At 34.4% G+C, this 72089-nt stretch overlaps 2 protein-coding genes, 1 non-coding gene and 1 pseudogene across 3 annotated transcripts; 1 reads left to right on the top strand and 3 right to left on the bottom strand.

The window, feature by feature from the left end:
* The first annotated feature begins 8174 nt into the window (after positions 1-8174).
* Trnat-ugu lies at positions 8175-8248 on the top strand. Its single transcript has one exon. It is a non-coding gene; the product is annotated as a tRNA-Thr (tRNA).
* A 3814-nt stretch (positions 8249-12062) lies between these two features.
* Positions 12063-27222, bottom strand: LOC121391856 (microtubule-associated serine/threonine-protein kinase 3-like). Its single transcript, XM_041523336.1, is given in 19 exon segments — positions 12063-12297; positions 12404-12542; positions 14041-14147; positions 15528-15660; positions 15789-15834; positions 15836-15901; positions 15903-16036; positions 16128-16238; positions 16285-16398; positions 16448-16518; positions 16597-16669; positions 16672-16764; positions 16815-16905; positions 17365-17452; positions 17508-17566; positions 18074-18356; positions 21816-21904; positions 22262-22495; positions 27148-27222. Coding segments are annotated over 19 exon segments (2241 nt in total).
* A 4363-nt stretch (positions 27223-31585) lies between these two features.
* LOC121391857 (prolyl 3-hydroxylase OGFOD1-like) lies at positions 31586-33566 on the bottom strand. The gene is given in 9 exon segments (XM_041523337.1): positions 31586-31726; positions 31858-31893; positions 31895-31917; positions 32603-32732; positions 32934-33025; positions 33069-33094; positions 33127-33188; positions 33190-33239; positions 33472-33566. Coding segments are annotated over 9 exon segments (651 nt in total). The 5' UTR covers positions 33563-33566.
* Positions 33567-42566: 9000 nt separating this feature from the next.
* Positions 42567-45318, bottom strand: LOC121391858 (annotated as a pseudogene).
* Positions 45319-72089: the final 26771 nt, after the last annotated feature.

The raw sequence follows: 72089 nt of genomic DNA on the forward strand, positions 1-72089 counted from the left end.
GCCTTTTGATCATAAATTGTTTATAACACATGAAAATATGGTTGTATAGTACCCCATTACTAGAATGAAACAACTTCTCTACTGTTTTGGACAACCATACAACAATAGTAAAGGTAAGTACCTTTATTTATAATCCTTTAGACAATATGTCTACTATTCAGGAAATAATTAATAGATATTTCTCCCATTGTTGTGTTTATTGTGGCAGTTGAACTGACAAAACTACTTTGTACTTATGCCTATAATAAGAGAGATAATGTGACAATCACATGTACAACTAAAGAGTTAAATATAAGTTATCCACGCCCATCCCAAGTTGAATCATAATACAAGTACCTTCCTTATCTACTAACCTGTGGGCTGCCATCATTTCTTCTTTTGAAGGAATTTCTCATAAATACATCCCGTTCTCCTTCATTCCTAAAAAGTGGGAGGAGCCTATATTAAAAATGTATCAATCACTACTTTACCCTTTTTGTATCGTCAGGGTCCCTACGAGTAAACAGGTAAACCGGTTTTTCTTGTAAGCTGTACATATCATAGTTGGATCAGACAAATCTCGTTGAAGAGCTGGATTATCAGATATCTCAGTTTCCTATGACAACCATTGACCTTTAAACTCTCTTATTACAAGTACTTACAATTACTTAGAGTCTGTTTTTCCAACTTTACCTTGATAGAGGCCAGCTGTAAATATCTGACCTTCTCTTCCTATGGTGAGATAACATGATAAAATTATGGACAATTTTAATATTATAGATTATCACTATAGCAACAATTGTTTACCAACTTTAATATTAGTAGAGATATCGCTATAGCAACAATTGTTTTCATTACTTTGCCTAGTATGCGGACACATTTGTTAGTGATAAGGTTAATACTGTAGGAGATAATACTAATTTACTGTTATATTGTTTATTTGTTACCTTTAATTCCCTCTTGTAGAATAAATAACAAAATTACCACTCTCATCAAATACTAAATAAAAGGATAAATGACAATAACAAACATGATCTTATAAACACATACAAGCATTGATGAGGAAGTAGCGCAATAATACGTTCCAGTTTCTCTCCATACTAAACGTCGTCCAAATTCCATATTCGAGAGTTGGGGTGTGGCCTACAATAAAGACAATAATAATGAATATATAATGAGCTATATTATACCTGTTGTAACTGAGTAACGATATTGAGTGACTTCATCAAAAACTCTATATAACTTACCAGTTAACGAAATGGTATACTCTAACCTTGTATTAGAGAGAGAGAAAGATAGTCACTATGACATGTTTATTTTATACCTTTCTATCATGAACTGTTGTTACGAAGAGTTTTACCATTTGGAGAGAATGCTAGTGATATGGTGTGGTCTTATGCTGCGCAAAAGGAGATTGAAATCTATTTTATAATGTATCTGTTAATTAGTACCTTAACAAAATCATATAAATCAGTATCAAGTTTGAATCAAATTTGACGGATTTAGGAAAACTATAAGAACCTGAAGATCCTGTCCAGTACTCTAACATACCAGAGTGATCCATGATATTATGACATCATAAGAGGATTATACTATGAGGAGAAGAGGCAGCAAGGGAGAGAGAGAATATAGAAAGAAATTATTTCTCTTACTTTCATAAAATAAGTGGTTAGTATGTATTTTAATCTAATACAGCAATCTCTTCATTAGGACCTCGGGCCATCAAATACAATGAATTACAGGGCCTCCTTCTCAGCACTATAGATTATTAAAGATACCAGTCATCTGTTCATGCATCCTTACCAAGCAGAGCTGGGTGTAGCACTCCTCCAGAATAAATCCATTCACAACAACCTGGTAAGTAGTTTAAGTCAAAAAAGGAAAGGAATATTAATCATATCTAAAAAAAATATTAAATTATATTGATATGTGTGGGCGTGTGAGAGAAGAACATACCAAATTTAAAACATCAAATCTTTTAATGCTTTATCTTCACCAGCTGTACTCATTAAAAAACCATCTACACTGGTTGCTAGGGACTCAATGTTACCTATAGAGGTCAGACATTGTGATATCCATCTCTAACCATTCCATACCTAAATTAGCTCTAAAGTGCTTGAACAAACTCCACCCCTTCTGTTGTTTCTTCCATTTAACATGTCCTCACAGCTAGCAGTCACAATGAACTCAGTTCTATAAAATATGGGCGTGTCGTTACCATTAAATGACACACCCACTTACTTAGTGCATCTCACATGTGTAGACACCGTCACGATGCATATAACTTTTCTCGTACATTGAAGCCGCGGGGAGAGTTCTCCAAATAGAATCCACTCATAAGGCAAATCTCAATTAGTAATGAATGACACACAAAATGAGCTACCTAAATCACGTGTTGTCCATGTGACTACAATAAATGTTTTTATTTACTTTTAATTTTCTTTGTGTCTGGTGTGCATTTTCACTGTCGTCAAACACATCAGTTGGTAAAGGAACCAACTACTTCTTCCTCATTTTGTCCATTCCTCTTCTTCATTTCTCTACTGAAGTACTCTTCCTCTTACGATTCATCCACCTCCTCTCTTTCATACCGCATAGTTTGAATAAAATTCTAATTAAGATTGACGCACAACCCATTAATTATTTTGCACTTGAGCCACACACCCAAGTTGAAAAACAAAATGGCTTTATCTTCAGAAGAAGTTGCTGCCTTCGAGTTCCTACTAAAAGTAAGTAATATACAATATCTATTAGAACGCACGATGAATTAACAACTCTGATAAATTTGGATTAGATCATTTCACTACTACGAAATGACTTGTGTGTTGTGTCTATTACAATATATATATTACTGACAATATTATCATGATGAAATAATTACAAATCTTATCTTAGGCGCAATCAAAGACTACAGTAATTGGTATTTGTAAGGAGGGGTTTACTCATAGGACTGGGAAAGGTACATGCCCCACACCCCTCTTATTAATTACGACGTCTATGTTTTTAGTTCCAGATGAAGTCCTAGCATCATAGCTAAAAATTTAGGTATCCAACCATTGGAAGCAGTCAAGGTCTCATACCCAATCCATTCCATTCCTGCTCCTGTTATGTAGCTATTGCAATATTCTATGTTACATCCTTAGTCTCATTCCTATTCCTCATGTTCATCCTCAGTCTCATACTACCAACTCATTCTCATTCCATTTTATATAGCTATTTCAGTCAGTGACATTATTACTTAGAACAGTGTTATATGAAGGATTAACTGAACCTTCACAGATAGCAAAATTATTCCCAAGTAAAATTGATGCCATTATCAGTCAAAATTTTGATTTGTATATTCTTTTTTAAGAGCATTTTCATAATGATTTAAAGAAGTTATTGTCAGACAAATAACTAAAATATGTGAGTAATTTATAAAGTTGCCTATAACCAGTACCAGCTGGTATTTTAATATACAATAATGTATCTTCTATAATTCTATAGATCTGAATGGAAGTCTCAAGTATTAAAACAACAAGGTATATATCCATTATTTTTATATGATGTGCTGACCCTTTCCTTCTTCTCTCTCTCTCTTGTAGTATCTTTACCACGTCTTGTTGACTTTGATTTGAGAGTGGACATTAAGTCTGCCTCAGATAATGTAGCACGTATGGCAGCACCGACCTGTCTTGTACAAATGAAAGTAGTAAAAGCTATCATTGTCTATAAAGATAGAAAATAGCTGATTTTTATAAATGGAATATTTTGTGTAAAATGATGGTCTAAAAAAAATAATAAAAGTTAAGTCTCTTATATATAATAATAGAAAGTGAAAGAACTTGACTAGATCAAGTTTTTCATACTTTGTCCTTTCTAAATACACAAGTTACAATTTTTTCAGGTGCAGTCTTCTCCTGATACTGTCTCTGATATGCCAGTGATACGTACAGTTAATGTTGAGTTTAGTAAGGAGACATTAGACACAATGTTGGATGGATTGGGTAAAATACGTGATCAGTTTTATCATCAGGCAAAGTCAGCAACATAGCAGCTGTAATTAATAGCCATTATTGCCATTAATAAATGTTAATAATTATATATTAATTAATTGTGAGTCACTTTCTATCATTTAAAATTTTATAGTGAAGATAATAATTATGATTTATTTTGTATGACCTGTTTCCATAATACATGCAGGTACTTTCAACCATTTCTTTATGTACATTATAGTATTAATAGTTATTAAATTAAATATATAATCTTAATATTATAGTTGTATTGGAGTTACTCAAAGTAACATGCATATACTTGTCCCAATTGCAAATAATGATCCTGTTAGAGTAGCTAGCAGATGCATATGTATCTTGTTCATGGTTCCAAAGACATCGACTTCCAACAGACAGTCCTTGTTCATTTTTCTGTCCGATATGAAACTAGAGAGACCAGTTTGTAACGAGGAACATTTAATTCTTTCATTTGATTTTTAATCTTTTCACTTAGAGATAGTGCGAGTTGAGCACATTCTGTAGAATCATATTTAACATCTACCAAAGTACTTCTAATAATTAGTGATAATAGAATGTGCTTTTAGCATATGGGAACGTCTTATGAGGTTCTAATGATACGTGTTCTCAAATCGGATGTTTTGACTAGGACGGGTGAGCTGGTCAATGCTACTGTGTCTTCTTTGATGAAATCTAGAAGAGGGTCTTTTTCTCCACTGCAAAAATCTGCAAAATCTTTTTCAGCTTGAGTGATTGGAACTACTTCCATCTGTTTTTGTCTATGTAACGTGTTCTTGCTGGTGTGAAAGTTGACCCTGATGCACGTGCTAACGATATTCATGAGTTATTAATTAATTAATCTTAATTATTATCAGATTATGGAGGAGACTGATGAGACAAAAGCTCAAGAATATTTGGAAAATTAGGGGCAGTTTTTCATTATGACTGTGTACCATGACAAAAAGCCAGAAGGTATATGAACTAAAAATAAAGTTCCTTTTATCTCCTTATAAATATATCATAGCTGCCATCAAATCTGCTGAATATTTAACAATGGTCAAGAAAGAGTCTGTTAAAGCATTACAACTTTTTCAAACTTGCTGTGATGAGATGAAATTCCCCGAGAGCTGTCTGGCTCTCGGAAACATGTATCTAACAGGCAAGGGTCAGTTGGCATATTAGAAGATGATACTTATTTAAGTCTTTCTTTAAACAGTGTGTTGAGAAAGATTTGTCAACAGCATTAGAGCAGTTTACTAAAGCATGTGATATGGGGTCAATGGGTGGTGTAACAATGCCGGATTAGTGTATCAAAATGGATATAATAATATGTCACCAGATCATGTAAAAGCTCTCAAGTTTTTTCAACGTTCTTGCAAAGGAGATTTTAAAAATGGATGTTTTATATGAGCATGTTTATCTTCAAGGTAGAGATGATATACCAAAAGATATGAAGAAGGCTTTACTATATTCCCTTAAAGGTTGTGATCTTGGTCACTCTTGGGGTTGTGCCAATGCTAGTAGGATATTAAGACTTGGAGATGGAATTGATAAGAGATCAAAAAAGTCTGAAGAATTGTTACGCAAAGCAAAAAACTTGCTCAACAAACTAAACATATTCTGATGATTTAAAGACAAATAAAAACATCAAACAATGTTGAAAGGACTGCACAAGATAAAATGCAATCCTGATGTTAATTATTAACCCTTAAAAGGACCCCCCCCCCCCCCCCCCCCCCCCCCCCCCCCCCCCCCACCCTTAGTTAAGGTGTTCTAATAAAAGGTGTACCAATGGGTCATTTTAAAAAAGCTGGTTCTGTCTTCTTTCTATAAGTGGGTGTGTTTTAATCTGCTAATCATCCTCTTCTTCAATATCTTCCGGTCTTTTCCAAACTCGGACAGGTCCTTGTGATCCAACAGTTAACAAACATGATGTTGAGGATGATATGAGAGACTATAAACTATAACAGAAGTTCCAGCTGTTGACTGATTTAATGTCAATACTACAGTACCCTGTACACAATCAAACTCCAATTTAAATTATGTTATAATTAGGGGTATACCTCAACTAAATCCCAGAAATAAATTTTGATCTTCAGACCCGCTAAAAATGTGGGCGTCGTCTTGTGTTAAGCAGCTGTCAATTTTGTAGTCTGTGTTATGATGACCTTTGAACCTAGATATAATAATGTAAAGGATAATTATATAGGTTTAATAAATGGACAGATTTACGTGTTAAGTAATTCTCATTATCTTTATCTAATAATCTTATCTGACTATCTAACGAAGACACTAGACACAAAGACCATCTTGTGAAAATCCGACACTCGTACTGGTTCTAGTAACCACAAGTTATTAAACTTACATTAATAATAATAGTTAATTACTTACGTCCAATTGTATCAATGCATATATTTTACAAAACGTATGTCATAACGTCGAACTTACCATCAACTGATCTGAGGGACAATAACCAAAATAATTAATAGGTCTTACGTCATGATTTCAATTGTAGCAATTAAGAACCAATTAAATGGACGGACTCTGTAACTTCGTATTTTTTGCAATTAAGTACTAATGAACAGGGGCTTACCCAGTAAGTATTTCATGATTTGATAAAAATATTGATGTTTTATACTATCTTTAGCATCTTCCATAACTTGTACAGGATCATATGTACGAGCTTTACAGTCCATACCCGTACTGTTGAATCATAGGACCTGTCTGAATAGTATGAAATTCTTAGATCAATTGGAGAGGCATTATACCTGATAATATCAAAGTGGATTCTTCATTAAACTTGATGCAATTAACGTCCTATTTAGTGGGGAGTGAATCCATGTAATACATCATGCATCCATTAAATATAACAGTTATACCATTCAATATTCCATGTATCCATTAAAGTTGCTATACAACTTACTCCATAGTGCCTCGTGTATTTCCTGATGGTTGCCAGTACTCACATCCAACAAATATACTATCTTATCCCTCCCACCACCCACCAATCGGCCATTATCATGTGCACTAAATAGAACTTGACATGTACAATTGGTTACCATAGTAACATACGCTGCTGCCATCTAAGACTTCCTGTCCTGGACCTTTATATGTCTTGAATACTCAGCACGATGAGGGTTCCATAAATGTACAGTTTATCACTACCACCAGGTCATACAATATTGTCCATTTCCTAGAGAAAGAAGATAATTGTTTATTCGTGTTTTAATAAGTAACTTAACGGTTAAATCGCACTGCTCTCTAATGGCGCCTTGATGACCACTAAGTTCATGAACTAACTTATTAGGGTAGTCCAGTAGGTGTCATTGCTTTAGCCATTTGCTTATAATTTCCGGGCAATAGTTTTGCGCATGCGCAGACGTGATTTTGTTATCTCATCCTGAATCATCTTGATCATCCTTCTAGACAAACCCATCCCCATCTGTCAGACTGCTGCAAGAAGACGAGTAATTGGACTCTCTTGTGAGATATTTTAGTGGTTATCGTAGGCAAGACTTTCAAAGATATCCAAAATGTTTATCACAATCAAGACTTTACAACAGAAAACTTTTAACAAAAAAAATTGAGATAGATGAATCAGAGACTGTGAGTAGTACATGTATGTAGACTTGTAATCACATGTATTGATATACCATTGATTATTGGTGTAACCTTACAATAGAATAGAAGTTTTTCTTGGGGAGGGTTTAAACAAAATGTGATTTGATGTGTTAATAGTCCTTCTTAGAGCTTATTATCTGATAATTATCAAACTAATTTACACAAGAGGAGATGTAATGACAAATTAAATACTAAACTTTGAAATGTGTTAAATACTTTTCTGAAAGCTATTATCACTTTGTTCTAATTAAAATATTATAAGAATGACTTTTGGTCATAGGAGTCTACCTGACTAATTTATCCAAATAAAATTTACTTCAAGACGGTATGGTGCACTATGATTAAAATCATAACTATGAGATGTAATTATGACAACTATTAGCATTTAATTGTTGGTGACCATACCTTGATACACAATATTAAATTGAATGCATTTTTATCCTTTTAAGGTAACAGCTTAAAACAGAAGATAGAGGAGACGCAGGGATCTGCTTTTCCTGCAGCGGACTAAAACTTATTTATGCAGGTAAGGAGATGACCCCACTCTTAGAATGTAATCCACTCATTTAAAGTTCAGTTGAATGTGCCTCCATAGCTCAGCGGTTAGAGCACTGGTCTTGTAAACCAGGGGGTCGAGAGTTCGAATCTCTCTGGGGGCTTATTTTTCCTTTTTTATTTCAACATTTTTTTATTATAGGAAAGATATTAAATGACCCTCAGCCATTAAGTGATTATAAAATACAAGAGTCTAATTTTGTAGTAGTTATGGTAAGTAAAAGTAAAGGCACTGCTCAACCATCAGCACCTACAAAACCCACCAAGGTCAGTAGATTCGTATGATATTAAAGTAATAGAACGGCCTCTAGTCTATAACAAGTACACCTCAAGACAAACTCCCCCTGCCTACCAACCAGAAGATACAGCTCTATGTGACCCCTAGCAGTGTACCAATGGAAACACAGAGGTTTGTCATTAAGAAAGAAGTCACTATGATTTGGCATTCTCCTTTAGTACAACTTCAGCTGCTACAGCAACTACAGACTCGTCAGAACAACAACCATCTGGTGCTTCAGAAGTCACGCCTACACCAATGAGTGAGTGGGAACGAGCTTCATCAATTCTTGGCAAGTTTAATAATCACATGAAAATCTTGTGATAGTCATGTGATCTCATTTCAGTTACTGGTACAGATATGAACGAGCTGTTGAAAATTTAATGAGCATGGGGTTTGAGAGAGAGAAGGTTGTACGTTGCTTTACAAGCTAGTTTTAACAATCCAGATAGGGCTGTTGAATAACCTTATGGGCGTAAGTGTACTCCCTCTCTCCCCCCTATTAGATATAAAGAATTTATTGTTTTGTTGATATTAGGATTTGCCATGCCTCCCATGTATGAGGACACACCTGCAGAAGGGGGTGGAGCTGGTGCCCCTCCACCCACTGCTGGTCAATCCCAATCACCTAGCAGACAACCTGGTGGGGAGCAGCAACCCTCAGCAGGACAACAGGAGGTAGTGTGGTACTAGTTGATATGCTTAGTTTGAAATACTTACTGTATACAGTTGATCTCTTAGTGCACTGAATTCATTGCCACAGTTTCAACAATTAAGACGTGAAATTCAACGTAATCCAGCTTTGTTACAACCATTGTTACAGGAAATAGGACAATCTAATCCAGACCTTTTTACGAGTAAGTACAATACTACTAGATTTATAAGCTACTTGTTGATAAGTGGGACTGTAGTCTAATAAAGGCTACTTTATTCTAGAGAGTAGTACATTGATCCATTTTAATCTCCTCTGATAGCTTAATCATTTCATCAGATGGTAGACAGTTGACTATCATACTTATATTTTACTTCCCACTTTGATAATCAAAGAGCAGTCATTAAAACAGGTGTTTTTTTAAGAGCTACCATTTTGAGGACATCTATAAATGATGTATTAATTTAGTCGAATATTTTTATTAATACAGGTTATTACTCAAAACCAACAAAGGTTTATTGATTTGCTCAATGCTCCTGATGCCAGTGGAGGAGGAGTGGAAGTAGTGCAGGAGAAGGTGAGGGTGGGATCTTATCAGGACAGCCTGGTATGCCACCTGGTACTGTGGCTATCCAAGTTACTCCTCAAGAAAGGAAGCTATAGAAAGGGTATGTTTATCTTGTGTAAGCCTAGTTGGCATATTAACACTTTGGGCTAGGGATCATTAGTAAAATGTGCTTGTATTCCCCTTTAGTTGAAAGCCATGGGATTTTTCAGAACGTATGGTAATTCAGGCGTATTTTTGCATGTGACAAAAATGAAGAGCTGGCTGCCAACTTTCTCTTACAACAAGATTTTCGAGATGATGATTGATATAGGAGTTTATTAATTAAAACTGGAAATATTTACTTACATGTGGTATCTTCCTGTTAGTGTCTATCTCTCTCTTTTGTTGTACTTACACAATCAACCTATTCTTTGTGTAGAACTTACATTGTTTACAAAAATCTTAAGTTGTATTGTTTTTTGTTTTTTACAATAGTATATGTTAGTATTGCTGATGATCTCTGAGTATTGGTTTAGACCATAAAACAGATTCTAGAGTGTGTGTGTGAAAGAGAGAGAGAGACTCACCAATTCATTCCTAATATAACCTTACCTGGAGGTATACGAAAGAAGTCATTAGCAGAAACAACCAACTCATGGTCATTAATACTCACCAGTACTTTTCCTTTAATAACATTAAATATCTGATAATAGAATGAGAGAGAGAGCAACAGATACTTTAAATTTTTTACCATGTGACTCTGTGCACTTCTAGAACGAGGCTTTTCAGCATATCGTTTCAATTCCAAATGACCAATTTGAAATTCCTCTGCTGACATAACTCTATTAATAATGACATCATCATCAGGTTGAATGTCAGACCCTTAGTATTAGTGGGTTGTGGTCTCCGATAAGGGATAAACTGGATAAGATTAATAATTTGATAATAGCTTTAACATAACTTACCAATACGAAAATCAATTATTCCATCACCTTCAGGATCTTGTACAGAAATAAATTCCTTTGATAAAAATGAGTAAGAATATCATTACTATACCAATTAAATATGTCGGGTCCTTCTTGGTGTAACTTCTATGATGATGTAACTTGTACTATGATGATGACATCACTATGTGTCATAACGTTTGGTTTAGGGTGTAGGTGATGGATTTAGATGATGTCATCATATATGATGACATCACTACCTGTCATTTAATGATGATGTCATCAGAGTGAAGTTACACCAAGAACCACCCAATATGTCACCCTCTTTTATAGACTATTCTATCAGGTAACTTGATATATTCATTGACAGAGACCCAGACCAGCTGAACTTTATCCAGCCTACTCACAGACATTGTATCTACATATTACTTTATTACTTTAACCAGACTAGCTAATAAGAGTTCAAATCACTGGATTAGTTTAATTAATATCTGTCACTTACTTAACTTTAATATAACATAACTTATCTAAGTCATCTTTTTTCAACTGCTTTTTAGTTTTAGATACTGTATGTCTTCTATGTGGTGTGGTAGGATCTAGTGGCTTTAAGACGTACTTAGCTTCAGCACCTAACAACATCAAAGATTAAATTATTGCTAAATATTTTCTCATTACCAATAGTTTTGCTTGGAGTGATACCCCAGTGATGGTCGTATTCCAAGTATTCACCAGGTTCTAATGTTGGACACGAGTCCTCTTACTACGCCTTACACCTGGTGTGATATCAGAACGAGGTTTTAGGCTTATCCTCTTAAAATATTTCCCACCCACACTCATAATTGTATTATCATCAAGATCTACAAATAAAGCAATTAAAAACATTTTTAATGAAAGGAACTTACCCTCTTCTCTTATCTTCTTTTTTTGTATTCAGTGAATTTTTTTGACCTTGTACTTACTGAAAGTCGAGGAGGTGGCCTTTTCCGTCTCTCTCTTACCAGTACTGATGAGTCATTCAGTTCCATGGAAGATAACTTGTTTGAAATTGCAGGTCGTGTGTGGGGGACATGTCAAACGCTTCCTTCTCTTTCCTTTCTTCCTCAGAGATGTTTTGGGCTCATATGTTAGTTCTTCATTTCCTTCTTCAGTGTCCACTGGTTTATGATTAAATTGTTCAACAGTATCTGAATGTAACACGACTTCATCATTAACAGTAGTTGTATCATTGCTAAAAGACAATCTATAAATCAAAAAATAACATGTTGATACTACATTTATGGACATACCTCAATGGTAAGGGTCTCAGTGATAATCAGGAGTTGTTATAATTTGAGGAGTACTCGTTTGAGACTGAGTCCTGTGACTGGGTTGAGATTGGTAGTCCCACTGTCAACATTAACAGACTGAGTCTCAAAGGAAATTGGGGATTCAGTATTGGACTGAGACTGTTGCAATGTGCTGATTCTCAACCTGTGAACGAGTACGAACACTTGGAGATTTAGTTTTGATTGAGACCTTGTTGCAATGTGCTGATTCTCAACCTGTGAACGAGAGTACAAACACTTGGAGATTTAGTTTTTGATTGAGACCTCATTGCAACAGACTGATTTTCAACCTGTAAATGAGCATGAGCACTTGGAGATTCAGTTTTTGATTGAGACCTTGTTGCAACAGACTGATTCTCAACCTGTGGATGAGCATGAACACTTGGAGATTTGGCATTTGACCTAGATCTTGAAGCAACAGGCTGAGTTTTCATTTAGATTGTCTTGTGAACAATTCTGAGTCTTTGGTGTTTCATTACATGAAGCATTAAACTGAGATCTTGTTACAACAGACCTAGTTTCAATAGGTGAACGAGGATGAGTCTTTGGAGAGGATTTGGCATCAAAATCAATCTTACGCTTCTTTGCCATAGTCTGCGCTTTTAGCTTTGCCAACTCAGCTTGCAAGATCTCTCCGTGGGACTCAGTACTCACTATAATATTAAACATAGTCACTTTACAGTTAGATACGGCTATATGGCTCTTTTTTGAGAACATAAAATTTTGGTTAGAAAAAAAGTTATATTTTAAAGGCCTATATTACCCTAAATTTAATGTATAATTTTGTATTGAAATAAAATAATGATGGCATTTTTACCTGAGACTCTAAGTACATGAGTTATCAATAGTTTTATACGATAGTATTACACTGTACTACCAAACACTTTATATTAACACACACAAAGCAAACATTGGTTACTTACAATCACTTTCATTATCTGACATGGCTTGTTCGAAAAATTCCCTAATAGGTTCAAAAAACCCATCAGAATTACGTCAAGAGATTTTCTTGAAGTATAATCCACACTGTAATATAATTATAAATACATTGTTGATAATATTGGTTGTAGACTTACCCCATTAAAAGAGCATACTCTCCGACATGTTTTCTTCGTTGTTTTCGCTCCATTAAATTACAAGACAAGGTCACTGTGAAGTATTCTTCTCTATAACATACACACAAACTTGAATTCACTGAATGGAAAAAGATAAACCCCGCCTAATTTGTTTAAAACATTTGCGCATGCGCAATACATCAGACCAACTTTAATAATATATTTTCAATTAATTTTTAGTGAGGTACAGTAATTATAATTTTAATATTATAGTTATAAATACAATTAGCACAACTTATATTAAAAAAAAAACATCAAAATGCACAAGGTAATGTATTCTCAAATGCAGATCAAGATTTTCTTTACAAGGTAGTATGCTCCTGCAATTTATCATAGTCTATAACAATTAATTGCCACATTGTTTTGGTAAAGAAACATGTATTGATGAATTAATAATAAACAATAATGAGGTAATATTTTTCAAATAATAGAAATATCACATAATTGTACAGAAAAAAAGACTATTCATACCAGTGTAGACAAATGAGATAGATGATGACAATGTATACAATAACAACACAATAACAACAACAACAACACAATAACAACAATAACAACAACACAATAACAACAATAACAACAACAACAACAGATGATTTTTACAGGCAACAACAAAATATTCAACTATTAAACATAATTATTATTTACATGATGAAACTGACACTGGTGTCTGTGTTTTTAACGCGTGGCATTGTGCTTCGTTCTAAAGTACTTGATCTGCGATGCTTTGAGAGTTTTAACTGCTGTTCTGGAGATGGAGAGACAGCTCTTTTTAATAATGGAGATGTTTGGGGTGAAGTCCTTTTACCAGCTGTCAAAAATAATTCGCTTGTACTCATGGATTTTTCTGAGTCAACAATGATGATTCTACAAACATGCTGTGACGATCTTTAGGATTGGTGGGTGGAGAATTAGGAGGTGTGGTCGAAGAAAGATTTTGGGTGGAGCCAGGAGGACTGCTATTTGGTGTAATGACACTTGAAAGAGCTACAGGAGAGGTAGAACGAGCAAGAGGAGAAACTGGAGTTTGTTTTACGTTTGGGTGTGGCATTACTTTTCCGCCAAGGACGACCAATGCGATCCTTCATGGACTCTGACCTCCGAGGAGAGGAGGGGAGCTTTGGAGAGGGAGTACCACTTGAACTAGAAAAGGAATGAGACATTGTATCTAATCTGTTTGAAGGTTTGAAACGCCGAAAAAAAAGAGGAAGGTCTTTTCTTGACACGACTGGAGTGCTTACGTAAGAGTTTACCTATTCTACGACCTAACCACGGCATCCTCTTTCGACCGTCAGGTCTAATACTGGTTTGGTCTAAGGGAATTGTATGTACTGTGATGATACTGCTTTCCCGTCTTCTTCTGATCTGTTCTGGTTGAGGAGCATCTATTTTAGTCTCTTTCTTTAACATAAGACTGACTACTTGGACATGTTGAAGACCTGTAATAGCCTAAATGAGAGAGGGTGGAGCTAGTTATTAAATTGTATTCTAGTTAATTTGACATACCTCTCCATTGATATGAGTGACTAACATGTTTGCTCTGAGACCAGCTTTCCAGGCTGGACCATCTTTGTCAATAGACTAGAGAGAGGGACGAAGGAGAGAGAGAAGAAATTTAATTAAATATAACAATATTGTATTGTACTTACTCGTACAATATGGTGTATACGATAATTGTTACTGTCTCCAATATAGACTCTGATGGGTTTCAATGCCATACCATAACCTTTACGATCTTTAGTGATCACAATAGGAGTGACAGCCATTGAATTACGAGGACTACCTTCAGCACCTGTACCTGTAACTATACATATTAAAATAATTTTTTCACTATATGCATAAGTAGATATAGTAGTCCACTACATTATAGTTAATGGGTGACTGTTCCCATCATTCTACTCAGAATAAAGATTTAAAAAGCTAATATTCTGACGTGGATAATAAGGGGTGTGGTTTACAGTTGCTATGGCTACCTTCCTGATATCAGTTGTACGCATACATTAACAACTGAGGGTGAAGAGGTAGCTACACCATAGTAGGCCCCTGCAATAATTACTACAAAACGAACCTCTTGTTGGGAGAGTGACATTTTTCTTTCTCAACTGAACATGTGTTGTATTGGATCTTATTTGTATGTCGTCAAGATGGCCAGACCGACGAGCATGCTCTAATGGAGAGAGAGGAACATCTTCATCGCCATGACTAGTCATCATAATTGAAGGTGTGATAGATTGAGAGGGTGTGGTTGAGGGTTCATCTTCAGAGCTGCGTCATCAATATTGGTACAAATATTCTCATCTTCTTCATCTTCTACACTACCAGACTCACTACTAGAGAGAAGAATAGTCACAACAAAAAAAGAAACAAGTTCTCGTACTTTGCCTCTTTTAAATGACAATTGGTTTATTAAGAATATTTGTCTCTTGTTCCACAATACCACTATCTCTGTTACTGTCTTTTGGTTCAGTAATCGACAACCTACAAGAAGATAACATTATCAGTACACTTATCTGACTGTCTTACTTGAAGGTCTCGTCAAGGTAGGATGACATTCGTGGAGCTGTTGATGAAAAGTTTTCAAAGGGTTGTTCCAAAAGATCTGGTTCTCCATCCTCTTCATCACTCATAAATTCATGACTATAGCGATCAGAGCGTGCTGAGTAGACAAAAAAATAATAAATAAAATGTCATCATATTTACGCATACAACAACAAAACATACATCCATTTTAATATGTATCTATTTATATATACATCCATTATATATCTATCTATCCATTCTTACTATCAAAATAGCTGGTATCCTCGTCTCCTTGTAGCTGAGGTATAAAACTCAGCCTTCATACGCAGGAGATCATCCCAGTCCACTTCAGCAAAGAACTCGTGAGATTTGACTTCAGCGAACACCTTCACGAGAACTGGATCCGAGTCTGTGCATTGGATTGTGACAAAGAAGTTGTCGTATTATATTCTGACAATCTTCAGGAATTTCTTCCTCATCTTCCTCTATTGGAAACTCGATAGACAGGTTTTCTAAAAGATCACATGACGGTCACATGATAGTAACAATAAATTGTTAACATGATATTTGTCACATGATTTACCATGTGGACTAGTTACTTACCATTGGTGATCTCATCAAACAGATTTTGGACAGTACAGCTGTTAAAAGGGGTTACCCCCATAATCATTTCATACAATATTACACCCATAGACCACCAGTCAACAGGAAATCCTAATTATAAGGAATAAAAGTAATATGAATACATCACATGACTAACCATATGGTTGTCCTAGAATTACTTCTGGTGCAATGTAGTCTGGAGTTCCATAAACCTCTTGATCCACAAATTGAAAATCTTTTGACCAAGCATCTTCAATTACATGAGCAGTATCTAAAAGAATGCAATTAGTAAGAGTGGGTGTGGTCTGGACATGACATACAATTTACAAGACCAATTTTTGAGAGTCCAAAGTCTGTTAATTTGATATGTCCTTCAGAAGTAATGAGGAGACTAGAGAAGAGAAAGGTTTTTTGAATGGACAAATGGATAGTGGATGGATGGAAGATAGACATATTTTCAGATACTTACTTATCTGGCTTTAAATCACGATGTATTATACCGTGACTATGAATGTACTCCAATGCAAGTACTGTCTCTGCAAATACATTGTTGCCATTTCTAGTGGAAGTGATCCAATATTCTTCAATAAGGTAGCTACATCTCCTCCTTCAACATATTCCATTACCATATAAAGATGATGCTAATAAATAGAATGATATTATTATTAGAGTAATGGAAAGAACCTTACTCTCTTGTTTGAAATGTACACCAAAGACCAACTACAAATGGATTCTCAGCAAAAGTCAATATATCTCTCTCTGTAAATACTTGTTGAACCTATTACAATAAAAAATTGACACAATGGTACATAGATACAATGGTACATAGGTACAATGGTACATAGGTACAATGGTAAATTGATATAGATACAATGGTACATAGATACAATGGTACATTGATACAATGGTACATTGATACAATGGTACATAGATACAATGGTACATAGATACAATGGTACATTGATACAATGGTACATAGATACAATGGTACATAGGTACAATGGTACATAGGTACAATGGTACATAGATACAATGGTATTGGATACAATGGTACATAGTACAATGGTACATAGGTACAATGGTAAATTGATACAATGGTACATAGATACAATGGTACATAGGTACAATGGTACATAGATACAATGGTACATGGGTACAATGGTACATGGTACATTGATACAATGGTACATAGGTTATTGGTACACAAGTACAATGGTACATAGGTATAATGGTTTACCTGTTTTTTCATTATCATTCTTTTCTTGCTAACTTTCTTCATGGCAAATCTCATACGAGTTTGTTTATGTCGTACCAAATACACAGCACTGTAAATCACATGACAATCATATGACAATCAAAAGACAAACTTAATATACTTACCCATAAGCTCCATTGCTGATAATCTTTATTACTTCAAAGTCCTCTTTCCTTGGTTGGATCTATGAATATAATTATAGTTATTAATTAGTTATTAAACAAGTAAATATTATAAATACCTGATCAAGTGAGAGATGGAGAGAAGATGGTCTCTCTTTTAATACTTTTGCTTGACTTTCTGTGAGCAGAGGGAAAGGAAAAAACTCATAAATATAATATATTTGTTAATTTAAATGTCTCACCATCTGAATTCTCCAAGCTTTGGTTAAGTCTATTCAATATATATGGCATGTGTGATGATGATAGTTTTTGGAGCCATTCTGAACTCTCTCCTTGTCCACTATCTCCAGATAATTGTAACACACTAGAACTTAGAGCATTAGGATCAAATTCACTGATTTCAACAAGTCTAGCAACTCTTGAAATAATGACCATCAGTTTACGTACTAACTGATTCATTTCAGGAGATTCCGATAAATTACGATCACGAACCTATATACAGATATTAAAATCAACTTATCTGTCTATCAGTCCTTCCATCCATCCATTCATCCATCCATTCAACATACTTTAGTAACAGTTTGTAGAATGTTCTCGGAAAACACAATAAATACATCTTTATTCAAATGTTCAGTTTGTGATTTGTACAATAATTCTCGAGCAAATTCCCAAATCTGTTGACGACCAAAGTTGACAATGGAATCTGAAAACTGACAATTACTCTCAGAGAACTCATTCAAAAAAGTTGTCAACTGGGCTTCCATTTCAGCTTTTGCTCGTGGAATTTTTTTCTGGAATATAATCTGAGTATCATCAAGATCCATAAGACTGTCCCTTGGAGAACGTTCAGGACTAAAGAAAAGAAAGAAGATGTATTTATTAGTCTGTCATTGTTGTAATTCCTATATACCTGAGACTTCTAGCTCTATTTCGATGTGCGGCCATAATGTGATCATCATCGACCTGAATACTACTACTCCCACTGCTGTCACTACGGAAATGTCTTGATAGCTTTACAAAGTCCTCAGGTGTTGGAGTAGTGGGTGGTAACTATAAATAAAATTATTAAAAAATGTAAACTTTGTTAGAAATGTCTGCTGTTATAGACTTATTAGGAAAAAAATTCAAAGTTCAAATGTGACAATTGTTGAGTTTAGTATGTGTGGGATGTCAGGGAAATCAGTCAGATGATTAAACTATATAATATCTTCAATAACACCAGCTGCTCTACATACCAGCTATAAGCCATATAATATGATATGTTAAAATAATACAGCTAGGTCCATTTTGTTATTTCAACAATTTTTATTAACTCATTACTAGTTAAGTGGTCATGTGAAGATTAAGTTAAGACTAATTGGTTACTACATTGTCACTGTTTCTCTGTAAACAAAATGCTTTGTCTATTGCTATGGTAACGTTAATGCATATTAATAATACAGTACATAAACACAATGGAAGTATTACTGTGGTTTAAGTACTGATGTTTACTAGTCTAGAGCTTACTAATGGTAGCTATCCTAGGTCACTGTGGTAAGTACTGATGTTTACTAGTCTAGAGCTTACTAATGGTAGCTATCCTAGGTCACTGTGGTAAGTACTGATGTTTACTAGTCTAGAGCTTACTAATGGTAGCTATCCTAGGTCATTGTGGTAAGTACTGATGTTTACTAGTCTAGAGCTTACTAATGGTAGCTATCCTAGGTCACTGTGGTAAGTACTGATGTTTACTAGTCTAGAGCTTACTAATGGTAGCTATCCTAGGTCACTGTGGTTAAGTACTGATGTTTACTAGTCTAGAGCTTACTAATGGTAGCTATCCTAGGTCACTGTGGTAAGTACTGATGTTTACAAGTCTAGAGCTTACTAATGGTAACTAATCTAGGTCACTGTGGTTAAGTACTGATGTTTACTAGTCTAGAGCTTACTAATGGTAGCTATTCTAGGTCACTGTGGTAAGTACTGATGTTTACAAGTCTAGAGCTTACTAATGGTAGCTATTCTAGGTCACTGTGGTTAAGTACTGATATTTACTAGTCTAGAGCTTACTAATGGTAGCTATCCTAGGTCACTGTGGTAAGTACTGATGTTTACTAGTCTAGAGCTTACTAATGGTAGCTATCCTAGGTCACTGTGGTTAAGTACTGATGTTTACTAGTCTAGAGCTTACTAATGGTAGCTATTCTAGGTCACTGTGGTTAAGTACTGATGTTTACTAGTCTAGAGCTTACTAATGGTAGCTATCCTAGGTCACTGTGGTAAGTACTGATGTTTACTAGTCTAGAGCTTACTAATGGTAGCTATTCTAGGTCATTGTGGTAAGTACTGATGTTTACTAGTCTAGAGCTTACTAATGGTAGCTATCCTAGGTCACTGTGGTAAGTACTGATGTTTACTAGTCTAGAGCTTACTAATGGTAGCTATTCTAGGTCACTGTGGTAAGTACTGATGTTTACTAGTCTAGAGCTTACTAATGGTAGCTATCCTAGGTCACTGTAGTAAGTACTAATGTCTATTGTCATCAGGAGGACATATAAAGTTATCATTAAACAGATAAGACATCTGATATATCAAATCCTATGACTCGTCCAAACATCACATGACAACAATACAAGTAATAACACATGTATTATTATTATTATTACATGTAAATTCCTGACCTGGTTAGTATGTTCATGTTGTACATGTATATTATCTTGAGATGGGTAGGACTACATGTAAAAGGGAGGTAATCGCATTGACCAATCAGATTACAATAAACTTACTGAGAGGGAAGCAGGAGAATCAGTAGCACCTGTTGTGTAACCAGAAGACTGTGACACTAAAGACCATCTTCTCATTTCAGACCTAATGGATACATGATTAGGTAAATGGATCCACCAATAAAAGAATGGATACATGATTAGGTAAATGGATCCACCAATAAAAGAATGGATACATGATTCGGTAAATGGATCCACCAATAAAAGAATGGATGCATGATTAGGTAAATGGATCCACCAATAAAAGAATGGATGCATGATTAGGTAAATGGATCCACCAATAAAAGAATGGATACATGATTAGGTAAATGGATCCACCAATAAAAGAATGGATGCATGATTAGGTAAATGGATGCATGAATAATTAAATGATGGATGACATAGCAATTTGATAGACAGATAATTACAGCTGAATGGATAAACCTATGTCTTCAAAAACAGTAAACATGTTTATAACATACAATGACAAACAATTATTAATATAAGGTACATTAATTTGATTATTAAATATTAGGAAATAACTTTACAGTAATTAGTGGAAACTGTTTGACATAGAAGGTCTGTTTTTTAATATTACTAAAAGTGTTAATGATATGTGAGTGTTCTATTTACATCTCTCTCTGTCTCTCTGTCTCTCTCTCTGTCTCTCCCTGTCTCTCTCTCTCTGTCTCTCTGTCTCTGTCTCTATCTCTCTGTCTCTCTCTCCCTCCCTCTCTCTCTCTCCTCTCTCTCTCTCTCTCTCTCTCTCTCTCTCTCTCACACACACACACACACAAATTTAAAAACCTAATGTTCACTAAAAATATAAACAAATTTTGTTTACATTTATAAATCAAATTTGTTGTTTTAATAATGGCATCCAAAAACAATACCTCGTTATTGTAACTACTAAAAACATCATATAAGTTATGATAGAATACACTTCAATATTACAAACTATATGGATAAATAGATTATTAATGGTACTTTTGATGTTACCTTCTTCCATGAGTAAATCGTTCAAAATTGCTAACAGAACGGAGACCAGGTACGAGGACTACCACCTAAATAAAATATATAAGAGATGTTGTTAAGAAGTGTGGCTTACAGGGAGAGGGAGAGGAGATACGAGGAGAACGAGGGGACTTGGGTTGATTTAAACTTTGAGTACGAGTTGGTAATCTGAAAGAGAGAGAGAGAGAGAGAGGGGGGGGGGATAATAAAATTCATAGCTTAGTACAAATATCATGACTCTACAAGTGACACTAAAACAGGATATGATCATACTACTAACATTTACTAGAAAAATACTAGCTATGCTAGACCAATCAAAGGTGAGTTTAAAGTGCATTACCAAATACCAAATAAATGACATCATCATTGTGTCTTTGTAGTGTAGCTAAGCGTTACAAAGCATGTTAGGAGGAGGGTATTGTAATAAGTCATGGCATGATATATTAAACCATAGGCCTATTTAACAGTTTGTTTAGAAAAAGTGACAATTAATGTCAAGTAACAAAGTTCATATATATTATACTCATTATAGTAAACTGCTCTCTCTCTCTCCTACCTTAGTGTAGCTCTTAAACTGTCAGATAACTCGGTATCTAACTGATCTTGATCTTCAAAGCTTTCTTCGGGGCTATAAATGGTCCCTTCCTATATTAAAAGAAAGATAATAAAAAGACAACAGCTGTAAACATATGTCCATGAAAACAGGAAGACATTACATTAAAACACGTCCCAAGATAACAATAGGCATTATTTTCTCATAAAAATTCATGTAAAATCGCCTTGGTAACATATTAGTGTGCCTGCCATTACCATAGCAACAACACTACAGTTATTACAGTACATATGATAAGATAGCCTGAGGTTGGAATACTATAATAACAAATTGATAGTATTTTAATAATATTCATTATATGAAACAGCTCATCATTCTATATTAAACAGACTAGCTATAATATAATCCTGTTAATTAATTATAATAACTACAGGGTCATCCCCACTCACATCTGGTACTAATGAAGGATCACTCTTTCCCATTTGACGGTAACGATTGGGTTTCTGAGAGGAGTTGACAGGCTTGCTTCGTTTAAGACGACCAACTCCCTTACCAGGAGATCCAGGGTCAATAGGAATGGGTGTATTGTTGTACATCTGAGATGGATTGAGCATTGACATTGTTGAGTGGTGATGACCAAATTTGAAGTTAGGAGGTAAGGTTTTATTTAAGTCCTCATCATACTAATGGGAGAAATAGATTGTAGATGGATGCATGAAAATTAAATGGATGCATAAGTATATTTTCTAAACAACATCTGTGAGTTATTTCAACATATACAAATTATCAGGTGCTACTGTAGTTTGGTACTAACCATAATACCACAATTGTATTATAATGTATTGAGTAACAAGGTCATTGTGGTTAAGTGTTAATGTTCACTAATCTTGAGCTACTAAAGGTTGGTCACTGTGGTAAGTACTGATGTTCACTAGTCTAGAGCTTACTAATGGTAGCTATCCTAGGTCACTGGTAAGTACTGTACTAATGGTAACTATACTAGGTCACTGTGTTAAGTATTGATGTTCACTAGTCTAGAGCTTATTAATGGTAGCTATCATATGTCACTGTGGTAAGTACTGATGTTCACTAGTCTAGAGCTTACTAATGGTAGTTATCCTAGGTCACTGTGGTAAGTACTGATATTCACTAGTCTAGAGCTTACTAATGGTGGCTATCCTAGGTCACTGTGGTAAGTACTGATATTCACTAGTCTAGAGCTTACTAATGGTAGCTATTCTAGGTCATGAGAGAAGGGAGGGGTAACAAAAACCTCAAGCAACTGTTCTGGGAATACAGTAAACAATCTCAACTGACAGGTTTCTGTTAACAGATGAAGACATTAAGACATAACTTAACAGCTGGTTTTTTGTATTACCAGGACCCACATAGCAACCATGTATGTACACATTATATCATAGGGAACAACCAATGATCATAGCATCAAGTACAAACATGTATAGAGCCAAAAATAACAAGTGCAACAACACTACAAAAAAAAATAGTCTAAATAACTTTGAAGGTGTCTAGTAAAAGCCACACAAACTTATTTTCATTTTCTATATCACACTCCCTCTAATTTCTACTATTACAAAAACACTATATCTATCAATAAGTTAGAATATAATTAAAGAACATCTTGTTATGTAACAGATGACAATTAATATCAAATTCTATGATTTACCACACAAAAAGTCAATGTGTTTCATAACATTTAAGATATTCATAATCAATAACAGCATATCATCATGAGGTCAGCATAACAAAGTTAATCACAATCATAACATATTATGAACAACTCATTCTGAGATAGAGACATTGATTATATACATCAAGTGAAAGAGGATTTATATTGAACAAGACTAGCTCTTTAACATTCTCCATACTGATTTAAAAGATAACTTACAAGGTCTACACTTGACTTATGATAATGCTCTTTGAAAATAACATGTGTCAACTTGACACTGTAAACATGTTTACAGGTCAAGTTTACAACTACCTGTAAACATTTGATCTAATAATTATGATGTAACTGTTGACGTATTAAGTCAACATGTGTATAATATCTTGTAAACAACATTGCTACTAACAACTGGTCTAGTGTATAATAATCCATACAGTACTTTAACATGATATAGAAGTGTTGATATCAGAGTGACAAGGTCATCATACTGGCAACACTGTCATTATCTTAACAACTGCTTCACTCTAATAGTGTTGTTATCAATACTCTATCTCATTAATATATTATGTTATGATAACAAACACATATATAAATTAACATATCTGTTGATCGCCAACTGTTTATTTGCTTTAACAGTTGAGTTGTAAACATGTTGTGTACAGAGAGAATACTCTTGAGGGGGTGTAGTATGTGTACATATAATAGGGTGTAGTATGTGTACATATAATAGGGTGTAGTATGGTGTACATATAATAGGGTGTACATATAATAGGATGTATACACTGTACATATAATAGGGGTGTACATATAATAGGATGTAATACATGTACATATAATAGGGTGTACATATAATAGGATGTAATACATATACATATAATAGGGTGTACATATAATAGGATGTAATACATGTACATATAATAGGGTGTACATATAATAGGATGTAATACATGTACATATAATAGGGTGTACATATAATAGGATGTAATACATATACATATAATAGGGTGTACATATAATAGGATGTAATACATGTACATATAATAGGGTGTACATATAATAGGATGTAATACATGTACATATAATAGGACGAAATACATGTAAATGTATAATAGGGCTCGTAAGATAAGATGACATACACCATAGAATTAACAAACCAATAGTTACAGGAAACACACAATGTTGTGACTAGGATCTAAGTACACAAAGCATTTTTTTCATATTTTTTATAGTAACCCAAATAAACAGATATCTCTTTACAAACAACATATAATAGATACATTGTATCAAATATCACTGACCAAAGGTTAATCCTACATATATCAAAGTAGAGTGTTAATAAACCATATTGTTAGGTTACAGGAAGTTATGGTCTTTCTCCTCCATAGTAGTGAAGTGGTGCTATGTTAAAAATTAGCATGCATAGCTAATACACTGAGGAATTAGATAGATTTGAGACAGAGTCAATCTGTCATCTGCTTAAACCAGACTTGTCTAGTCAAACTATATTACATCATCATGATATCATTTATAGTATGGTCTGTTATTTTCTCTAAGTTTTCAATACACATCAGTATGGTCCATTGACCAATAACATCCACCCACATCGGTTACTATAGTAACATAGAATAACTTGGCAGACAATGTTTGTATTATAACAAATGACCCAGTGAATCAATGACTAAGAATTCTTTGATTGAAAGCTACTATTGTAAGGCAAAACATTTTTTGTGTTAGATCAAAAAAAAAACAGACAGAAGAGTTTGTTTGTAACAACAAACAAATCATTGTTGTGTTAATCTATCAAAACAAAATCTTGTTTCTTATAATCAGGTTCCTATCTAAAACATAACCTTTGTTTTTTTTATAACCTATGAACTCAATAGACTCAGACAATGCTATCACAATATTTTATAACATCAACAATATGGTCATTGTTTATATATCAATTTCTAAGAAATGATAAAATTTTTATTTGAGAAATTAATTACTATCCCTTTAAAAAAAACATGCAAGTACTATTTCAATAACAATGGCTTCAATGTAATACTATAGAAACCATTATATAACACCAGTGCATGACATATGACATCACACAGGATGGGACAGTTGAGGCCACAAATGAATGAATAAAAAGAGATGGATGATAGGAAGATGGTATACAAAATATTTAGCAAGTAATTCACAGATTACATAGTAAAAATAACTAAATAACTTGACATACACAAAAGGCAATCTATATACATACCACAGACTATAATAGTACATATCTATAACAACTAGCACTATTAAAGGATGTCATTGACACAATTACATTATTAGAAAAAATCACCAAGATAAGGGTATTGTTTTAAAAAAGCAAAACCCAAAGGAGATACAATAAAACAATAAACAGGAAAAAGAATATATACATATATATACTTGATACAATTCAGCAATTTGTCACAACTATTTTCTATTGTAGAATCATAACAATAAAGACAATAGAATTATATACATCATTATACACGGAAAAAAACAATGTTTATTATCATATAAACACTACATGTGCAAGCTAACAAACAAACAGAGACTATTGTACAAACACTTCCAGACAACAGCTTAAGTAGCCCTTACAATGGAGATACAATAGTATCTTTGTCCTTAATAAAGAAACACATTCCAACAAGAGTCCTAGTTCACAAATTGTACAAGTACAGGAACATAACATAATGTTTATGTCGACAATACTCACGACTCATAAACAAACTGTACCAGAGAACCATATACACCCTATAACCAAATGTGAGTATGTTATCAAATGAGGCCCAATTCAAAGCAACCAGATACTAATATAATAAAGAATATAACATGTAGTTTTATAAACAATTATACTAAATGTGAGTATGATCTCAATTGAGGTCCAGTTCAAAGCAACCAGACACTCATATACTACAGAATAGCACATGTAAATTGTTTACTATGTCAGTATCTATCCTGCCAATAAGAATCCCTTCAAAAATAAATAAAGGAATTGTAACAGTGTGGTCTCTAAAGGGCAGGTTTAGAGACCTCTAAACTTGACCACAAGTCTATCTTGAGTTAATCTGGACAAGCTGTTTGTTCAATACTCCATTAACAATATTTAGCATTGTTACAAACTTACATGAAATTGATGATCCATGTGACAAAATTTGTTCGGATTTAAAAACAGGATTGATAGAGAGACAAACTAAATCTCTTTGACAAACACACACACTTCAAACTAAAAAATTATTTGTTTCACAAATAAATCTACTCTATATTGCAGGTGCTCTCAGTAGCTATTTAACTGGACAATATTTAAACAGCTTACTCCATAAAAGTAGAGTATAGTACATTTCTATGACTTACTATTAATCACAAAATTCCTGTAAATTAACTTACAACATCAAAATGTAGTAAAGTCAACCACAGATTAACAACAGGAGATATAGATAAATCCCTAATGAAATAAGACTGGTCCACTGGGCTATTACAACTCTGGCCTTTGTCAAATAACAGTATAAGTGAATGGCCCAGTTGTTATAGATTGAAACCTTACGTTGTTTTAAGGGTAATGATTATTAGTAGGAGGAGGAAAATGTTTGGGTACAGTAAAGACACGATTATCGTGTAGGCTAAACAAGTACTCACCTCTTCCTCTTCGTCTGAGCTGATCATGATATCAGGTGGTCCAAGTTTTGATGTCTGTCGAGTAAGATTAGCCATTATTTAAAAGTAAACGTTCGAAATCTTCTGATTTTTAGACTTTTACAACTCTACTATGAGACCTACTAGGTATGCTTTTAGACTAGAGTAAAGCTGCTATCTTTTGTAAAAAGGATATCCTGGCGACCTTTCCACTGCAGAGCAAACTAACACACTCTACAAAGGGTGTTGATTTTGGCAGGCTACTTTAATAAGTTGACGCCATTTTTTAATTAATCCACGTGTTGATACATTTACGGAAATGAACGGAAATGTTCTATAATTAATACAGAAATGATATGGGGACTATAGAGTTTATGCTCAGTATACTATGTTACACGTGATCTTTGGCGGCTAAAGGGGGGAGGTTCATAATATACAAAATGCCAAGCATTACAAGAAGAAAGAGAGAGAGAAGAAGAGGACAGTGATCAACCGAGGATTTATAATTGGTTGGTGAAGGGACTATCCGCGATGGTGCGATTCATTACAAGTATGATAATGTATTGTGTAGTGGTCTGTAGATAATGTTATAATGGATTATGTTTTATGTATAGATAGATGGACAGTTTAAGTGACATATGTAGTTGAATCTTTGATAGATGTATAAATGGATGCATAATTCTAAAATGGATGTATGAACGTAGATGTATCTATTTTCTTATTTGTCTTAAAAAATTTTATTAGATCGTTACAAATTGATGATGTCATCATTTCCATTGGTGACTCCGCCTACATCCAAGGACCTTCAAACTCCCAAACATTTTATCTGTCAAATTCAAGACTTTTTCAAAAACCTCTTCACTGGTGACAAAGAGGCACGCGTCCAATGGTACTTTAGACCCGAGGAGACAAAGAGCTACCTTAGGACTAAAATACAAGATCAGCTTCCGAGAATAGCACCTAATGAGATACTGTATTCTGATAACAAAGACTTGGTTGCAGCAAAATGTATTGTAGGTAAAGCATCTGTTTCTATTGATGGCATTAATAACAACAATGATGATTCTTCTGGGAGCGAGTCTTTCTTTGTCGTTGGTTCCTTCATACTAAAGATGGTACCATTACTCCCAGTTAGTCTTGTCAAACCTGTCAGTCCAGTTGCTGCCACACCCATATCTGAGAATGGTATTAGAAAAAGCGTCAGAAGACCTTGTCCTCTTACTGTATCTAAATCTCCACCAAAAAAGGTACGTAAGTTGGTCAATGCCCCAAACTCCTCGAAGTACCACTAAATCTAATCTTCAATGGCAGTCTCTACCGGGAAAATTATCCAATCAACAGCATTCCCGCTCTTCAAAGTCAAGTATGAGGCCATAAAAAGAGGCTCCACCCACAACTCATTATCCTCTGTACGTAAACAGAGTGGATCATTGAATAGAAACATTGTCATCAGAAGAACTGAATGAAATGACTCCAGAAAATGATGACCTTATTATAAACAGTAAAAAAGAATTAAAACAAGTTCGTAAAAATCTACGATTAGATCTGGTTCATGACATGTTAGATAATGATAGTGATTATCTGTGTGATCATGAGGGGGTGGAGTCAAGTGACAAGAGGAGGAGGACCCTCTTCCGGACAAGAAAAAAACTAAAATCATCTGTGATGTCAAAGAAGTTATTAAAAGGAAACCTCATAAAACTAGAATTAGGAAAACAGACCTCACTCCTTCAATACCTGTCAGACAGGTTAAAAAAACTGGTCAAGCAAGAAGAAAGAGCAAGTCTTTTGAATTAGCAAAAGAAAAGTAAAAGTTACATGTTTTATAAAATGATTTTCCCCTCTTTTTTTCATTTAGACTACATGTTTCAGCTGTACCTGAAACTATCTGTTGTAGAGAGAATGAATTTGCTAGTATATGTATGTTTATTGAAGGGAAGCTGCTAGATGGAAGTGGTGTGGGTAAGTCACACCCATTAACTCCACCCCATTTAATTACCATTGTTTTTAGTGCATGTATATATCAGGTGTTCCCGGAAACTGGTAAGACAGCAACTGTGCATGAAGTGTTCGCTATCTTCGTAATGCCACTGCTCGGAGGGAGTTACCTGAGTTTCATTTTATTGAATTAAATGGAATGAGATTAACTGAACCAAAACAGGCTTATGTAGCTATTTTGAAGGTTTGTTAATGTTTACTAGTCTAGAGCTTATAATGGTAGCTATCCACTTCACTGTGGTAAGTACTGATGTTACTAGTCTAGAGCTTACTAATGGTAGCTATCCTAGGTCACACTGGTAAGTACTGATGTTTATAGTCTAGCCCTTCTAATAGTAGCTATTAGGTCACTGTGGTACAGTACGAATGTTTTACTAGTCTAGGTTTTAATGGTAGCTATTCTAGGTCAATGGTAAGTTACTGATGTTACTAGTCTAGAGCTTAGCTATCCTAGGTCACCATGGGGTAGTACTGATGTTTACTAGTCTAGAGCTCTAATGGGATAGCTATCCTAGGTCACACTGGTAAGTACTGATGTTTACTAGTCTAGAGCTTACTAATGGTAGCTATCCTAGGTCACTGTGGTAGTACTGATGTTTACTAGTCTAGAGCTTACTAATGTAGCTATCCTAGGTCACTGTGGTAAGTACTGATGTTACTAGTCTAGAGTTAAAGCTATCCTGAGGTCACTAAGTAAGGATGCTAGTCTAAGCTTAGGTCCTAGGTCACCAGGGTAAGTACTGATGTTACTAGTCTAGAACTTACTAATGGTAGCTATCCTAGGTCACTGGGAAGTAATGATGTTTGATGATGACCATTTATTCTTTTATAGCAACTGACAGGTGAAAAAACATCACAAACAGAGCTGCATCGATTTTAGAAAATTATTTCTCTTCTATTGCTTCTAAAAAAAAGACCAAAAGAAAAAGTGTTGTCATCTTAGCAGATGATGAGTAAGTTCACACAACATCACTAAAATATTTCCTTCATTTCTCACAGCTTGATATGCTATGGACACGAAAGCAGTCAATCCTGTATAACCTGTTTGACATGGCCAACTCGTCCACAAGCTAAACTAGTGGTTTTAGCAGTAGCTAACACAATGGACTTGCCAGAGAGAATCATGATGAACAGAGTGTCAAGTCGACTTGTAAGTTACCTCACCTCGTTAATTACCACTTAATTATTACTTCATTATATTAGGGGTTTACTCGTCTAATATTTCAGCCCTACACATTTAAACAGTTGCAAGAAATTGTCTCTTCAAGAATGCTCAATCTGAAAGTATTTGAACATGACGCTATCCTATTAGCAGCTAGAAAGGTCGCAGGTGTCTCTGGTGATGCAAGGCGGGCACTTGATATATGTCGACGAGCCACTGAGATTGCTCAGGAGAAAAGTGGGCATGCTTCTCGGTTAGTGGGATGATGGATGTTAACGATGCCACCCAGGAGATGTTTTCATCACCAATGATAATGGCAGTCAAGTAAGTTGTACAATATGAATATCCTATGACAATAACTGGTTGTTTTTTTCGATTAGGAAAAATGCTTCTTTTAATCAGAAATTGTTCTTCAAGCCATCTTAGTCGAGAGTAAACGGACTGGAATGGGAAGAGACAACTTTAAAAGAAGTAAGTGTGTATAATATAATATCTACATTGTCATTTATTGACGATATACAATATATTTTATTATCTTTAATAAAGATCCCAAGTTTTTGAAACTTTTTACATATTTTATTTTATTAGTCATAATTATTAATAATAAAAATTTTATTCTAATTTTCTTGTTGCTAGGTTACCACACAGCTAAGAGATCTCTTTCAAATACAAGGTATAAATAAAACATTATACAACTCAGTACATTTCCTATTTTAAACCCTTTAGGTTTTCCACCCTGTACTGCATCTGAAGCAGCTGCTCTCTGTTCCCAACTGGCATCATCTCGCCTCATTCTAGCAGAACGAGGGGAAAGGTGATATACATCGTCGTGTTAGATTAAAACATGAGTAGAGACGACGTTCAGTTAGCACTGAGAAAACATTGATGCTGCCAATTCATAATATTAGCATTGTTGTGATATTTTTGTCATTGAGTTAAACTATTTACTGAGTGCCCCTGGCTATATTATATTTATTATAGACATATGATTATTTTGATACATGAAAAATAACAAGTCAAAGAGAAGAGTAAATAAATATGAAGAATGATGACGCAAAATCTTTTTTGATTGTGTAAGTTATTGTTCTCTTTGTTTTGTTTCAAAAAATATAGTTTCTGTAAAAAAATTAATTTGGCAAAATTAAATGGTGCAAAAATCAGCAATTTTTAACTCTATTCTCACTCATTTACCAAATCATTTCATGAATAAATCTAAAATATTACACACACAGATTTAACTTACATGTTCTTATTAAATGTCAATCATCTACAGTATTCTCTTTATAAACTGTCATTATTGGTGTACCAAGTACTGTCGCTAGGGACTTCAGCTCTGTGGTTAATATACTTAGTGAATGACAATGTGTCACTGTCTTTATAAACTAGAGTCAAGGAGTTACTTTGAGGTGTAACAGTTAGTAACTATAGCAACGAAATAAGCAAAACATTAAATATTGTACTGTGTTGTCATAGCAATAACAGTACAGTACTATTTGAGTCCAATTAAATACCCTGATAGGGGTTTGCCCTTCTATTGTACATCATGACCTAACCTCTTCATCCTCTCCTTTGGTAATATATGAAGTAAAAACCACCATACTCTTGTCTCCATCCTAATATAGTAAGAGAGTACTCCTATATAACGTGTAAGTCTTACCATCAGATCCAAAGTATAGCCGTAGTTCCAACAAGAAAATCACTAGTGACATCTGTATCACTTAATAATGTGTAGTCAACTGGTTGCCAATGGTACCAGTTGCCATAGCAACAAATGGTGTTGGGTTATCTGTAGAGTTACTTTCAGTTTCGGATTCATTCTCGTGTTCGGGATCCAGTTTGAGATTATGACTGGAAGTTGGAGACCAGTGAAGTGTGAGAGAGCAAGACAGAAAGGATCAGAGAGAAGAAAATGTCAGAAAGTCTGAAGCCAACGAAAATCAATTTGTCTCTTTGTGCAGAATGAACAGACCTAGCATGGAAATAAATAGATGGAGATAAATGAATAGAACAGATACCGTTTATTAGGAGGACCTTGTTTTTCCCAGCTGTCACTAATGGTCGTATCTAGAACCTCATAAAGAGATTTATATTTATCTTCCTATTAGAGAATGTAATATATTAATAGAATGAAGTATTTATTTACCAGTAAAAAGTTTGGCAACTCAATCTGAGACTCTTCTCAAAATGCTCCCGTATTTGAGTCTGTATTCCACGTCAAATACAAGGGGTTTACCCATTCACACAACACCTCTAACTAACTAACTAAATAATACAACTTGTTAGTCTTGTTTTGCTAACTGGTAAATCCACTGGCTGTGAAAGCAGTAGGTAGAGTCTCCTTATAAGGAGATGGGCGTGGCACAGGTGGACCATGGAACCACCCATTAATAGACAATCGCACTTTATCAGCAGACAAGATCTCAGAGACCTATAATAAATAATAGCATATGTTTAGTGGATATCTCGTAGCATATATTGAGGATACATCCTCTATATTCGGAACACTTGTTCTAGTCCCATTCTAACACTAGGGTATTATTTGATCTCTCTATATTGAGGATTGGGGACACTTCTATTTAGGACAGTGTTTAAAGTGCTCTGTAGAGAGAGTAGGTAACTAAGAGAAAACCTGATGAAAGGAGACAGGGTTAACTTCAAAGAAAGCAAAAGAATTCCATTGTGGTATTATTGACTGAGCAATATCACTTGGTTGTCCATGATCTAACAGACACAAGTACTAAATAGTTCATGAAATAAATCTTACCATCAGTATTATAGAGATCCAATGTCCTAAATAAAATATAATATTACTTTATTTATACATGAGATCGATATGTCTACCTCCATCTTCATGACTCCATGTTGGATCAGTAAGATAATATATTAAAAGCAACACGTCTTCCTTCTAGTTCATCATCATGACAAAGTAAAGTGTCTAAAGAAACAACATATATAATTTATAAGGCAGTCTCATTCTTATATTTTCATTCCAAGGTGGTTTAGAAATGAGACTGTAGCAATGTAATTATACCAGTCTCATTCGTACAATTTCATTCTAAATGTGTTTAGGAATAAGATTGCATATAACTCTACTATTATTTATCACAGTCTCATTCCTATATCCTTTTATTCTCTAAAATGGTTTTGGAATGAGGCCTGCTACATACCTGCATATTCATACTTTGAACAAGTCATATCGATACATTCTGACAAATCAATTCCAGTTAATTTCTCGTAACCATGGCAACACATTCTCATTATAGAGTAAGTCTCTATTATTATTATAACAAAATTAATTGATAATAACTTACCTAAATTGAGTGATGTATTGTGATTTAGCGTCTTTTAGATCATGTGACTAAAAAATAACAACTAATATTTAATGATGTCATGATGATGTCATCACCTGCTTAAATTGATAAAGATCATTATTTTATCAAAAAATTTAACTTCATCAGTGCATTTTTTAACTCCCCGAGATAACCACGCTCCTTTTTTGATAAACCTGAATCAGTGGCTTCACTTTCATGAACAGACTTATTAAAAGAGGTTTCCTTTATAAAGTCTTGCAACATACAACAAAGATAGGGTTTTGAGAAACAGCTGCACTGAATCTAAAAAAAGAGCATATGCATTAACAATATTATAAATGAGCATATTATAGAAGTCTTTACAAATATATGTATTGATATTTAAAATATATGGGATGTGGCATTAACATACCGGTTACACTGTTGTTGTCCTTGATTCCTAGAAATTGGTAAAAAAAAAAAAAAGGAGAGAGAGAGAGAGAGTAATGTAATTTGACCACGCCCACCCACGTGGCATCCTCACTTCCAAGCACTTTGCAGTTGTGAAAAGAGTTGAGCATTTCTGTCAAAATAGTTTGAATTTAATTCTAGTTTTGTTTCTGGTTTTATCTTTTTTGAAGTTTGATCTCCATGTTTTTGAACCATAAGTCTTTTGGTCATTGCGTAACTCGCATAAATCTAAAATCTAAGCTAGTATTCTGCCGTCGACCTCCGTATACTACGTTAACAAAACAAGATGGTGAGTGTGATTTTATCAATATTATTTTATTTTTTAATTTTTTATGTATTAGTTACCATTGTCATTATTAAAGGCAGCTCAGGACAATCCAATGGTAATTACGTAAATGTAATACAGGGGTCAGGGTAAGACAGGATTAATTTATTAAATTGGCGACATAAAATTAATTGGACCTATAATTATGTCATCAGCAGCATTCACTGCTAATCTTATCATATGATTACATTAATAAACGAATTACTATGCCCTAAATATAATGTTACTATAAATAGTAACATGAACAATTAATTATATAACAAGTTATGTAAGAAGCAACCTACCTTTATTCTAAAGGTACTATTGTCATATTTTTAATTGTTTAGTACAATTGTTACTGTTAATTATTGGTAGTCTTAATAGTTTAAATGGGTATTATAATGGGGAGCTGGATGGCCATGTGATTGTGGTTGGTAATGTAGATAGTAACTATGGTGATAAGTACAGTGATTAGTAGTTGACCTATGTGGTTATAAAGTAATTCCCATATCACATGTGGGATATATATACCCATTATCATGTGATATGAATGTGAATGGAAGTAAAGGACATCCTCATTAATTGATTTAGATAGGTACAAAATATTTAACCCCTAAGTATTCTACTGTGAGGCACCCATATATATGTAGAGAGAGATATCTATTGTATTGTCTATTTGGCAAATACTAAGTTTATTCTTATTCTTTGCAGCTGGTAGAATTAAAAAAATGGTGAGACCATACAATGGCCATTTGGTTAGTTGTGATAACTGGATGAATATACAATTAAAGGAGGTCATTTGTACATCACGGGTATGTAGTTCTGACCACACCACCTTGTTAATGATTACTTTGTTGTGATTTAGGATGGAGACAAATTTTGGAAAATGCCCTGAGTGCTTTATTCGAGGGAGTATGATAAAATATTTAAGAATTCCTGATGAGGTATTATATGATATCCATTTTATGCTCTACAAATCAATTCACTCAAACTGTTTGTTCATTAATACCACATCCACAGTTGCACACTCATATATTGAATTATGTCTTGAAGTCCAAATTAAGTTGATTCCAAAGAGAGAAAAACCCCTTCGTTTTCCTTTGACTCTCTCTTACATAGGTAATTGATAAAGTCAAGGAAGAAGCCTTTAAACCAAGACCCAAAGCTGGTACGTCATAACATGACACAAACACTTAAGGACAAAAACATGTTTGATTAATTCTATAACTATGTTAAAAATTTATTATGCATGTCATTACTATGGTGACCATATGTTATTACATCAGGTGGTGGTGGTGGTGGTGGTGCTAGAAGAGGAGGCAGACCAGGTACAGTTGATATTAATGGACAGCTGCTGGTTTTGTTAATACATATATATTATATTATATTCATATGTACTATTGTGTATTGAGGTCTCTACAATATGGAGTTGTTTTGATGGTCACTGTGGTCATAGTAACCACATCTAAGCATTATAAGGGATTTAACTTGCCAAAAGCCATTCTCTTTGAACCAAGCAATATCTAAATGATAATGTTTCATTAAAAGGACAGTCATGCTTTTTTTTGGAGTTGTTTTCAAGCATAATGTCTATCTCTATAGCCATTGAAGTGGCCAGTATGCTGAAAGTTGAGTGGGCTCTTCCACCTGAACTTTAAGAATTGTAATGACCACCTTGTTTTGATGTGTTAAAAAATAAAAAAACACAAGTTACTATAGCAACAATACATAGTCTTTTACAAATCTCTGTAGTAAATTTATTGAAATAGACTTAATGATATCTCAGTAATTATAACTTCCTACTAGCTGGGATGGTATGGATAACATTAGTAATTGTTGAGCAATAAAGTCTCTAACCTGTACAGTGGGAGGAATTGTAGTTGTAATAAATGAGACAACTATTGATATAAAACATTTTTTGTGGTTTAAAACTTTTACGCAAACACAGGTGTCAGTTAGAGCTGTTTTCAATAAGTTTTCATTCAAATCTTATGAAGTTTTCATTAAAGTATTTATAAACTATTAGTTATAACTAACATTTGGTTAATATGCAATAATTGTTTGTAATATAAGAACATTGGAAAATAATTACTTCAATAGCAACGAAAAGACAATGAACAAACTATCGCTAACAAACAAATAAAAAGCGATCTTATGTAGTAACCTCTTTGACCAAAACAAAACACAAATTACCTATTTAATTACATTCATTAGTGTAACAGTTAATAAACTAGTCCTCTTATCATCCCACATTGTGCTACGTGACACTTCAAACTTGTTTATGCTCAACTATTTTGTCGCCATGCCAACAAACACAAACTGCATCCAACATTTTCATACTTACATGCTTACACAGTCAATAATAACATGTGTTTAATATAACACATTCTATAATATTCATAGTTGTAGCTGTTAATTATATTCAATGTGCAAGAAACATCTCTGTAATGGACACCTCAATACTTCCATGCTTCTTCCAAGGCTATGGGCTCCTGCTATCAATGATATTAATATCCTATATAGATTTTTAATTAACCACTGAAATGAGGAAGTCCTATAATCATATTAGTTAAGTTGCATTATTAAAATGTTTTTATAAGTAGCAGCTGCAAACAACGTCACATAGCAAGCCTTTACAATACTTGTCCTTCAATGGACACTCTTTATTAAGAATTTAAGATTAATGCCAATATTTTTAAAACACTTGTTCTTTGATTGTTTGAAGTTGTGGACATCATTTAAGTATGTTTAATTGGTTTCCAGGTGTGGTAGGGGTAATAAATTGTATATGGACAGCTGTGTGTATGTGTGATAATGTGTTTTATTTTTTTTTTTTTTTTTTTTTTTATTTTTTTTTTTTTTTTTTTTTTTTTTTTTTATTTGGTTTTTTTTTTATTATTTCACACCTTGGTATTTCCAGCTGTAATTTGTAAGTGTTATAATAATTATATTATGAGGAGAAATAACAAATGTAATATTTTAAATATGACTTTGTTAAAATATATGTTCATACATAATATTATTAATATATTATTGTTTATGTTACTCAATATCTTTTGTTTTAATATTTCTCATGTTCCCATTATTGTACTTGTAATAATTCCAAAAAAAACTATTTATAATATAACAAAATATTATAATATGAGAGAAAATATGTACAGGTCTGTGTCATTGTGTCTCATGTCTTTGGTGACCACAATCTTTTATGCTATTAATTCTTATATCTAAAACAAAAGTCTACTTCCTAACTAGTACAATCCTCATTCCAAACCATCAATCCTCATCCTAAACCAATGCCTGTAATCTATTACATGTGTATTTCTTGTCCACCTGTTATTCATAAGGTACGCGGAATATGGATTAATTATAACACACCAACACATGACAGACATGTCTGATAAGTTACTATGACGATACCATAGGTACTTTGCTGTTTGAGGGAGTGAGAAATACCTGACGTAATTATGTCAAAATGTTATTTGAGATGCTGTTAATAGTTATATATGTCCATCTCTTAATATAAATTAGATATTTTGATAGTTTTGTTTTCATTAACTCTTTTAAATATTTATGTTTTTGTTCTCAAGAATTTAATTAATAAATTGTTTTCATTGTTTTGTCTCTCCTGGCAGGTGTTCCAAGAGGACGGGTGTGGAAAACCAGGCGGGAGGACGAGGGGGTGGAGCTAAGAAATGAGATATCATCATCACATAAACACTTTTGTTCTTTATCAAATTCTATTTCTACTTTCTATTATAATAACAATATTCTATTGTACAAGTTACAATTAGACAAGAGAAATGATACATTTAATTAATGATTATTTTAATACAATAATATATTATACCTATATATCTTTAGCATCAACTCTTTTATCACTACACCCAATATATAGAGAGAGTCATAAGCTTTTCTCAATATATTATTGCATACTGTCAATAGTCTCCTCTTATTATAGACTTATGGCTGTGATCTATTGTTATAATTGATAATTTACCAATAAAATTAATTTATAGATCAAATTACATTGCCACCCATTGCATTAGATAGGATTCTTTGTTGAAAATATTTTTGTAAGAAGCCAAATTAGATGTGTTGTACAAAGTGTATTATAAAAGAAGTCATAACTCGAGTTAGTCAAGTTAACTGTTTTGGAGGCTGAGAGAAGCAGGCTTTATCTGAAGTACATTTATAACCTAAGCATAAGTTAGTTTTTATCTATTTTTTGTATAATATATGTGCTAATTTGCAACTTAATCTTGATGTTTTCATTTTAGGAGTGTTAAGAATATCTAACGGAATGTCACGACACTTACAAGTCTCTTTGACGTGCTGCTCTTTGCTGCTTGTCCTACAACTTTCTTCCTGTGCCAATGACTGCAAAAAACAAGTAAGAAAAAATTGAACTTATAGGGTGTAAAATTCTGCAGCATTTTGCAGTTATGATCATGACCATTCCTTTCTTTTTCTGCTAGAATTCATATTTGTGGAGAATAGAAACTACTCCTCCAATCTATTTGTTTGGGACATTGCATGTTCCTTATAACAAGATGTGGCAAAAAATTCCTAATAATGTTAAAGCAGTTTTCAGCAATGCAAGCAATCTTGGTTTAGAGCTTCAGTTGAGTGACTCTAATACATTAAAGGATTTAGCACACTGTCGGTATTTACCTAAAGGAGTATATGTTAATGAAGTACTCCCACGAGATCTTTACTTGCGAATCGTTCGGTATCTCCTTAATATCCAAACATTGTTTCCAAGTTGGTTAGCTGGGAAAAAGTGGAACAGGTCAATGGTTTTATCAAAATTCAGAGCAATCAACTGTTTTCTGCTATGATCTCTAACTGGAAAAGACAACGGCCAATATGGCTACTCCTTCTTCTAAGCTCACTTTCAAGAGAAACAGTCCAAAATAGAATGACTCCATTATTAGATGTTTTTCTTGATAATGCTGCACAAGGTATGGGGAAAGATGTTAACCTTTAGAAAATTTCAAGGAACACTGTCGACCTTTCAATAAATTAAATGACACTCAGGTTTGTGATTGAATGGATGGGTTTATTGAATGGATTATTGGTATGGACAGATAATGGATGCAGACACAGTAATATATGATCAAACAAACTTCAATCATTTTCAATAGTTTACAAAATGTTAACTACATATGTTGCCATAGCAACTGTCTGTCATGTTATCCTCTTTTTGTTGGCCTCTTTTAATGTAAATGGCTAGAGACACTCAGACAGTGTACAAGAACATAATGAAACATGGTACAATGAAATGGAACAAGTCCATGTATCAAGCACTCAAAGGAACTCTTATCTTTACATTAATGACTCAATATAGTCAATGATGAGGTTATTATGGTAATATATGTCAGTTTGTAATGAGATTATGACAAGGAACTTGTATTATGGTAATGTATGTCAGTTTGTAATGACACCAAGTTTGTGTTGAGAAAAAGATGGAAGTATATAGGTTATTAATTTGATCAATAATGACATAATGTTTTGAATAAGGAAATTAATAAATAGTTTAATTTCATTATGCTTACTTTAATAATCTCTTTCTTCTCTCTCTCTCTCTCTCCCCTCTCTCTCTCTCTCCAGGTAATTGTAGCTTAAACAAAAAAACAATTGGATTATTTAGAATCATTACAGATGGTCCTATATCAAACACAGACTCTGATATCGCTACCTATCAATGTGGTGACTTCTTGAGTTTAATTCAATGTACCTCAATACTTCCGCTACCAAATCACTCAAAAACTACAAAAACTTGACAAGTTGGGAGGCTCAGATCCTCACAGATATCAACACTTCCTTAGAGAAACAAGTCATCTTTCGAAGAAATCGCAGAAATAACAAACAAAGTACGAACTCTCTTGAAACAAAAGAGAAACGCAACGTACATGTTTGCATTAGGAGCTGGTGAGCAAAACTTCTATTTTTACTCTTTAAAAATATATTATTTACACTTAAATGGTATAAATGAGGGTTTAGTCAACATAGTTGACATTTTACATGAAACAATCTTTCTAACAAGATTATAGTACAGACTTTGTTGTAGGTGAGGGAAGTGTTTGAGGTTGGAAGTCAAATCATGTTGTACAGCTGGTAAATGTAGAGCCGTGTTAACAATTAACACTATTAAATTAATTATATTTCCAGTAAAATTTGAATCTAACAATTTCAAATTTATTGAAGTTGTCATGTGCTCTGTTATATAACTTTTGTCAATAGCAGCTAGATGGTCATGACTAGTGACATCACAGGATGTAAATAGTATTTTGTTGCCATGGTTACTTGGCTGTTTTGTTTAACTATGAAACCATAATGAGTTTTAGTAATGACTAACAATGTGTTAGGTATTTATAACTTGCGTTAGACTGTCGTCTACCCTTATCCATTCATCCATTTGTCTGTCCATCTCATATATCCATTCTTTCCATGGTATATCACACTATCTATCTGTTTATCCATTCTACAGGTCATTTACTCGGTAAAAAGAGTATCATCCATAGACTGCAAAAAAGAGGCTACACTGTGACATTGATACCAGCTACTCAAGATATTGAAGGGTAAGTTATCACATGATAATCATATTACTATGAAACGTGACACAAATTTAATAATGTCTGTCGTCTACCTGTTAATATTATTGTATATCGGGAATGGACTTATTGTGTAATGGGAAATTCTTAATATGCTGTCTCAGACGGTCTGATAGGAGCCTCATCAATTAATTTGCATTATCTAATAATCAATTATTCCTTTTTTGGTCAAAATTTTTAAACCCCTCCTACATAACTATGCTCATAATAATTAGGTTACTATGACAAACCTACAAGTGCATGTATGCATGTGCATATATGTACATGTTTTACTCACAACAAACCTTACAATGTAAACAATGTGGTTCTATTGTCTTATACATAATGACTTTGTTGCCATGGTGATCTTGTTTGTGAATTGAATGGAATGTTAATATCATAATCAAATTAATACTATTGAAATGCTATATCATGTAATAATACATTCCATGAACCCTTATAAATGATAGAATAACATTGTTAATAGTCTGCTAACGATATATACCTTATTGTAATTCCATTAATTAATATAATTATGAGTTGGTGCATTAATTACGACAATAAACAATGTCATGTGCCTACAATACCATTTTATGTGACTATAATGGCATTGTAATGTAACAACAATATCAATGTCATGTGACAATGATACCAATGTCATGTATCCACAATACATTTCATGTGACTATAATACCATTGCCAGGTGGCTAATACTCTTGTCATGTGACTATAATACCATTGCCATGTGACTGATACTCTTGTCAATGGACTATAATAGCATTGTCATGTGACTGATACTCTTGTCATATGACTATAATAGCATTGTCATGGACCATATTACATCTCTCACCATTACAATATAATTCATCCATTTCAGACCTTCCCTTCCCTCTAATATCATTGCTCTCGGAGATCCATTATCTGTACCCAAGATTCTTGTAATCCCTGGCACAGTGGACACACCCACTACAGTCCCACCCACTATGCCCCACATTATCACCAAGTACTATATCAAAGATAGTACAAAAAGTACTTAATAAAACAAACAAAAATATAACAAAGTAAGTATATAATTACATTACATAATTAAAGGGGCATCCTCTCTTTAAGTGATGTCATACCAGTTGTTACTATAAATAGTATTAACGTTTCAATTCAGTCGAAACGTAAAGATTACATTCTACTTTGTTACCATAGATACCGAGTAGACTCTGTAGAAGTCTCACCTTCTCCCTCACCATCTCCACAACCTAACAGTGAAGGGAACCAATTAATACCAATCAAAAACAAGTACTCGTGGTATCACCATAGCAACAAATATTGAAAGAGTAGACCAAAACCAAAGAACTGCAAGTTCTACTGTAAGATGGTCAAGTCAATTAAATATAGTAATTATTACTTTATTAATTGTATTTAGTTTTTTATTTTAATTAATTAAATAATTATAATATTACTATTATATGTTATTTACATTTATTTTGTATTATAAACAATAATAAATTAATAATTACAATTAAAATATAATAAATTATATTAATTATTAAGAATATGTCACTTTATTTATTAATTCATTTATTATGTTGATTTCTATAAACTTGTTTTAATTACTTGTCTAACCGGCATAACGGGTTTTTTATAGACCATTTCCAAGTTAACTTTGTGACCAACCAACTCGCGAATGTTATTTAAGCCGTACTTGATCATTGTAGGTCTATATGATAAATTATAAAAATATTAAAAGGGATGTCCCCATTAAGAGAGGTCACCTTTCAAGGAGAGAGCCCCAGGCAATTACAGAGACATATTTGGAAGAAGACCCATTGGTATCAACATTTCTGGTCTAAATACACCAGAATTACCAATCTCCACCCACTTTTTGAGGCCGGAGTGGTAACTAAAAACTTCCATACTGGCTCAGTATAAGGATTATAAGCTGGTTTGAACTTTAGCCTCTCAATACCTAGAACAACAATAATGTACTGAGATAAACAGATATATACTGAAATATCCTGAGGAATACTATCATTATACTGAATTATACTACCATTGTCAAAGGCTTACCCATTTTACTAAAGAAGGCATGAAGTACTCCCATTAGATCACCTAATGTTAAATCATAATCAGCGACCACGCCTCAATTTGATGAAACTCAGCTAAATGGGTAGCATCCAGAGTCTCATTACGAAATACTCGATCAATAGAAAAATATTTAACAGGTGTAAATTCTTCCTATAAAAGAACATCATTGAGTTAAGAAAAGATTATTCAACGTTATAGTGTGTACAAGATGATATCTATTGAACTACGAGACTATGTCCCTCTACTCCGACCCAGTTAGGATACGAATACAAATCGCTAACTAGTATAAATATAGAGGACATATTCTGTCGCTGTTCATCGTACACTGAATCACTACAATGTAATAGGTGACCAGCTTTACAAACAGCAAATAATATAAATAATGATGGTCAAACTGGTTCATCAAGTTAATAAAACAAGTCTGACCTGTTGTCCTCGTTTGTAGAGCATTCGAGTACTGACAGCTGTTGTGTGAGTTCGGAGGATATTCTTTTGCGCCTCTTCTAATTTCCAATCATATTGATAGCTAAATGGATTAATGATTTAGGTAAAATGGACAAACTGTCTTAGAAAAAATGGATAAGACTTGCCCAATGGATCCATGTCCGCCATATTGATGCATTGTTTTGACACGTTCCAAATAATCCATTGGAAACTCATAAGAAAACTGAGGATCTATATGTCACATAAATATCTATTTATCAGTATAGTTCTAATTATCAGAATTGAAATAATTTCTATTCAAAGTATGTACCCTTTAAAAAGAAAGTGTCATGTGCATCTCTAGCAGGATGTTGTTGAGGTTGAAAATAAAGCATCAAAATTCCAAAATGAACTTTCAATAAAATTATTTGTCGGCATTTCTGAAAACTAAAAACAAATATATTAGGACACACCCACTTTCAAATAAGCCACACACCCCATTTCTAAAAAGATTTGCCGTATCTCCGTTCGTACTTTGAGGAGAGGATGGAGATGACCACAAGTAGGTGGAGCTCCAAGAGCATCAAAATTATATTTTTTAAAACTCTCTAGTCTTCCACGAGCCACTAGAGAATATCACAAGACATCACATGACTGTCACATGATTGTTTTGTCAAATGAACCTTTGAATCATTTCTGCTGTCAGTTCAGTACTTAGACGAGTGAATGTAGTAGTAAATCCAGGTCCAGGTGTTATGATGAAACTTTTAATGATCCTAAATCAAGTAGTATCATTGATATCAATGATATTGATTGTGATCAGTGATATATCACTAACACATTTGTAATCAGCTTTCTTTTCTTCAAGTCCTTTAGATTTTCTTCAGATACATTATTTTTGGAATTCATTGACATTAATAGTAACTGCACTGTATCCGAAATAGATTGAACCTACAAACAAATTAAGTTGTGATTGGTCACTATGGTACGTACTGATGTTTACTAGTCTAGAGTTTACTAATGGTAGCTATCCTAGTCTGTGGGAAGTTATTGATGTTACTAGTCTGGAGCTTACTAATGGTACTATCCTAGGTCACTGTGGTAAGTACTGATGTTCACTAGTCTAGAGCTTACTAATGGTAGCTATCCTAGATCACTGTGATAAGATGTTCCCTTCATTTTGCTCAGAAAAGAGTTTATTAGTAACCCAATATTCTGACGAGGATAACAAGGGGTGTGGTTTGCCATTGCTATGGCTACCATATATATCAGCTGCATGTGTTAACAATGAACACAGCTGGTGATAAAAGGTAGCTATGACCCCACCAAAATTTATGATTATTAATTAAGAAGGGCTAGTAGACTATTTACCTTTCTGAAGACACGTGGCCCTCCTTCACCTGTCTTGTCGATTCTGAGCCAGCCATTAGACATAGCTTTACTAATCCTATTTTAGCATTTGGTACACTTGCCTATGAAGAAACAAATAGATAATCCATTTTTATCCTTTTTACTATTAATTCCGATTGCAGTATCCCATTTTCTGATGGAACAGAGTTAAAAATACGCGCCTCGTGCGAACCGTGATCAACAATCTCACGACCTTCATCAGTTAGTTCCCAATGTTTCTGCTCCTGTTGTTCAGTGTGGACCACCTGTATGATGATGTCATCAATGAATATTATTATAACTGCACAAACTTACATCACCCAATGATTCTAGACTTTTAACTGCTCCTACAATTTCTTGATGGTTCTTACCTAATTCACAAGCATATTGATAAGAATCTAACAGCGACCTCTCGGCAACTATCTCCAAAATCAGTTCTGGAAGACTATCTGACTTGGTAGCCATGATATTCAGGGCATGCGAATTACCACGTGGGACTTGTTGTGGGTGTGGTTGCGGGGCAGGGTACGTAGGCGTGGTTTTGTATTTTGTGGTGGGTGTGCCCTGATCTCTTTTCAGTGCTGATTCATTCACTTGTAGTTTATTTACTGTGTGTACCACTTTTGGTGATAGGGTCTGGGAGTTAGACAGTCAAAATGGTGGACTTCTTTCGTTCGGCCATGAGTTATCTTAGTGGAGGTGAAGGTGAGAGTAGTGGAGGAGGAGGAAATGCTTTTGTGGGACAAATTGTTGACCTGGGAGATGGTATGAAGTTAAAAGTGAAAAAAGTGATCGCTGAAGGTAATCCTGTGTACATATGTACATGTATTGGATTGTTACCATTAGGAGGGTATGGGTTTGTGCTCTTAAGGTAACCATTTCATTTCATTTTTATTGTATAATAGCGTCAAGTTCCTTCATGTGAAGTTATTAAAACAAGAAATACTTTTTTAGGGAGTGGATGGATTATGCTTTTGAGGTAACCATAGTAACAAATTTACATGATTAATAATCATTTAATTTGCTTATTAATAGCGTCAAATTGTTCCTTCAGAAAATGTGAAGTTATTAAAACAAGAAATTATTCTTTTTTTAGTAAGTACTATAAATTTATTACATGATTTTGATTGTTTTGCCATAGAAACAACTTAGTGGCCATCCAAACATCATTAATTTCATAGCAGCAGCTGGAGCCCCGCCCTCTAAAGAAAATATCGCAGTTCTGAATTTTAATTCTCTACAGAATTAATAACCGGTCAGTAACCACACCCCTTTGAGATTCAATTATAACTCGTTTTGCACAGGTGGACAATTAGTGGACATGGTAAACTCCCTCCACCCAACGACTCACACCTCTCCTCTCTCTTTTACGAGGTTTTTTTATGAACATCTTTCTCTGTAGCTCATATGCACAGTCAAACTCCCCTCCATTATTCATCGTGATCTCAAGGTACATACATGCCCTCTGTATTTTTCTATCATCTCTCTCTCTCTTCTCTCTCTCTTCTCTTCTCTCTCTCTCTCTCTCTCTCCTCTCTCTCTCTTCTCTCCTCTCTCTCTCTCTCTCTCTCCTCTCTCCTCTCTCTCTCTCTCTCTCTCTCTCTCTCTAGGTTGAGAACCTTTTACTAACTCCAACAGGTTCTATTAAACTATGTGACTTTGGTAGTGCTACCATTCAACAACTAAATCCTGATCATTCATGGAGTGCAATAAAACGTGGATTAGCAGAAGATGAGGTAAGATAAAGTACATTTTATATAATAGACTCCTCCTCTTTTTTAGATCCACGTAATACCACACCAATGTACAGATCACCTGAAATGATTGACCTTTACTCAAATAATCCAGTAAATGAAAAAGCTGATATTTGGGTAAACCACCTACCATAATATATTCTAATTACAGGTACACCTTTTTCAATATTATTTTCTATAGGCATTGGGTTGTCTACTGTATAAGTTATGTTTCCGGGAACATCCTTTTGAAGATTCTGCTAAACTACGTATACTCAATGCCAATTATCATATACCTTCAGCTGATACATTATATAATGACTTCCATCCTTTAATAAGTAAAGACTCATTCCCATTCTTACTTTAAATCCTCATTCTCATACTATGTACCCTCGTTATCATCCATACATATCTCATTCATGTCATACTATCCCATATTACTTCATTCCTAATAAAACATTCTTGTAATAACCATCCTCATTCCCGTACCATATGTACGGGAATGAGGTATACATACTAGCATACCTCATTCTTGTTATAGTATCCCATATAAAACCATATTTCTATATTAAATATCCTCATTCCTGTGTCCCTATATTAGGATCCTGTCTTGTTGTTGATCCTCAGAACAGACCTTCCATTGATTCTATTATTGCACAGCTATACTCCATTGCTGATAAACTAGGAGAAAATTTGATAAGCCACCTGTAAGTCAATGTGACATTCATATGACACTCACATAAACCACCTCCTTATAGAGTGAACCACTGTTTGTAACAGCAGCACCTGCTAATTCACATTCCCAAATGTCTGAACAGACTCATTCCAATGTCACCCAGTCTGATTCTGGAACTTCTGCAACATTACAATCCACAACTCAACAAGCTCAAAATTTTTTTCGGTTTTATGAAAGGAGAGCTGAAAATCTTTTTAAGAACATTAAAGAGACCTCTAGTAAAGTCATTACTAGTGTCCAAGGGTAAGTGTTAGTTTACTGAGATATACAGAATAGTTTACTGAGATATACAGAGTAATATACTAAGATATCAGTGTAGCTACATGTAACAAAATACAATGGAATATACTAATAGTACCATCAATAGTATATTGGAATATACAGAGTAGTGTACTGAAATATACAAATTTGATCAGTAAAATAATATATTAAATACAATAACTTTATTATTATATATAGATCTCGACAAAAAGCTCTTGATATATCGTATATTACCAGTCGTGTATTGGTTATGTCATTTCCTTATGAAGATGGTGGTCTAGGACATAAGAATAGTCTTGAAGAAGTGGCTATGTACCTCGAGGGGACACACCCCTCTCCAATATCTCATATTTAACTTATCTGGAGAAACATATGATACAGATCGCTTCAATGGACAGGTGGGTGTGGTTAATGGGTGTGGCTATAACTTCACATTAATGGAGTGTAAATTTTAAATGCATGTAAGACATAACGTACGTGTTTATTGGTTGCTAATGGAGGGTGTGGCTTACTAATTATTATTGTTATAGGTTGTAGATTATGAATGGCCTTATAAATCTGTCCCTCCCTTGGAGAGCCTTGTAGAAGTATGTCGTCAATTGGACTCCTGGCTAAGAGCTGACAGTCAAAATGTATTAGTAATACATTGCAAAGTGAGTACATATAAACTATATTTTAGTTATTATCTAGACTATAGGATGGTATTCATCCTACGGGTGTACTTATTGCAGCTTACCTGCTGTTCTTAAAATGTGTACCATCACCTCGTGCAGCAATGAGACTGTTTTTAGCGAGAAGGTTACCCGAGGGACAAGGAATAGATCTTAATGCCTCTGAGTACAGGTATATATAATGATGAACAGACAAACAACAAATGGATCAATAAGCTATACTAATGGATGTATAATTTTTTTCACTATTTAGATATTTACATTATATTACTGAGTTAGTCTGCCCTAATCCCTTCAAACCACACCCCTTCCTTTAATGTTATTAATGTTAAAATTAACGACAGTACCTTTATACAATGAATCGAGGTAAAAAACAATATGGATGCATACTTTAAGCTCAATGGACATATACTATAGGACTGGTTGTAGACCATTTGTTGAGATATTCGTTGATGGCGATCGTGTCCATACTTCCTGTACTAAAGAAGACATGGAGAATATAAGTATTAGTAATCATGTGACTATCATGTGACAATAGTATAGGGATTATACTGCTAAAGATAATATTGTACAAATACCCCTGGGTGTCTCTGTTCAAGGCAATGTTCTGTTCATTGTACACCACATTAAAGCTGTCCCAATGTCAAAGAACGCTGGCATGGTTAGTGGGTGGAGTTTGTTTCTATGGTTACAATTCATTTACTATAGGGGATGTCTGCAGTAAAGATGTTTTAAATTTCAGTTCCACACTGGTTTGTGTCACCAAAAATGACGTCACTGACATTAGAGAGGTTTATCTCATTGTCATCATTTGTCTGTCCATTCATCTAATCATCCATCCATTCATGCATGCATCCATTTGTCCATCTCTTCATCCATTTTCATTTCCCATTTATCCATTTTAGAACTGAATTGGATGGTTCAGGAACACGCAAACAAGACAGGTTTCCTTCTCCATTTAAAGTTGTGATAGATTTTGAAGTAGAGTCTTCTTCTCAAGCTACCGATGTGGCCTGGCAGAACCTACCACACCCACAAGCCACACCCCTCACCTGTTTTTCTACTGTACAAGAACAAGAGGAAATTACCATCTGTTTGGAGGTAACCACTAATAATTACTTAATAACTATTTATAACTATTTATAACTGCTTATCGCATCTGTAGGTTACATGGAAGAATCTCTTTCACGACCTTATCAACAAGCCCCACCCACTGCTCCTGCCCAGGGTTACAGCCAACTTAATGATAATCAATCTTCAGAACCCCCAATGGGAAATTACTAGGTGGCAGTCCTTTAGAGGGAAGTACCCTTGGAACATTTATTGAACATGCTCCACCATATCGTGAACCAGAAGGGGAGGAGTCAAGCAGTTCAGAGAGCAGTAGTAGTGGTAGTAGTACAACTCACGATAGTGAGGGAGAAGATAACAAGTTAGATCCATTTCTTCCAATATAAAGAAATGAATCAGACCACTCAATATCAAAACTCGAGCAACAATAGATTTATGGATGATTTTTTTTTAGCAATCCTGCAGCTGCCAATGTTGAAGAAGCCAATTTATTAGAACTTAGTTTTGAAGATACTGAAACCAAACCGATTTCTCAAACCAGTACAACCAGTTTTGATCCATGGGGTACCATTACTGCCACAACTACCACTGCATTTGATCCTTTTAGTAATTGGGAATGGGAGAGATCAAACAACACCGAGACAAAAAACACACCCACTTTTAGTTCAATACCTGTTAGTAAAAACCAGCAATACAAGTTTTGACCCCTTTGCTCAAAGTGGAGGTAGCAACCTGTTTTTGATTTAATGGGTAGTACCCCACTTGTACCTTCAACAAGTAATCAAACGAGTTCAACAACAACCAGTAATGTGCATTATCCAAACTCTCGTCAGGATATTCTGGGTGGGCGTCGTTCGCTTCCACGAGTAGCACTTCTAAAAAGAATGAATTCTGGAGTCAACCTCCACAACCTAAAGATCCTTTTGGTGATATCTGGGGTCAAGCTAGTCAAAAGACCACACCCCAAGCAACACAACCACCAGCTAAAAAATCTACAGACCCTTCAGTGATCTGGGTAGTTTTCAGTCTAATCAAAGCAACAATCTTAGACCCCAGGGGTCTACAGCTCAGAATAGACCAACCACACCACAAAACCTACAATGACAAGTCGACCTGCTTATTATATGTATGGAGGTGGGGCTGGAGGTCTTGGTGCTCCACCTCAAGAATCACGTGCACGCTCTCCATCTCCAAATAAATTTGTGAGTACATGTAACACAACAAAGGGTGTGTCTTATCTTTTGTTTCTCTCATACGTGTAGGACCTGTTCCTAATCGAGGTAAAACCAGTTTGACGAGTTGTTAGATCCCAAACTGTTTCCAAAGAAGGAGGAAGGGCCAACATCTTTAAAAGAATTAAAAAAAGAAAGAAGAGATTGGAAAGATATCTGATCCAGACAGAATGAAGGTATGGTAGTCATAGCAACCACTTGACATGAATGAGACTTGTAATAGTCTAATTCTGATGTGTCAAAGAATGAGACTATGTTCTTTTACTAGGTAGCTGAATGGGCAGATGGTAAAGAACATAATATTAGAGCTCTTATCAGTTCTCTCCATACTATTTTATGGGAATGGAGAACTCGTTGGAAAACCTGTTGGTATGCATCAATTAGTGGAACCTGAACAGGTGAGTGGTTATGATCACATGACCATCAATGACTTGCGTATATTTTGTAAGGTCGGGAAATTTTCAGGCGAGCTTGTTTATCAGTTCATCCTGATAAGGTTGTTATGATAAACTATAAAACTGCCCTAACCAGTTTGTTTACTTTTGTAGGCTCAAGACACACCACATGAGAACTTAGCTCGAGCTATTTTTTGACGATTAAACGATGCATATGAACTATTTGAGAAAAGTGGTTCCAAGTCATTGTATCAGGTTTGACAAAAGTCACATGACTATCATGTGACTTTAAGCTGCTATATACAAGCAAAATATTTACATATAATATTTATTACCATTCCTGCCACACAATTAATTATTTGCTGCAGTCCTACTTAATATTAATTTAACAATACATGTGGTATGATTTGCTTAAAAAAACAGTATTGCCATGGTTACCAAAAATCATCATCTTCAAATTGACCAATGTCTTCAAATTCTTCTTGCAAGGTAACTGTTTCCAGACATTTGTGATAATGTTCCCATAGCAACATCATCATCAATATCGGTTTCAATTTGAACAATGTCAGTTGAGTTTCTTTCAGTTTCCAAAGGAATGAAGGGGTGTGGTCACTCACCACAATTTCTTCATCTACTTCAGTTTCACCAAGTTTTATCATATCTTCTATTGTGAAACTATAGCCAATTAGTATGTTACAAAACCACCCCACCTGCCATAGGCTCTTCTAAAGTTAGTAATAGTATGTAAAATACTGCTTGATCATGTAATGAGTGCATATTAGTCATGTGACTATCATGTGACAACACTAACCCCAGTTTCTTAATGTTTGTTTATAATTGCAGTAAATGTAAATATTTCAGTTGGAGTTCTAATGGCATCCCATAAATGAGCTAAACCAAGTGATCATGTGATTATCATGATATCATGTGACTCACAGTGTATAGATGCTCCAAGGTGCAAAAACAAACCACGAGCTGCTTTGCAATTATCTACAAACTATAATTATATGCATTATTGAGTCTCATTCTCAAACTGCATGGATAGTTTGAGAAGAACCAGGTATAAGAATGATATACATTGCATTTAGTTGTTCCAAGTCTGGTTCCCAAATTTAGTAGATTGAAAACGAGATGATGTCATTACATGTACAAATGCATCATATTCCACACAAACAGGTTGGTATAGGAACTAGACCTAGGTATGGGAATGAGACCTTACTTGTCTGTATACAGTAGTCCATTGGGTTTATAAAATGGTCTCATTTGCTACTAGCAACATGATTATTAGCAAATATTAAAACCACGACAAGACAATGATGAACTACATCGCTCCAAAGAAATCCTTTCAACCTACAATAAAAAAAGTTTGGGAACAGACAAGAATAAGAATCAATACTTGAGTATCAGACCATACAGACACTAGAAGATCAGCAATACTTAGATAGTCTATTGCCATAGCCTAGAAGATTGACCTTTAACCTTTGACCTTTAATACTATTCATAATTCTTACTATATCTTCTATATCTTCAAAGAAGTCCAAATATTTTGATGAAGATATAAAGTGAAAAGGTCAGAGGTCATATGTACGCATCAAACACACTCTGAAAGGGTTTAAAAATAAAATACAGTTCTAATAATATCCATTAATTACTTCTGGTTTATTGTTAATTGTTGTCGATTATATTGAGAGAGGTGTGCGGAAGAGAGTCAGAAGATGGTATATCAGATAATTCAGTATCTATTCCTAATAGTGTGATTTTAGTTTATGGAACATGTTACTAAATATGGCGCAAGAAAACTAAGCACATGTTACTAAATATAGCACGATTACTAGATGATGTAACAAATACTTAAAATAGAAACACACTCCTTTTACAATACAATATCTTTCCCGAGACTCTATAGAGAAAATAACGAACAATCTCTTCCCCGATTCCCTTTTCCACTTCTTGCCACTGCTCACTGCTCTGCTATCCTTGGCCACACCTCCTCTAGATAGCCTCGTTAGTTTTTTACTTTTTAGATGCTTCACTATAAACCAATCAATAGTATCTAATAGGAGGAGTTAGGAAGTAACCATAGTACGGCCAAACTAACTCTCAAGTATGCAAACCGCAAAGCATTTATTGCATTAGCGAATATCACCAACACTGCTATCATCATAGGCTTCTATTACTTCTATTATTTTGTAAATAATACTGAGTAGGTGTTTTGGTTTTTGGGGTACTGCAACTCATTTTGTGTACTTAATTTGTGTTCAATCATCAGCAATTCTTTGTAATGTCTTAATCATACTAGTATGAGCTATAGGATTAGAAACTAGAAAAACTAGCTATTTGTTGAGGGGGTTATTAAACTCCACCCACTTAAATTGTATGAATATCCTGCTCTGATGTCATATGTGATGTAAAAAAACGAGATGCTGTAGCCTGGCTCATATTGACATTCTGATACAATAAATATTAATGGATAAACAAACGCCTTCATTGTCTGAAAAAAAAACAATACAGCTGTTTAATAAATTGATAGATGGATGAATAGAAAGTGAAGGCATGGACGAATGGAACAGTAGGAGGGATGGATGCATGATGCAGAAGGACAAATGGATAGATGAATATATATAAATAGATTGAATAACTATTAATAACTTTAATAAGTGATGTAATTTTGATGGATCAGTCTAACAATAGCATTAAGGGAATTTCCTATTATAGACAATAACATCATGTTATTCTAAATATAAAACTAAATGTACTTCTAATCATGTTGACAATTTTTTTGACTCCACCCTTCCTCTCAGACGACTGAGTGGAATTGTACGATGGGTACTTGTTTGCTCGTAAAATAAAATTTGTAAATTGCTTAATCTGAGACTGCGTAGAATTCATACTCATTAGAACGAGACTTCTGGAATATGAGGAATGAGACTGTTATATATGTAATATTTCATCACTGTCATCTCTAATCCCAACAGGAGTTAAATCAACAGGTTACGCCATTCTAATATCGAGTAATTCATTTCATGAGAGAGGGCGTGGATAGTAGCAGTTTTGCCCAACCCAGCTGGTCCTGTAAAAGTAAAATGGGTCGACGTGAATTCTATAAATGAAAAAAATTACAGGAGTGCTCCTCATCTTATTCTTACTTTTGATAGAGCAAATTCTAACCATTGTTGTACTTACTTCCTGTATCTTCTTTTTGTGCACAAGCAAGGTTCCGCCTAAGTATTTAATGATGTATACATATTTAAATTAACTAGTGGGAGGGGTTTAAGACTAGTATCTTGAGGTGCTTAATGGGTACCAGCTTACTAAACATTTTTGGTGCATAGGGGGGGGAATTGGTTCCCTTGCATGTCATTGACTCCACCCACTTCACTACTCTATTATAATAGCTTTGTAAAGAATTACTATATATCATAAATATCATACCAGTTCTCAAAGATGATAAAGACTTCCTTGCTGGAGGGACTTTGTCTTCTTTGTTTCTGTTCTTTTTTTTGAAGATGTTCTCTTCCTAGTTTGATTCAGTTACATTAGCTGAAGAGGAAGGGTTCCAATGGATGTCACGTGCCTCATCCTAGAAACTCTGTAATAATTTATATATTATAGGAGTCTGGCATGTTTTTTATAATCGTACCTTAGTCTTTTTCCATAATATCTGTACCACGTGGGGTAATAAAGTTATTAATATAATTAAAAATTCATGATAATTAATTTAAATTTTATAGCTCTTAGAGTTGTTCAGCAAACAAACCTAGAGTTATAATATGTAATATTTAACTTTTAAAAGAAGCAACTGGATTTATTGCTGTTTTCTTAACATTAGAATGACCCATATAAAATAAATATTTCAAGTGTTCATAGATAGCGCCAGCATGTTTTCTTCAGAGTGATATTGTAGACCAAACTCTTTACAAGTTTGACGGACTATTGGAGTGATATGACGATAATGTGAATGAATAACACTTGAAATAAATGATGAGCGACTTGATGGTTCATGCCCCTGCAATAATGTCCAGAACAGCTGTCTGTCCATAATCTTTAGTAGTAAGTATTGGAGCAGTTCAGCCTAATTATAATAATGTATTAATTAATAATAATTAACTCATATTATATTCATAGCCAATTGTTGGTTTGTAATAGAGTTTGCTTGATCTGGTTGTAAACAAGTACCTGAATGGATACATGGATTGATAAATGGACGGATAGATGATGAATGGACGGATGGATGAATGAATGGACAGATGGGATTTATAAATGGATACATCGATGTTATAAATGGATGGATAGATCGATGAATGATGGATGGAGACAGAGGGATGTTATAAATGTATACATAGATTGATAAATGGACGGATAGATTGATGATTGGACGGATGGATTATGAATGGACAGAGGGAGTCTTATAAATGGATTAATAGGAATTTATAAATGGACGGATAGATTGATGAATGACGGATGGATTAATGATGGACAGATGGGATTTATAAATGGATACATGGATTTATAAATGACCGATAGATTGATGATGGACGATTGGAGTAATGAATGGACAGATGGATTTATAAATGGAACTATTGGATTTATAAATGGACAAGATAGATTGATGAATGGATGGATGGATTAATGAATGGACAGAGGGATTTATAAATGGATATATGGATTATAAACGGACGGATAGATTGATGAAGGGACAGATGGATTAATGAATGGACAGATGGATTATAAATGGATACATGGATTATAAATGGACGGATAGATTTTTTTTTTTTTTTTTTTTTTTTTTTTTTTTGATGAATGGATGGATGGATTAGATGAATGGACAGATGGATTTATAAATGGATACATGGATTTAAAATGGATCGGATAGATGATGAATGGAAAGATGGATTAATGAATGGACACCATGGACTTATAAATGGATACAGGGATTTATCAAATAGATAGATGATTACCTCAGTACTAATATGATTGAGTTGAGTAAATATTGCTAGCAGAAACCAAACACAAGATCGTAAACCAAATTGAACAATAACTAAACCATGGAGTATCACATGATTGTCATATGACAGTCACATTAGTAATACGCAGTGCAATCAGAGACAGGTACCCACATAGGAATGAAAAATCTAAAAGTAATCAGGAACAATTTTGGGTTCCAAAAATAGAAACCCACTGATAGAGACTGAAGGGTATAGGATTCCTACGCTATTGTACTTAGAATCAAAACTAGTTAAATCCAGTTTATATAATTCCAGTTAAATTGGTACGAACTGTTTCTTAATAAACTATATGTATGAAAATCTGGCCAGTCTCATCTTTATAGCTAAACTATAGTAGATACAGAATTTTTAATAATTTACTAATAATTTTACTGAGCTCTATCTTACCAAACCAATACAATACTAGGCAATATAAAGATGTTGGTAAAGATAGCGAGTAACCCATTGTTGATGTGTCTGATCCTCATTACATCAGGAATCTAGAAAGAGAGAGAGAGAGAAAGAGGTCAAGGATTAAATGTCTTTGTACATAACTCTTTCTCACATCACCATGCTGTTATGGACAAGTGTCTGGATCAGATCCATCAACGTTGGTATAATTATGATGACCATATGTATGCTGACAAGAATAATAGAGACATAAGATAATGTAAAATTGGATACAATAAAGAATTAAATTGGATGAATGATTTAGTAATGGATCACATAGAAGTACAAAATGGATACATAATTTTACGTAACTAGTAATACAAGAAATGATAGTACATTACGCGATTACTTGATATATCCAACAATAGTTGAGATTACCACTGATCGACTCTATGATAGCATTAGTGACTCTCCATATCCATGGTTTTATGAGTGAGGCGTAATGGCTATATAAAATTAAGTTAAAATCACTTCTTCAAATGTAAGTCTACCCTCGTATCATGTCCGACCTGAAAATGTTGTCTAGACGCAGTAAAGATACCCCCGCTGATAGCAACAAACTCCACCCAGCTAATAACGAAGATTGTGAAAAACCATCTATATGAAAGAATGTATCTGGTAAGAGAGGACATATTAGTAAATGATAGTATAATTATGAGTGGGGAGTATGAGCGGTGATGGTCACAGATGGTTCAAATATAGGTTGGAAAAAGTAAACAATTTTAGGAAATATTATTTTTGCATGCTTGCCTTAAAGAAACAGATCCATATTGTATAAATCTATGCGCATATTTATAATTGTCAATATATAGTCTATTAAATGAGGAGTTAACTTTATTATACTTACATAATAATACCAACATATAAAGCCACCGATAATAAAATATGATGTAGGTAGCAAACATTTTTATAATCCACTTTGGGGTCCTGTAAAGATATAATATATCATAAAATAATAGGTCTTGGAACAATGTTTAGATACAAAGACTTATTATCAATTGTTAGTGACTATTATAAGAAGAATATGTCTACATTACAATATTTTTTGATTTGAAAGAGTAGGCTCTGCATCTCCTTTTTGACAGTTGGAATAAAACTTTGAAACGATCAAAAAAAAATACAAAATCATGATAAATTTAAATTATCACTGGCCCTATTTCGGACATGCTCCCATATGGTAGTATCAGAATGTGACTACCTACACACTAAGTACCTGGTATGCAGTATAGACTGTGCATTTCGTTGTCCACTAGTTCACCAACATAGTTTCTCCCAAAAGTCTAATAGTAATATATAAGAAATTATGACTGCAAAAGATACTGCTAAAGCTCTACTTGCACAGCATCATAGTCACTATGATAAGCCCTCGAATAGATGTGTTATATCATGACTGCTGCCCATCATTAATCTGATCCACACTCCTGGATGAGCTGATACGAACTTACTTACATCATAGACCTAGAGGGCAAGTAGAAGAGCGAAAAAAAACAATCTCTTTAAGCTTTTACCGTTTCCTCTATAAGTACATGAGGCATTATGAGGTTTTGTTCAACTTGCTTAACTCCACCTCAAGGAATTTTCTTGGAGTAAAGAATGAGAGAGGACTGCAAACTGCAAGCCTTCGCCTTGCTCTTCACCAGGCATTCCTTAAGGGATGGTTGATATGATGAGTGGGCGTATTGGTTTATTTATTTATTTTTATTAAAATAATAAAAAATAAAATTAAAATAAGCTAACATTAGTTTACATTACATATTCTAGTAGCAAGTTTACTAGGTACTTACGGTATCAAAATCAGTCACTTTGCAAAGAATAATCGCCTAGGACTCAAACCCATACTAAGAGACCAGTCGCTGATACTGCATATCAGAGTCCTTTACAACACTTGCTGAGGCATGGAACTCAGGTGTACCCAGATACTCGTAAAATGGTCTCAAGATTGGCAATAGAAATGCCTCCACCTGGCATTACAATAATCCGGCCAGAAGCTTGATTAAACTAGTTGGTAATCACGGTCTAGTCCTGAAAAGCTGTGCGTCCTTGTCGCGCTGGTTAAAACGTCTAGAAAAACCGTGGTGCCCAATTGATATGAGAGTCTCGAGGGTACTGAACGGATTAACAGCCCATGTCAAATGGACTCTATGGAAAGATTGGCAGATAAGGAGAGCAAGTTTTAAGAGAAGTAGGTACCAAGCTCTTATCAATGCTTCCATCAATGTTTATATACCCAAAACAAAGCCATCTACACTTTCTTTTGGGGAGGGGGGGGAAAAAAAATATTTCAATATCTTCCTTCATTGTTTCAAAACTCGTATCTTTCTGAATAACAAATAATCACCACTCAAGGAGGTCTGATCATTTACCATAATAGGTATCATCACACCGACATGACTCTCCTAACAAAGCTCGCTAATGAACGGGGGTGTACCCCCATCAAAATAAATGGCAGCATAATCAAATTCTTACTGCACCTCCCTTTCTGCATTAACAGCAGAGACAACACTCTCACACAAACGCTCGCATTAAAAAAATTGAAAAATATCATCTGCAACTCCGCCAGCTCCCAGGGAAACGTTCGCCATTTTATTCTCCTCCCACCTTCAAAAGCTATTCCGGTATTAACTTAAGCATGTGATCAAAGGTTAATATATAGTAGCAGTGATGGCTTATCCAGTAGTAAGTTAACACAATATAGTTCATTTACTTGTAGGAAGTTAATTTGACGTGCACTGGCTCGCTCTCTATGATCTTCTCTACGGATGGCTTTAGCGGACATATGAGTCAGATGAGTATGCAGCCTACTCCTAGAGCTGGGCGAAACAGCTCTTTTGGTACTAGTACAATGGTAGATTGTTATCTGATATTTGAATGGATGGGTGAATGTGTTTAAGTGTTAGAACAAATGGATTGAACCATGGTATGGGTGAGAGGAAGGGATGGATAGATTGAATTGTCAAATGGACACGATAGCTGAACAGATGGATTGATATCAAAGGAGAACCAATATCCAAATGGAGCATGTAGTCAAATAGATGGAAATCATATGATATATATTTATAGTTAATATATTTGATAAGTAGTCATTATATAACATTATAACTACTATTGTTATAGGAATTCATGGTTTAACTACGGCATGGTGACAGTCACATGTGATGTCATAAGATGCTGTACATTGTGGAAGTAGAGGCATGACAAGCATTCTATCACTAGATATAGACAAGTATCCTTGCTAGTCAATACAATTAATATTGTATTGGAGATATAATTACATTATATATAGTTATTTAACATTAACAGGCTCTAGTTGGGGAGGGGAACATCATTTCTCTTAAGTGCATCAGCGTAAACACGACCCAGAATTTAACGCATTTATGATGGGAGCGTCCAAGGGACAGGAGGCTAACGATAAACATTGGGGAACGATAGAGTACTCATGTACTTTTAATCATAATATTTCTCGTTTTTTAGCTGCAATTTGTAGTTCATTTAGTAGTCCTAGTGTGGTAGCTTTTTCAAGCCTGCAAAACTCACTTGACTTGGTAGCAATCTTACGAAGGAGCAGTTATAGGCACCAGTAGGTTCCATGAGATTGTTGCCATGACAACAACTGTTTTCTTTTGTAGGGCGTGGTGGTCCTTTTTGTGAATTTTTGTCAAAGAATTTGGTACTTAAATTTTTGTCCTGTCTATTGTAATGGATGGAAATAATGATGGATTGATAAAGAAATGGACCAAAATGATGAGAAATGGATGAATGAATATATTTTATGACATTAAATCATTAAATGAATGGATGGCAAAAAGTGGAGAAAAATGGATGATGTGTTAATATTTAAATGAATGGACAGATGGGAAATGGGACAAGCAGTCAAGACAAATATAATGTCTATTTTTTTATTTTTAGATGGGAAGTTTGTGTTATTAGAGTCAAACACAATATCCTAATCAACTGGTTGGGCTGTTTCCTGATGGACGAGTTAGCCTCCCTAATGAAGTAACTCTGATGAAGGGAGGTTTTACCAGTCGTGCATCATATGTGAGTTATAATAATTAATAATAGAAGGTTAGATATAGGTCTCTCTCATCTCATACAGGCTAATAGATTTCCTGAAGGAAGTGGACCTCCTCAACAATCTCTCCCTCCACCTCAAGGAGGATATGGTCAACCCCTACCTGTAGCGTATGGTCCACCTCTGGAACATATGGTCACCCTCCTCAAGGTCCACCTCCTGGAGCATATGGTCAGCCCCTCAAGGTCCACCTCCTGGAGCATATGGTCAAGCCCCACTTGGAACATATAGTCAACCTCCTCAAGCTCCACCTCCTGGACCATATGGTCAACCTCCTCAAGCTCCACCTCCTGGACCATATGGTCAACCCCCTCAAGCTCCACCTCCTGGACCCATATGGGCAATCTGGTCAGTCTTTTGGACCTCCACAAAGAGGGTGCACCCACCATCAGTGCTCCCATCTGGATTTCTTGTAACAGTGAGTATTTTAAATAAGTTATAAATGATGCTTGTAACCTCACAATATAGGATGCATTCAGACCTGGTAACATTGTACAGTTAATAGCCGTTCCAATGGTAATCCTCTGTGTATTGCTAGAGGTGATGTCTTTGCTGGAGGACAATATGGTGTTGCTGACTGTAAGTATCACATGTGACTTGTTATCAATTATTTACTTACCAATACTTCTATCTTTCTCCATAGCTCAATGGACAGTTAGCATTGCAGCAAAATAATGGGATTATTTTTCAAAATGTCCACTGGCCAGGATTATATATTTCTATCAGAGGAAAAACATAACAGCTAAAGTACATTTAGTGCTCATAAAATGACAAAAAAAAATCATGTCATTTAACCTCCAGGGCAAAAATGACAAACATTGTCCCTTTAAAGTCCACGTTTTGGCCTGACAACTAGTCTATTTTGAGTCTATCAATCAACCTGATACGTTCTTGGCTTCCAAAGGATGGAAACCCCAGGAAACCAAGAGAGGTAAAACCTAATGAAGGTGACGCCCAATTCTTTGTTCGGGTTGAGGTAAGCCCCTGTTATACATTGAAGTAATGGATGGAAATCAGGACTAGTCAAGTGGTCTAAGGTCACTTTCCTGTCACTGAAGTTAAGCAACACTGAGTAGGAGCATTTATGTGATGGGCAATGCTCAATGTTCTGAGACGATGGTGTGGGCCCAGCACTAGTTCCATAAATTGGGGCACCATACATCTAAGTGACTTGTTTGCATAGAGACTCCCCCATAACCAGCCCATGGCTGATGGGATTTCCTCTCTAAATATTAGGAAAAAAGGTAATAATAATAGGATGTTCTCCTTTCCTTTCTTATAGCGACAAAAACATCCTTTTTCAGCTCCCATTGTCACACCATATGGACGTCCATCAATCTTTGTAAGATCAATCTTACATTGTCTGTGTTTCTATCATTTCATATTATTGTAGGCAATGTTACTTGACCAAGCAGTAGTACAGCTCTTTCTCAGTGGACAAGAACGTTATCTCTCTATTGACCGAAGTGGCAATGTGAAAACTATTACTAATCCTAACGATGATACAAGTAGGTGTGGTTTGTAACTTGTTATGTTTTATCTTGTTCATGTTAGGTTTCCTAATATGGAAGGATCGTGGAATGGGATTGTTTTCTTTACAAGCTATCTTTTTTCAGGATATCGTATTAGAATGGCTGGGTTTACTGTTAGTGGTAAAGTAAGTCTGTTTAGTATAGTTCATCTGTTCATTCATCCATCCATTCATCCAGGGAGACCCTGACCTGAACCTGACTTCCGAGTCAAGAGAATATTGATAATACAATAACATTAGAGTCTGTTACTTGCCTGGTGGTGTCTTAGGTATTGATATGAAAGGACAAGTTGGATCAAGACTTTCTGTCAACTTAGTGGTAAGAGAAAAGAGAGAGAGACACACCACACACACACACAAAGAGAGAGAGAGAAAGAGACAGAGACAAAGAGACAGACAGACAGACAGACAGAGAGTAATATGTATATATTTTATAGACAATCCAGAAATTTGGTAAAAGCAACACTATTACAAAGTAAGTGATTTATTTAATATTAATATAATAATACTGAATGATATTACTACTGGTCACTCACTCTCTCTCCTCCAGGTCCAGAATTCTTTGAATGTTGGTTAAACATAAAATTAACAATGTGTGTTTGTGTTGTCAATATTGTAATGGAAACATTTTATTACTTTTGTTTATTATTAGAGTCATTTTAATAATAATTAACTAACTTTGATATTATATACAATATTAACATTAACATGATACATATAACATTTGATATATAGAACAGTTTATGATATCTGATTGAAACATTTTTGATTTGTTTAAAACATCTCTGAACTGCAATAAGGAATACATGAGAATGAGAGAGGATAGGAACCAGGATAACAGAATGGGAATGAGGATATTACAAGAGTACAAGTTTCGTTTATACACACAAACGCTTAAACACTTTGAAGGTTTGGTGTTGAGCAGCAAGCACGAGATAACTTTAGGACAGAATTATTCTGACCAACAAAGACATCCAACAGTTTTAAAATCATTTTCTTGCTCCGATAATTCAACGACACTCCCACTAGTACTGACCACACCCACCATTTCAGAGGACTCAAACATATTAAAATGATGTCTACAATTATGTCTCAATTTAGGGCTATGTTTCTGGTGATGATAAAGAGCCTTCTAGAAAATTTACTGATGATCTAAATGGACTTGTTGGAGAGGATGGAAATGATAAAGAGGCACGATGTTGTCTGGCGGGAGAAGGGGGGTGGAGCCCATGCAAAAGATGGCGAGGGCAATTGAAAAGAAAGTTTCAGATGAATCTGAAGCTTGTCTGAAATGATTATTGGGTGGAGTTAGAGGTGTGGTTACAAAACGATCAGTGAGAGAGGGAGTCTTGCTAAGTGCCAATCCTTGTTTCCAATACACACCAGGATCAATCCCAGAATCTCCGCCTCCTAATCCACCCCCATTTCGTTCACCATTATCTTGTACGAGTATGTTCCTACTCGTTAAACTGTGATTACCATCATTTTCTATATTACAACTTCCCTCAAGTAAAGAACAAAGTTGTGAATCCAAATCAGGACAGTAGTAGAACAGGAGAAATGATCTTTGGGAAATCATAAAACCCATCAGTATGGTTCAGGGTATCATGTGTTAACAGTAAAGGTTCTGATTGTGATGATGAGAGGGAGGTATTAGTACATTTACATTCTTTAGTATCGTTGTCCATACTGTTTAATGTTAAAACATATTTCACTAAAAGTAGGTCTGTCATCTGGGTCCAGCTACAAGGAAAATAAAATTAGCATATAAAATTTGTATTATATTATTATTACTGTTAATATGTTAGCAGACAAATGTAACTGTTGAGGTTTGTGTTCCTAAGTCACTGTGTTAAATACTGATGTTTACTAGTATAGAGCTTACTAATGGTAGCTATCCTAGGTCACTGTGGTAAGTACTGATGTTTACTAGTATAGAGCTTACTAATGTAGCTATTCCAGGTCACTGTGGTAAGTACTGATGTTTACTATAAGCTTACTAATGGTAGCTATCCTAGGTCATGTCATAAGTACTGATATCACTAGTCTATAGCTTACTAATGGTAGCTATTCCAGGTTACTGTGATAAGTTACCCTAATGGTTATGAAGATAACGTACATGAACAACACCTTATATACCATATACATGTAAATATGGACACAGATACCACTATACATGATAATATGCCATATACACAAACAATACCCAATATATGTACAGATACCAGTACATGTACATATACCATTATACCGTACATATACCATATACATGTACATATACCATATACCATATACATACACCATATACCATATACCATATACCATATACATGTACATATACCATATACCATATACATGTACATATACCATGTATACCATATACCTTATACATGTACATATACCATATACCATATATACATATACATGTACATAATACATATACCATATACATTTACATGTACATATACATGTCCATATATATACTAAACCCAGTTAAGCATGAAATAGGAAGATTTAACTCACCTGACTACATTTCAACATTAGTTCCCATAACTGTGGTGGGCATCCTTCACATAGCGGCTGTAATCTATCATAATCTACACCAAATTGCTAGAGGAAATAAACCAATTAAATAATTTAAAAGGAAAAAATATAATTTAATTAGACACCTGTTGTAACCATAGCAACTAGTTACTATAGCAAAATATGGCAGATTTATATCATTGGTTGTTCTAGAACATTCTTGTGTGTACACTCAAATGTTGAGGTATTAGTTTTACCATATATGGTAAGTGAGAAGGAATGAGGTATTTGTTAATGAGATAGTTATATAAACTAACAATGACGTTAATAAATACATTTGGGATTACTCATTTGGAAAGATGAATGGATGGAAGACTAATAAGCCCTTACATTGGTCCTTGGTAAGAAGTCAGGATCAGCAGACAGTCTAGACACTATTTCCGCTAATACAATTCCAAAAGAAAAAAACATCCGCCTACAACAATGATTAAAATACATGTATAGTGGTACATGTTAATATAATACCTGTTCACAATATTCTCGTCCTTTTAGACATTCCGGAGCCATCCAAAAGGACTACTACAGTCTCTGTGTAACTCCGTCTGAAATAGGCAAAAAAGAATAAAATGGATGATCAAAGTTTAAAAATGAGTATATGGATGAATGGATGGACTAATGGATGAATGGATGGATGAATGAATGGATTAATGGATGAATGAATGGATGAATGAATGGATTAATGGATGAATGGATTAATGGATGAATGAATGGACTAATGGATGAATGAATAGAAGAATGGATGAATGAATGGATTAATGGATGAATGAATAGAAGAATGATGAATGGATGGACTAATGGATGAATAGATAGAAGAATGGATGAATAAATGGATTAATGGATGAATGAATAGAAGAATGGATGAATGGATGGACTAATGGATGAATAGATAGAAGAATGGATGAATGAATGGAGTAATGGATGAATGAATAGAAGAATGGATGAATGGATGGACTAATGGATGAAAATAGAAGAATGGATGAATGAATGGATATGGATGAATGAATAGAAGAATGGATGAATGGATGGACTAATGGATGAATAGATAGAAGAATGGATGAATGAATGGATTAATGGATGAATGAATAGAAGAATGGATGAATGGATGGATTAATGGATGAATAGATAGAAGAATGGATGAATGAATGGATTAATGGATGAATGGACAATGATAACAAAATATGGAACAAACAAATGATCTGTAACAAAGACACACACACACACACATATATTATCAAAAGGTCACTAAATAGAATGTCCTAGTAACATTACGTGTTCTGAAGTCAGACAACAGGTCAACTACAATATCCTATCTAATGATCTATATTGAACTACAATATAATATATTGTAATGTATTCTCTAAAGATTTAAATAACATATAACCACAATAATTTTAAAATGCCTCGTACTTTACACAAGACATAACAAAAATGTACCTATTGTACATACTTTGAATACTTACAAACCCACTAAAATTGTTCGGTAATGGACAGATAGATGAATAAATAAATAAATAGAGAGACGAACAAAACAGTTGAGACATGATACATCAAACCATATCATGTGACTATCACATGACCTACATATTACATCATAGCTAGTTAATACAGAAACCTATCATTTCTAAATGTATATACATGTACATGTACATTACAAGCATATGTACGGTATACAAACATTTGTATTGTGTGAGGTAATTTAGTTAGGGTAATATAATAATAATACTCATAGTTTATAGATTACTAACAATGTCATCAATTTTGGTAACATTGACAATAAACAATGATAAACAATTGATACTCTATTGTATTAATATATAGAATAATTATATAACATTATATGATATTAAATAACATTTAATTATCAAATGTATATCTACCCTTTTATCGATATATCCCTTATCAGACAGCTGGGTACAAGTAATTATATAACAGACAGACAGACAAACAGACAGACATAAACAGACAGACAAACAAAATACAGACAGACAGACAGACAGACAGACAGACATATAAACAGACAGAAACAACAAACATACAGACAGACAGACATATAAACAGACAGACAAACAACAAACATACAGACAGACAAAGAGACAGACAGACAGATCACCTTTTATGTTTGATTTTTGCTGCTAGACCAAAGTCAGCTACAACACATCTCATTTGTTCCATCTTTCTCTTTCTGTATCAAACAATTCTATTAAGAGATAAAGCATTACATAATAATCATTACATCATAATGACATCATTACTGTGTAATGTTTACTACAGTTACAGGTTGTTCGTACAAGTTGTGACCAATTTAATAAGATAATTAGCACCAAATTTTGAGATGCAAATTACTGAGTTTCCTTTGCAAACATAAACACACAGTGACATACATTATCTACATATATGACAAAAATGTTAAGATCACACTAAAGTCAATGTATACATAGTTTCTATATCAACAATAACTTCCATTGGAATGTAGTAAAGAATTATAAACAACTTTAACTGTCACCAACTATATGACATATACCGTCAGTTAGAGTGAGTAACAATGAAATAAGACTATTTTCTATGTGATCGTTATAGACATTAGTTTCTTGTTGATAGTTGTAATATCAATTTAAGGGACACTCCTTAATAGAACGATCAATTTAACATCAATTTACTAAAATATATGCTTAAAAGCCATTTTAATAAATTGATAACAGACATAATCAAGTTTTTAAATTGATTTGTAGTAATACAATTGAATAAAACAAGTTTTGAAAACTAGTTTAATTTACTTGTTCATGTCAGACTTCCCCTTTATACCAGTACAAGTATTGCTTCCACCTCCTCAACCACAACTGTTGCAGGGAGGTAGTAAGAGGTGATTAATTAAACAGCATCTATTATATGCACCTGCACTAATATATACAAACATACTCCATGAGGAAGCCAGAAAGACTGGACTCAAATTACAATATGAGTATACTCTAACAATGCCTCAGCTGTAATCACACCCCTCTCTATTTTACGCTGTTGCACGTCTCCTCTCATCCCACACAAGCATATAATAAAAGGATGATATTCATGATTCAAAAATACTCAAGCGTGCATTCTGTGGCTAATAGCAGACAACTGGGTGTTGAACTATGAATATGATTAATGTTGCTAGATAGAGGACTATATTTGTGATAACAAGTAAGGAAGTCATTTTGGTTTTTATTAATGGATACTCATGGTCCATTAAAAAAGAATGTACCACTTGTTATTTTAACAGATAATAACAAAGCAAGCTATACTGTAACACTATAGTTACCTTTGACGTTAGATCTCTGTGGAAGACACCTTTTGAGTGTAGATAAGCCATTCCACAGGCAATGTCCTTAGCTAATTTTACTCTCATAGACCATGATAATGGTATCTTGTTATTTTGTAACAACTCCTCTAGATTACCGCCATTAATAAACTAGAAAAAGGATATGTTTATAGTGTTATTAATAAAAGAAACAGTAGAGTTGTATATTTAAACTGTCTTCACAGAATAGTTTCAATAAAAGACACCTGATATTGTAGTGGAGTCTATTAATAGTAGTGTCATTATGGTAGGTATATGTACTGATGTTCACTAGTCTAGAACTTACTAATATTAGCTATCCTAGGTCGTTGTGGTAAGTACTGATGTTTACTTGTCTAGAGCTTACTAATGGTAGCTATCCTAGGTCACTGTGGTAAGTACTGATGTTTACTAGTCTAGAACGTCCTAATGGTAGATGTATCTATCATTAATGTTTACCAGAGCTTCTAATGGAAGCTTGTAGCTATCTGAACTCACACAGAAACACACACATACAATCTATTGATGAAAACAGATCTGCTGTAGTTAGCTATATATCTCTTTATATACTTTAGTTTCTAGTATCTTGTCATCAAACAAGTTGGAACAGCTCAAACAATCCTCATTACATTCTGCTCTCATATAACTTTAACTCGAAAGTGCCTTACAAGACTGTGAAATAATGCAAATATAGTGAGAATAAACAAGGCTAGAATACGAGGGTAACTACCACGGGGGAACTATTACCATAGTGACATAGGATAGCTACCATTAGTAAGCTGTAGTAAGTGTCACTAATGCTATGTAATTTAAACATTATTTTGACAATAATACAGGTTAGCTAAAGTGAAAAACCTGTTTTTTGAAGCCATGCAGTTGATATTTACAGTCTAAATAGATGGTAATTAAGATTTCCTACCTACCTCTGTTAATGCATGCAGTTGTCCTTCATGTACACAAGAACCTTTGAAACTAGAGACAGAGAGAGAGAGATAATAACATTACTGTAACATATATATTATTATATTATTGGAATGGGGGGCAGATAATACCAGCTGGGAGAGTTAACACATGGTGGAGTCAATCAATACATTTAACTGATAACTCGTCTTCAATGTGAAATAAATTCCTAGTTTTGCTCAAACTAGTGATCACCTCATAACTCACCCAAGAATGTTTGGATGTGAAAGACGATTCATAAGTTGTATTTCAGCTAACATCTGTTTGCTGTTCTTTCTAGATTTATTCATTTTTAAAACATTACTTCTCCAGTGACTTTGTGAGTTACCTAACACAATCAGAGAGAGAGAGAGAGAGAGAAGGAAGAGTTAGTAAAAGATGTGTCTAACTTTATAATACAACTTACCTTGTAGACTTCAGCAAAGAATCCTCACCGATTCTCTCTCGTGTAAAGTCATTCAAACAAGTAAGTTGATAGACAGCATCTCTTACAGCTATATAGGAGGTACTCTTGGGACGAGCTTTCCTTATTCTGGGGGAGTAATCGCTATCATCACTATCACTGTTAGACGGACTTAGAACGACCTCCATAGCAAAATTGGCCTCCATTCTATTGCCAAATTTTAACTGACTTCTCTCTTCAAATTTAGTTGAAAATGCTTGAAACTGTTATTGTTTATCATGCAACACATCTCATAATGCTATCTTGATTGCAACTATTTAATAATATTCATAGAAATCTTATTAACCATCAATAGTTTATTCATTGTCCGAATTGCATTCTTTTAAACAGTAAACAAACAATACGCAATACAATAGACTATAACTAAGTGGGTGGAGCTTTCTTACATCATCATGGAATGATTAGTATTATTAGATATATTTTATGTAACTGGTTGTGATTCTCATGGTCCTCTACCAACGACACGAAGGGATTCTCTGGAAGTGTTCCGTCCCTAGGACGAGTCTGGGGATCAATGGGATCTGGACGCTTGAGAGCATGGAATTTCCAGGCTGCGGCAATGAGACTTACCTTAGGAGGAGGAGGAGGACAATAATAATAAAATTAATAATAAATTATTTTAATAATAAACTGTAATAAAAATTATTGTATTCACCTTTGACCTTACTACGTAACAAAATAAATATGATATCTATTATAGAGATACCCTTAATATGTACATGTACATGTAGAGACGGAGGAGAATGTGGTTAATTAATTACATAATGAGATTATGAATCAATTTTTTGGCCAAAACAAATCATACCAATTTGTATTGTTAATAAAGTTTGGTCAACTCCTAATAATAATAGTTGAGAGAGAACAATAGTAATTACTACATGTACTAGTTACTACTATGGGCTACTACCATATAAGGTACCCTGTATTCATACATCCATTTGTCATATCCATATATCCATTAATTATATTTATACATCCATTAATTATATTCATTCAATCTCACTGGGATAAACTGGTCCTTGTTATTTTGTAGCTCTACTTCACTGAGAACATCTGGATCTAAAAGAGGGAATCGAACCTGCAGGATAACAACCTTAGCAACTTCTTGTAATGATGCTCCTGTCACTACCTGAGAGAGAGAGAGAGAGAGAGAGAGAGAGAGAGAGGTTTGGAGAGAGTAGAGAGAGAGAGAGGAGAAGAGGGAGAGAGAGAGAGAGAGAGAGAGTAACAATCAATTCAAAGTAACTTACAATATCAGTTCTTACAGAATTTACTTGTCCCCATTCTTTCACTTTATCTAAGATATCTACTTCATCCATTTTTGAGTTTATCAGACGTTAAAGCAAATGCCAATGCTTCTTCAGACATCTCATTAAAACCAGCACTTTTAAATACATCCTAAAATAGGTCCATGTATTATATCTGGATGTATCTATCTGTCCATTCATTCATCCATGCATCCATTTACCTCTGTATTCATTTCAATAAAAAGTAGGCATTCTTCTTGAAGCGTGATCTGTTGATATGTAAGAGCTGCCTAAACAATCACAAAAATACTCTAAAATAAACAAATTTTGCAATATGTTCTTGTCATTTCACCTGCATAAACTCACACACAGTTGATACATCAATGGAATCTCTCATGAAACGTACACATAACTGGTATGTATGTATGTGTGTATTAGTAGCACATGAGAGAGAGAGAGAGAGAGAGAGAGAGAGAGAGAGAGAGAGAGAGAGAGAGAGAGAGAGAGGAGAGAGAGAGAGAGAGAGAGGAGAGAGAGAGAGAGGAGAGAGAGAAAGAGATGATGGAAAGATATGTAAAAATGAACAAGAAGTTAATAACTACTAACTTTTGTCAGGCCATCTAAACCATACTCAATAGCGGCTGCCATTACATCTATCACCTAGAGGGAAGAAGAGAGGGAAACAGGAGAGAAGGGGAAGAGTCAAGAGAAGAAGAGACAAAGAGAGAGATAATGCTGTTTGCAATGTAAGTGTACATTGCTGACCATATGAGTTGATAGACTACAGCAATTTGTGTAAATAAACTCCAATACAGCTAGAAAGATGGTAGGTCTGACCTCAGATAAGACCAATGAAGAGGATGGATCATTACCAGGAGATACATTGAGCATAGCTCGAAAAACTTCACATCTGGGTTGATAGATAATGCATAGATTGTGTTAGTTTGCTAAATGTACCTTGCTGCTAAAATACATCTGTGTCCATAAATAATTTGCTTTTCTTCTCCTACAGCAAACCTGACATCACTATTAAAGAGGAAAGATTATTATAAAGCAGTTTAGATAGAATGCAAATAAAATTGACCTGTATTCCTTTTCATTGATCATTTTTATCATCTCAGATGCAAGGCATCAGGATCTCCAAAACAAACAGCACTTCTGCCCACCTTCCCATCCGTCATCTTGTTCAGTTACAGCTGCTACTGGTCTTCTTTATCTCTTGAAAAACCTCTTCTGTGTAAAATCTCAATGGAAGGAGTTGAGTTCAAACGGATTGTTTAGTTACCATAGCAACCGGGTGGAGCTGATCTGGTCTGCAACAACACAATGGCCACTTCTGAATCTGATCGTCCACTTCAGAATAACGTACCGCCTTCAGGGATCCAGAAAGCAGATTTTCCTACTCGCGTACCAACTTCTGGATTTCCTGCTAGACCATTAACACGCTATACTGCAGGAAAAGGTGAGCAACGTATTTTTAATACCTACCTTTCATAAGGTGATAAATCATAAAGGTACAGGACAATGGATAATAGA

This window comes from Gigantopelta aegis, unplaced genomic scaffold (genome assembly GCF_016097555.1).
Source record: "Gigantopelta aegis isolate Gae_Host unplaced genomic scaffold, Gae_host_genome ctg3023_pilon_pilon, whole genome shotgun sequence".
Lineage (NCBI taxonomy): Eukaryota > Metazoa > Mollusca > Gastropoda > Neomphalida > Peltospiridae > Gigantopelta > Gigantopelta aegis.